Source organism: Solanum lycopersicum, chromosome 7, assembly GCF_036512215.1.
Source record: "Solanum lycopersicum chromosome 7, SLM_r2.1".
NCBI lineage: Eukaryota > Viridiplantae > Streptophyta > Magnoliopsida > Solanales > Solanaceae > Solanum > Solanum lycopersicum.
The window spans coordinates 8,643,496-8,715,584 of record NC_090806.1 but is presented as its reverse complement, the minus strand read 5'-3'; the positions used below and the strand labels follow the sequence as shown (position 1 = coordinate 8,715,584).

General features: G+C 30.9%; 4 protein-coding genes across 6 annotated transcripts in view; 2 read left to right on the top strand and 2 right to left on the bottom strand.

The window, feature by feature from the left end:
- Positions 1-323, top strand: part of LOC101252789 (uncharacterized) — a 1,647-nt gene extending 1,324 nt beyond the window's left edge. Inside the window, exon 1 of the mRNA XM_004243022.1 lies at positions 1-323. This exon is cut by the window's left edge and continues 1,324 nt beyond it. Coding sequence (XP_004243070.1) covers positions 1-323 — 323 coding nt within the window.
- A 28,027-nt stretch (positions 324-28,350) lies between these two features.
- On the top strand, positions 28,351-35,348 carry ARF19A (auxin response factor 19a). The gene is made up of 13 exons (NM_001247811.2): positions 28,351-28,531; positions 29,115-29,227; positions 30,382-30,480; positions 30,573-30,629; positions 30,817-30,972; positions 31,058-31,142; positions 31,241-31,331; positions 31,566-31,730; positions 31,816-32,014; positions 32,098-32,239; positions 32,675-34,515; positions 34,614-34,804; positions 35,085-35,348. The coding sequence occupies exons 1-13, from the start codon at positions 28,465-28,467 to the stop codon at positions 35,215-35,217; spliced, it is 3,339 nt and encodes a 1,112-aa protein (NP_001234740.2). The 5' UTR covers positions 28,351-28,464; the 3' UTR covers positions 35,218-35,348.
- Positions 35,349-35,725: 377 nt separating this feature from the next.
- On the bottom strand, positions 35,726-58,249 carry LOC101256102 (L-arabinokinase-like). 3 transcript variants are annotated; one of them, XM_004242837.5, is made up of 29 exons: positions 57,474-58,249; positions 52,995-53,102; positions 52,317-52,385; positions 52,116-52,199; positions 50,326-50,402; positions 49,284-49,350; positions 48,314-48,371; positions 48,036-48,103; positions 47,898-47,960; positions 47,472-47,525; positions 47,264-47,366; positions 47,068-47,177; positions 46,856-46,975; positions 46,140-46,196; positions 44,737-44,909; positions 44,456-44,618; positions 43,828-43,911; positions 41,404-41,523; positions 40,309-40,439; positions 40,148-40,229; positions 38,237-38,324; positions 37,791-37,834; positions 37,599-37,694; positions 37,436-37,512; positions 36,861-37,076; positions 36,611-36,776; positions 36,422-36,493; positions 36,114-36,317; positions 35,726-36,022 (listed from the first exon to the last, which is right to left on the bottom strand). In XM_004242837.5, the coding sequence occupies exons 1-29, from the start codon at positions 57,555-57,557 to the stop codon at positions 35,903-35,905; spliced, it is 2,958 nt and encodes a 985-aa protein (XP_004242885.1). In that variant the 5' UTR covers positions 57,558-58,249; the 3' UTR covers positions 35,726-35,902. The 3 variants fall into 3 exon arrangements, with proteins under 3 accessions (XP_004242885.1, XP_010323378.1, XP_019070358.1); XM_010325076.4 differs by having other exon boundaries at positions 50,326-50,395; positions 57,474-57,974; XM_019214813.3 differs by having other exon boundaries at positions 52,995-53,117; positions 57,474-57,702.
- Positions 58,250-62,992: 4,743 nt separating this feature from the next.
- DDTFR10 (ripening regulated protein DDTFR10) lies at positions 62,993-66,270 on the bottom strand. Its single transcript, NM_001247473.2, has 8 exons — positions 66,088-66,270; positions 64,856-64,965; positions 64,646-64,762; positions 64,404-64,494; positions 64,059-64,185; positions 63,836-63,949; positions 63,471-63,632; positions 62,993-63,387 (listed from the first exon to the last, which is right to left on the bottom strand). Coding segments are annotated over exons 2-8 (699 nt in total). The 5' UTR covers positions 64,942-64,965; positions 66,088-66,270; the 3' UTR covers positions 62,993-63,385.
- Between the last annotated feature and the right edge of the window lie 5,819 nt (positions 66,271-72,089).

Genomic DNA, 72,089 nt, shown 5'->3' with positions numbered 1-72,089 from the left:
ATGTAGTCAATGTAACTCACACAGGATCATCCTGTCTCTTTCCTGGTCAAGAGATAACCAATGTCATGCATATTCCTGAGTTCAAATACAATTTGTTGTCTGTTTCTCAACTGACAAAGGAGCTTCAGTGTGCTGTATTATTCTATCCTGATTTTTGTATTCTTCAGGATCTCTCAAGTGGCAAGGTGAAGGGGATTGGTAAGGAAGAAAATGGCTTGTATGTGTTTCAATCAGGTCATAAGAAAGCATTTACAGCAAATGTTGCTGCTGCAGCTACTAATGCATGTTCTTCATCACTTAGAATGTCTCTCTACAGATTCTGATAGCTATAGCATGAGTATGAATCTTTGGCACAAGAGGTTGGGTCACACCTCTTCTGTCACTATAAGGAAGCTGTTTGGTCATAATTCTACACATTGGGACAAATGTATCAAGAGTTGTAATGTGTGTCCTTTAGCAAAACAAACTAGACTGTCTTTTCCATTAAGCACTACTACTTCTGAGTATTGCTTTCAGTTAGTTCATGGTGATGTTTGGGGTCCTTATAGAGTTCCTACTCATAATGGAAAAAAATACTTTCTTACACTTGTTGATGACTATTCTCGATATACTTGGTTGTTTCTACTACCTTTTAAAGCTTATGTTGTTGTTGTGCTTAAGGAATTTCTGCTTATGGTTCAGACTGTTTATTCTTCTGTAGTGAAGTGTCTTAGGACTGATAATGGGTGTGAGTTCTTTAACTCACAAATGAATGGATTGCTAAAGTCTTTTGGGACTGTACATCAAAGTTCTTGCTCTTACACTCCACAACAAAATGGAGTGGTAGAGAGGAAACATAGACACATTTTAGAAGTAGCAAGAGCTATTAGATTTCAGGCTGGTGTACCATTGAAATTTTGGGGTTATTGTGTGATCACTGCTGTATACATCATTAATAGACTGCCTTCTGCAATTATTCAAGATAAATCTCCTTTTGAGAGACTTCATAGACACTCACCTTCTCTAGCTCACATGAAAGTATTTGGTTGTTTGGGGTATGTAACTCAGGTAAGAAAGGTGGACAAATTTTCTCCAAGAGCTATTCCTGCAGCATTTCTTGGTTACTCAGTGTCAAAAAAGGGCTATACTATGTATGATTTTGAGTCCAAAGTATTTTTGACAAGTAAGATGTCTTGTTTCAGGAAGATGTTTTCCCTTTCAAGACAACTTCCACTTCTTCTTCTCATTTGTTTTCCTTGAAGGAAGATGAACTGCAGTCATCCTATATAGAGAATAATGCTCCATCATTCAATATTCCTGCTCCTGCTCCTTCCTCTTCTGTTCCCTCTATGGATAGTTCTTCAATGGGTGATGCTTCTGTTTCTGAAACTTCAACACTACAATCTTCAACAGTTCCTGTTACTAGAAAGTCTTCCAGGACTACTAAGCCTCCCATTTGGATGCATGACTATGTCTCCACAAGCAAAGGAAGTGCAAATTGTTGTTATCCAGTATCTGATGTGGTTAGTTATGATCACTTATCACCTGTGTGTAGAGCTGCTTTGGCATCTGATTCTGTCATCAAAGAACCTACTTCTTATACTGAGGCTATTAAAGATCCAAATTGGGTGGCTGCTATGCAATCTGAAATTCAAGCATTACAAGATAATCACACTTGGAGTTTAGTTGAACTACCAGCTGGAAAGAAACCTATTGGGTGTAAATGGGTGTTCAAAGTTAAATACACATCTTCTGGGGCTGTGGAAAGGTACAAGGCTCGACTTGTAGCTAAAGGTTATAGCCAACAAGAGGGGTTAGATTACACTAAGACCTTCTCTCCAGTTGCTAAGATGATCACTTTCAGGTCAGTTGTGGCTGTGGCAGCAGCTAAACATTGGTCTATTTTTCAGATGGATGTTCATAATGCTTTTCTTCAAGGGGATTTAGTGGAGGAAGTGTATTTGGAGGTTCCCTCTGGTTTTGCTAGCCAGGAGGGGAAGCATGTTGTCTGCAAATTACATAAGTCTCTTTATGGACTCAAACAGGCACCTAGGCAATGGAACAAGAAACTCACTGATGCATTGATACAACTTGGCTTCTCACAAAGTCATTTTGACTATTCCTTATTCACCAAGACAGTTCAAGGAGAGTTGGTAGTTGTGTTGGTTTATGTGGATGATTTGCTGGTGACAGGAAGCAGTACAGATCTGATTTTACAAACAAGGAATGACTTAAAGCTAAAGTTCAAAATGAAAGATCTTGGAAAATTGAAGTTCTTCCTTGGAATTGAATTTGTGAGATCACAAAAGGGAATAGTGATGAGCCAAAGGAAGTATGCATTGGAACTAATTAGTGATATGGGATTGAGTGGCACTAAACCAGTTAACACACCTTTGGAGACAAACTGAAACTTACATCAGTCGACTATGATGATTTTATAACTAAGGAAGTAGGTTCTACAAGTGAAGATATATTACTTGTTGATCTTATTCAATATCAACGGCTAGTAGGAAAGTTATTATATCTTACTATGACTAGAGTTGACATTGCATATGTAGTGCAAGTGCTAAGTTAATTCATGCACAGTCCCAAACAATCTCACATGAATGCTGCTTTAAGAGTATTGAAATATATAAAAAATGCTCCAGGTCTTGGTCTTCTAATGCCCTCAGATAGTTCTGGAAAATTTGTAGCATATTGTGATTCTGACTGGGTGGTTGTTTACAGACTAGAAGGTCTGTCACAGGATACTTAGTGAAGTTTGGCAATGCTATAGTGTCTTGGAAGTCAATGAAACAAGAAACAGTAGCTAGAAGCTCTGCTGAAGCAGAGTTTAGAAGCATGGCTTCTGTTGTGGCTGAAATAACTTGGTTGATTGGTCTGTATAAAGAGCTGGGAATCAGTATTGAGGTTCCAATATTCCTCTATTTTGATAGCAAAGCTGCTATTCAGATTGCAGCAAATTCCATTTTTCATGAAAGAACTAAGCACATTGACATTGATTGTCATTTTGTGAGAGACAAGATTATACAAGGTGTTATCAAAACCCATTATGTTTCTACTAAGGAATAGCAGGCAGATCTATTAACCAAGAGTCTTGGCAGGCAACAACATGAACACTTAATGACCAAACTGTGCTTGAAAGATGTATTCAAAGCATCAGTTTGAGGGAGGATGTTAAATAAAGAGATATTTTCATTAATTAGTTAGTTGTATCTTGTTAGTTATATTGTTAGAAAGGTAGTTAGAGTTTGTTAAAAGTTGTTAATGAAGTGTATAAATACAGTATGTACAGGTTGTTGAATACAAGTTGGAAATACACAAACATTATATTTCCTCTCCTCTCTCTTCTCTTCTCTTCTCTTCTCTCATCTTGAAGGTCCTCACATGGTGAAGATCAAGGATCTTAACAGATGTCACATAAGCCAAAAAGTTGAACAAAATTATAAAAAAAAATTAAAAAAATCGAGGTAATAGAACCTTAATTTTATTAAAATGTATCTCTGAAATTTTAATTATAGTCTAGAAATACTTATATCTTAGCCCATTTAATAATAGTAGGATTGGGTTTCTCTTTTAATCCTATAAATACATCATGTTGAAGGATATCGTAGTTACTGCTTGAATTCATTAATTCAACTTGTAATGTAAGTTAGGAACAGACTAATTCACTTTGTTACATAACAATGAAGCAAAATGATTGGAATAATTTACACAACTGACTTAAATAACTACTTTTGTCTCATAAATAATGGCTCTAGTGTGTAGTAGGGAGGTTTCTTATCTTAATATAATAAAGATACAATTAATAATAATACATTGGTGGTGCACTATTCTAGAGAATCCAAAGCATATATTATCATTGTACCTCCATTGGACCTCTAACTTACAATAGCAATAATATAATATCTTGGCGTTATTTCAACTCAATGTTTTTCTGGTTTTAATTAAATATTGTTATGATAAATATCATGATAAATTAGGCTCCCAAAACATGTCCTTCCATTTCCCTAAAACATTACCTTTAGATAATTAAAGGGTAATATATATTAGTAGGGATGGCAATGGGGCGGGGTGGGTTTAAGGCTATGCAGGGTGATGCGAGTTTAGGGCTATATGAGGCAGGTCAGATGCGGGACAGGTTGAAGTAGTTTTTTTGAAATTAATATTAGGTGGAGCGGGTTTATGTGCTTTTATGAGGGTTCAAACTTAATTTCAATGTTTTATATGTTATAGACTGATAGAACATTATTTATTAAGATAATTTCATTTAAACTATTAAAATATTCAAGATAATAAATGTAAAGGGTTCAATAAAAAACAATACAATTTCTAGCATGTTTCCCAATTGACTTCTAAAAAAATAAAATTTTAAGTCACTATCCTATTAAACTAATACAACTTAATAAAAAAATAAATTTCTTTTTATAAATTTCTTTTTAGTATCAAACATAACTAGAAAAAAATATATTAAAAAAATTATACGGGCCGGGTTCATTCTGTATTCTATACTTCCACCCTCTATCTTGTATTTATGTATTTTTACCCCCCCCCCCCCCCCTCTTTCTCTACTGTATTTCTATATTTTATGAATCAATACAAGTGATACTAACACTGAATGAATACAAATGATACAACAATAAATGAATATAAGTAATACACAAGCAAATGAATACAAGTGAATTTAGAGTAAATGAATATATTCTTTCGTATTTTTTAAATTTTATTATGTTTTTGTTTACAGCCGGACTGTATTCATTAATACAAGCTAAATGCACGCAAGTATACAAGTAAAATGGATTGAATGAATATAAGTGAAATTAGATCGAATGATACAACTGATACAAGAGCGAATAAATACAAGTAAAATTAGAGTGCATAGATAAGGTTAAATTTATTGTTCGTATCTTTGTATAGGTTAAATTTATTGTTCGTATCTTTGTATACACCCAAAATATATTCGTCGATACTGACTATATTTATTAATACAACTCGTATTCTTCTATGCACTCTAAATGCTATGAATATATTAGTCTAACGTCTAAAATAAAGTATTGACATATTAAATTGTTGCTATGAATAATAATTATTCAAACTAAAACTATAAATTATTTATTAGCCTTTAACTAGAGTCATTTTTTCTAAATTCCTCAATACAAATGTTGTTGTTTGGACCAAACTCAACTTTGACTCATGAAAACTAAAATTGGAAATTACATTATCTAAAATAGGAAAGATCAATCTCATATCAAAATATAAACTTGTTATCAATAACTAAGAGAACTCTCTTAATTCTCATTAATTATAATTATGTGATGCATATTGATAATGCAATGATGATACTAAAAAGTATTAAAGTGACAGCAGCTAGAACAAGTCTCCATTGTGAAATTTAATGTTGTAATGTGATATAGAGACATACTTATTCACTTCTTTACATAATTCTGAAACAAAATGATATGGGATTTATTTATATTTTATACAACTACTATAACTTGATGTCTCTACAATTTTGTCTAATAATTGCTTATGGAAGTAGTAACTTTCCTAAAATATAATTGATTGATGGTGCACATTTCCCTAGAGTCTACCAAAACATGTACCTTTAATGTACTTCTCAACTTAGGAAATAAGTAAGATACAGGCATAATGACATTGATTATTAGTAGTATTATTTTTAACAAGTTTATTTATATGCACAACAGACTAAATGTCAAAAATATTACTCAAATTATTATTATTTTCATATATGAGAGCGTAAATTTCATGCATAAACTATTACTTATTAGTTTAAGAAACACATTTTAATTATGTGTGTAATGCGCTTTCTCTTTTATTTGTAAAAATCTTAGATAAAAATTAAATAAATTATTAATATTGATTAAAACTAAAGACTAAAGTATTACTATCTAAAAAAAATAGTTTTAAAATAATGATTTTCATAAATAATAAAATTTAAAATATTATACTCAAATTATAATTATTTTCATATATGAGAGCGTAAATTTCATGCGTAAACTATTACTTATTAGTTTAAGAAAAACATTTTAATTGTGTGTGTAATGCGCTTTCTCTTTTATTTGTAAAAATCTTAGACAAAAATTAAATAAATTATTAATATTGATTAAAACTAAAGACTAAAGTATTACTATCTAAAAGAAATAGTTTTAAAATAATGATTGTCATAAATAATAAAATTTTAAAATATTTTTCTCATCTCACTCCATCATCTTCTACCCCCTCGAGACAATTCCCTCGTCCTTTTGTTTTTTAAAATTCTTTTATAAAATATTTTTTCAAAATTCAGATCTCACCCCCTCCCAACTCCTTCCTAAAATAATTTGATATTATTTTTGAAAATAAAATAAAATTCTACCCCACCACATATAACCTCTCGCTTCTAATTAATTTATTTTTTTTACTTTTTTTTTTATGTTAGATGTGTAATATATATTTCCACTTATGTATAGAATATAATAGAAATAAAAATTTTATTTCGAAAGAAGTATTGCAGTGAGTAAAGAATACTTACAAAACGATAAAAGAATTGAAAGCGAAAGGTTATATAGGGTAGGGTAGAATTTTTTTTGAAAAAAATATCTAAATTATTATTTAAAGGGGAGGATGAAAGTAACATATTTATAAGAAAAAAAGTTTATAAAAGATTTTGTTTTACAAAAAAAAAGTAAAAAATTGGGGCGTGGGGAGTCATTGAGAGAAAGTGGTGGAGTGGGGTAGATAAATATTTTATATTTTATTTTATAATTTTTTGGAATAGTAATACTTTAATCTTTAACTTTAAGTAATATTAATTATTTATTTAATTTCTTGCTAAATGAATTGTTTTGTTTATGTAGAGTGTTATTTGATAATTATTTAAAATAAAAGAAAAAATGTATTACATTTTAGATTAGATATGAGAGTGTATAAAAGAGAGACGTATATTTCACAAACTAATAAGTAATAAATTAGATATGAAACTCAAAAATGAAATAGTTTAATTATAATCTTTTACGCTTATTCTCTATGCGTATATTACTTAAACAGCTAAACTCAATGTTTCTATTTAATTAAGAAATTATGATAATTCAATTGTTCCAATTTCACTAATTAGCTTTTCATATCTTAATTTATTAAAGGATTGGAGCTCTCAAAATTGAAGTACAGCTGTATGTTATTGGGACTTTTTGACGTTTTTCCTAATATTTCATTATCACGATAATTTACGAAAAAATAAATTTCTTACATATTTTTATACAAATTGTTAGAAAAATTTCCATTTAAATCAAACTTTTCTGATAGTGTATTCATGATTCTTCTGTTTCTACTAACCCCCCCCCCCCCCTCTCCCCCCCTCATCACAATAAGTGTTGATATTAATATTTTTAATAGTTTCTTCAATTAAAATAAACCTTAGAAAATTTCATTAAATTATGGTAATAATTAATACATAATCATATATTAAAGAATTATTTCAACCCCCCAAAAAAATCAGCTGGTAGGTGGTCACATGATGATATTTCAATTATTCTTGGAAATGCATAGTTTAGTATAAAATTACTTTTACTATAAAGCATTTTATTCTTAATATTAATTTTCATATCATAAAATATAAATTTAATTAAATTTTAATATGAATATCGAAAACAAAATAGAAAACAATGATATGCTATTTGCAATGTTTCTTGGAAATGCTTAGGTCAGAAATATAATTTAATTATTTGATGGATCAAAATGCACATGGAGTGACATAATAATAAATCATTTCTTGATTGAAGGGAGAATCATGAAAATTTATAGCAAACCTGTCATTCATAGTTCAGATTCATAATCACTTGAATAAAAATATTTGTTGACGTTTAGGTGCAGCTGATGCTAGAGGATTTTTTTATTTTTTTTATTTATTTTGATGGTGTGATTTTTTTTTTCAATAATTAGTTTATTTTCAAATTTATACCTAAACCATGTTCTTTTCTTTTATGCATAAAAAAATATTTTTTATGGGTCAAATTTGCTAATTGCATGTGACAGGTGTGGGGTCCTAAAATCTTAAGGAGCAATTATTTCCAGCAAAGAATTATATGAAAATGAAAGGAAGATTTCATCTACTAATCCACCTTGAGAAGAATTAAGAGAGGAAAATTACGGAATTTTAATCAAACTAAGTCATTAAATAAAGTGATTCATCAAAATAATGTGTTTTTCTAAAATTTTACAAAACTAGTATAAACGTATTCCACAGTAACGTTTTAGGATATATTTTATTTTTTAAAAGTTGATGGCGTCAGATTGATATACGTTACTCACAGTAACGTTTACTCCTAAAACGTTACTTACAGTAACGTTTTAGGAGTAAAACGTTACAAAAAATAACGTTTTAAAAGTAAAACGTTACTTACACTAACGTATATCAACCTAATACTGTTAGTTTTTAAAAAATAAAATATACCCTAAAACGTTACCGTGAAATACGTTTATACTAGTTTTGTAAAATTTTAGAAAAATGAATTACTTTAGTAAATTGTTTTATATAATGACTTAGTTTGATTAAAAATTTAAAAAATAGAGTATTTTTTTTTCTGAAATAATTAAAGGTACTATTGTATAGAGTAGTTAAAAATAGGATTAAATTATTATAGGATCTAGGTAAGGATAGTGAGAGAAGACTCATAGCACCTTTTGATTGTGATATAGTTGCATCATAGATCAATTCTTAGTTTGTTATTTTTGTTTTGATGATAGGATAAATTGACACAATATATACAAGGTAAGGTGTATAATGTATGTTATTTGCAGATAATGTAGTATTTACTGACGAAATTTGTGATGGGGTACTTAAAGCTAACCTGGAGGTTTGGAGACAAATACTAGAGTGTAAAGGATACAAGCTAAGCAGGATCAGAACTAAATAATTGACGTGCAAGTTCAGTGATGTGGTGGCGTGGAAGTGATAATACACAGATCATTCTCAAAAGAGAAAATTTCAAGTATTTTAGGTTTTTAATTCAGGAAAATTGGGAGAACGATGATGATACAACACATCGTGAGGTGAATGAAATAAAGACTCGCCTTATGTGATAAGAATATACCATCAAAATGTAAAGGTGAGTTTTATAGAGTAGTTCTTATGCTGACTATGTTATATGAGGCATAGGGTTGGCCAGCTAAGAACTAGCATGTTCAAAAGATCAGAGTGATGGAAGTGAAGATGTTGAATAATATTCGAGACAAGGTCAAATCAGACTTCTATGATGGACAAGATGAGAAAAACGAGACTGAGATAGTTCGAGAAAGTTAAGAGTGCCCTAGTGAGAAGGTGTCAGAGGTTAGCTATAATGAGCTTATTGGGAATAAATAGAGGTAGCCCAAAGAAGTATTGAAGAGAGTTGGTTATCAGCTTATGGAAGAAATGATTTTAGATTTGTGGTTATGGAGGTTGTGGATTACGGTAAAAGGATAGTAGGTAGTTGTGCATTGTCTCTCTTTCTGGATGGATAGGCTTGGTGCAAGTTTAACGCACTATACTAAGTTCCATGTTCAAACAAGTAGTAGTAACATTATTCTCGTAATTGTCTTCCTATGATTTTTGTTACTTCATGTTAACGTCTGTGTTTTGGTTATCACATTATTTGATTATTGTTATTGCTCCTTATTATTTGAATGACATGCAATGTATTCTTGATTATTTTCTATGTCTTTTTTTACTTTTGTATTTATTTTTTTAAAATTATTTTAGCGTGTGATACTCAAGCTAAAAAACTTTAAGAAACAATCTCTTTATCCGTACGAGGTAGGGAGAAAATTTACGTACAATTTATTTTTTTTAGACTACACCTATGAAATTGCACTTAATATGTTATGATTAAAAGTTACAATCACTAATCAGTACAATAAAGAAAAAGTCATTTGTTAATACATAAATAGACCCCTTGAATTAGAGAACTAAATTTGTTCCTAAAGTTCCATTAATTAAAAACATAGCATTTAACTAGACATAATTGGTATTATATAGGGCCAAAACTTCATTATAAATTAAAAAGGGTTCCCAACAAAAGAATTGCAATAACAGGAATGTGTACAATCATGTTTAAAGAGTTTAATTAGTGTCTAAATTATTATCCAATTATTGGATTCTACTGATGTTACTTGTATTGCCCAAATTAAACAATTAGTTGCCTATCATAGAGACATCCTAAAATATTCCACTAAATAACTAGCTCATAATACAATTGGTTGGCCATATATAATTTTTGGCCACATTTGTGTACATAATACAATAAGATATTAAAATTTGGAATAAAAGCAATAATTGTATCATGACTCCCCATATTAAGCAAATTTTCACACTCTCACTATATATAGGTATTTATCACCCTTTCTTAACTCTCTCTTTTGAGCTTTACTATCTATTTATCTAAATAAATTACTAAAAATGGTGAAGAACTCAATGAACAACTATGAGTTAGGTCTGACTCATTTTTCATGAAAAATATTTTCGAAATTTATTTTTAGTGATTTCTTTTTAAAAAGACTATAAATGATAAATAACTCAATAAATAATTCAAAATGTATTTGTTAGGACGGAATTCATTTATCATAAAAAATATTTTTCGATGTTTGGTTAGTATGATAACCAAAAGTTAGAATTTTATAAAGAGTAATGAAAGAAACTATAGGATGCAAAAAGATAAGAGTATTGTTAATTGAGAATGATTGTTGAAGGTGGACAAATAATAGTTGGCAATGAAGCAATAAGAAGAAGATAGATATTTTAGATCTTGTAATAATAATAATAATAATAATAAAATTAAAGAGAGACAGCTAAAATTAGTTAGCAAAAAGATCCTCCATATTGGTAGGGTCACCCCACAAAATGCATCAAGAAATTCTTGGAAATGAAAAAGAAAACTATGTACTATAATTTATTTTCTTTTATATCACATCATTGTATTATTATTATTATTATTATTATTATTATTATTATTATTATTATTATTATTATTATTATTACTATTATTATATATGGAAGATTGACCGTACCACAATATAGATTGAGTATTTTAGATGCATGCAACTATGTCATTATATAAGCAATATTATGTATAATTTTAAGTAACATTCCTCACTATATATATATATATATATTACAATGAGTTCAAATATCAAATTTGATGGATTTTGGTGCAAATTTGAAGTGAATCTTTTTAATAAAAAATTGAAAATGAACAATTAAAAATTACTTAGCGTGATTATATCAACAATCAAGTTGAATTCATAAGTTCAATAATATACTTATATTCATGTATCAATAGTGCACCCTTAAATGATAAGTGTTCATGTGTCAATAGACCTACATATACATTGTATTCATGTATCAATGCACTATTATACTATATGGTATTAAATGAAGTATTAAACACTATGTATCCATGTATCATTTATCAAGGCACCATGCACTACAAATCATGAGTTCAAAAACATATTGCATTCATGTATCAATCCACCAAATATATATATATATATATATATATATATATATATATATATATATATATATATATATATATATATATATATATATATATATATATATATATATATATATATTAAGTGAACATAAATGATACAAGTGATATAAATCATGATTTTGTATCGAGTTTGTTTTGATCTCTCTATTTTTATTTACCAAATTGTCAATAAATCATGATCTTGTATATATTTACGTGAATTAAAAAAGTATCGATCATTTTTTATGATATTATTTAGCGATTTAATAATTTAATTTTTTTTATTTACCAAATTGTCACAAATCATGATTTTCATATTATATATTTATGTGAGTTAAAAAAGTATTGATTATTTTTTATGATATTACTTAGTGATTTAATTATTTAATATTTTTTATAAGCGTGTTACAGAAAAATTAGAAGAACGTATTCTCATGTAAGTATATTTTTTATATATTAAAATTTATTTACTTGTTAATCTGGAAAAGTCGTAAAAAAAATTTTATTAACTCTTACTTTAAATATATAATGTATATATATCTTACTATATGAATTCTATATTTTAGAATGATGACTTTAAGTGATTTATTAAATTCTAAATATAATATTTGTATATATTTAATAATTTTCTTAACAAAAATATACAATTTAATAAAAATTATTCTAAATTTATTTAGAATCACAATTTTAAGTGATATATATAAGTTATAAGTATGATACTGTATATTTTAAATAATAATATACGATTTAAATAAAAATTATCAAGTTAGACTGAACTTATACTCGAACTTCTAGATCTTCCCCTTATAGCCACCTTCTCACTTGCAAACCAACTTCCAATTCAATTTCCACGAATAAATGGTAGCTCTTGGATGATGTAAACTCCTTTGGATTATATAATGTAATATTCTTTAAAAAAAAAAAAAAAAAACTAAGATATTTTAATTTTATTCTTGTAATAATTTTTATTTTTTGATTGCAATAAGAGTAATGTATATATATGTTGAACATCCTTATTAATGATTACACATCTCAATAATTACATGTAGTAATTTTCAAACACATCCTAAATAATATTGTATTTAGTACCTAAATGCTAAAATTTGTCTAACTAATGATAAACCACTTTTATCAATGTACAATTCTACTAGGTTGATTTATCGATCAGTTCGATTTGATTTTGAAGTTTATTTGTTCATCTTATCGATATATTTTTAGTACCTAAATGCTAAAGTTTGTCTAACTAATGAGTAACCATTTTAATTAAAGTATAATTCTACTAATGTTGATGTATCGATCAGTTCGATTCGATTTTAAAGTCCATTTGTTTGACTTATTGATTTGTAAACATGCTAAAGTGTTATAGATACGTTAATATATTGATTTAACGGTTATATATTGATCTTTATTGATTTAACCGTTAAGATTTTACATAAAAAATCATCAAAAGTTATTTAGAGAAAAGACGACAAATCAAATGAATTATGCACATGAGTTGAACCATTGCATCTTTGCTCAAAAGCAAACACTGTTACATTATAGAATAACCAAAAGTTTGAGACAATCTGAAATAAAAGTATGAAACTAAACTCTAAGTACGGGACTTTATATATCAAATGGTGTTATTGGAAATAATAATTCAAAGTTGGAGTAGAAATCCTAGATATTTAGGATTTATTATTTACTTATTTCTTGTTTAATTAGAATTTGTTGGTTATAGTGATATGTAGTTTTAGCTTAATTTGATTTCTTACTTTTATAAATAGGGATGTTGTTAGTTATTTTCAGTAGACAGAAAAAATACACAAAAATACATAAAAACCTATGAATTTATAAATAAAATATTTACCTTCAAAATAAATATAACTATTCAATTTACTATTGAATTATCAGGTTAACGGACAACTCATTAATTAGAAAAAACTTCAATCTTTAAAAATCGATAATCTAATAATTAAAAAAATCAAATCAATACCAAAAACACTTACTTAATAACTCATTAGCAATTCAGCGATATTTCTTTTCAATTAAAATTATTAATTTCGATTCAATTTTAAACTACGCATAATCCTACAAGTTTTAATGACATGGTTATGAAAGAGAAAAAAACTAAAGAATAGAATAATGAAGATGTTAAAAAAAATGCCAAAAGTGTGACGTATAAGAAATCCAAATATTCATGCAAACTAAAATAAAATAAATATAACAATTGCACTGCGTGCTCCTAAAGCTATATACAACCGTTCAAATAATCGTAATGTTTCCTCAACTATCATAATTTACTACATATGTCTTTTTCTGGTATTCGAAACTTTCTCATTTTAATTTATGTGATAAATTTTTAAATATTTAAAGTCAATTGTATCCTTTTTTATAATAATGTTATACGTGTTTTAAATTTTTAATCATTATGTTTTTTTTTTTAAAAAAATTTTAGAAAATAGTGGTTTAGCTAATTAACTTGAAGAATACTTTTAACGATATATGACTTTATTATCAAAGTTGATCATGCGACTTCATATAGCACATTCAAACGCTAATTTTATTTCGTGATTTTATATCACAATTTTATATTATATAAATATTTATAACAATTTCATATCACATATTTAAACGCTTATGTAGATAAGTAGGAGAAACTAAAATGAAATATTTAGGGAATATAACTTTTTGGTTTGTTTGTTTATTACTTTTAAAGATTCAAAATCCACAAACATGAAAAGAGTATATACATGGACGATGCACAATACTAGATTTTGACATTTATGATAACGTTCAAAAAGTGTTCACCCCTTTTTCGATTTCTAAATCTTTTTAAATTATCGAGTTCTAAATTTATATGTATATATAAATTTAAAAAAGAAAAATCGAGATTGTGTAATGTGACAGATTTGAAAATTATGAAAGATTAAAGGAGAAAAAGAAATTTATTTTAATTAAAATGTAGAATGCTATCAATAACTTCTTGGAGAGGTATTATCTAATTTAAGAAAGAAAAAAATAGATATAAAATTTAAATTTTAACATCAATTAGAAAAATGTATTTGATCATTACATTATATAATACTTCGAGTATGAATTCACTCATATACATTTAAATATATTTATAAAAATATAATATTATTATATATGAGCTAAGAAGGAGATCATATGTTCACTGAGAAACACTCCTATTCTTAATATAAATTTAAGGTTGTTGAAGTTTGTGGAACTCATAACCAAAGTTCTAGCTTCGTGTACAACTCTTCTATATTCACGTAGTATCATTTTTTATTTTAATTTATGTGACGTGAATTTCTATATGTCATAATATGTGTATGTATAATATAGAAAAACTTTTCGTTACGAGTGAAATTGAAATTTAAAATTAAATAAACTTTAATGAAATATTTCATTATCGGAAAAATGAATTAATAAAGATATATCGGTGTCAAATGGTGAAAATTATCGCTTTTAATTTTACACACAATAGCTAAAAATCAATGTTATAATACTGCATAATTACTTTATTTTGTGTGATGATTTAAATATATCATTTCAAGAAAATATTAAAGATGGATTGTTTGTGCGTGTAAAATAAAGAATTTCTTGCTTCCCAAAAAGTTTGGCCTAACAAGCTCAACTAATTCTTATATGTAATGTGCTCACTACAAATATCTCATTGCACTAGTCAATGTTGAGGTGGTCGTTCGAATGTGATAGGAGTGTTTCATCCTTAATCAGAGATTTTAGATTCGAGCATTGGATTGGAGAAAATCTTATTGGGAGTGCTGCTTCCGAATAAACATTGTAGTGCATAATCCAAATTTAATCAAGACTCTAATGTGCGTTCTGGACACCGATTGAAAAATAAAAAAAAAACAATAGTATACACCTAGTACCCATAGTATATTTCACTTGGTGAAGTTCACGGAGAAGTTATAATGTACACTACTATTATGCTTATTTTGCGAAAATAAAAAGGTTTTCTTTGAGTAATTCTCGATTCAAGTAATTCATAATAATAATGTTTAAAATAACATACAAATGAAAAGCAAACATAACAATTAGTAACGAAATCATCATATGACACTTGAAAAAGGGTGCAATAACAATATCAAAATAATGTGATAACCAAAGTAAAGAACAGCATGTATTAAAAGAATATGAAAGACAAGAAACTAGGAGATCAGTGTTAATGATAGTGGAATTCACCAAGACAACACTCGACTACCTACTAATCCTCTGTCATAATTTGTGACCTTCAAAATTTCCTATCTAAAATCATGTCCTCGGTAAGTTGAAGGTGTAACACATTTCATTGAATACGGGTTTAGGATAATAACTTTCACCTTATCTTATACTCCCTCTATCCCTATTTAATTATGCATTTTTACTTATCACACATATTAAGAAAATAATAATTGACATAATAAATTTATCATTTTATTTCCTATTAATTGACAAAATTTCAAATCAATTTACTTATAGAGGTTGTACGGGTTGTTCTACCTTTTTCAAAACATTAACCCTCTTAATAAATTAAGGATATAATATGTAAATGAAACATTATATTTTCTATATTTGTCAAAAAAGACAAGTAAAAAGGAAGAGTTTGGAGCCTAAAATGCAAAAAAATTGACAAAAATTTCAAAAGGATATATCAAAAAACTTTTTAACAAAAACGGTAAAATGGCTACATCAGTAGTGATTTATTTGGCCGGCGATAGAAAAAATCGCTGCTCTACGAGCGATTTGTACAATTTTTATTTTAAGTTTATCTTTTAACAAATCGCTGCCAAGGCAGCGATTATTTAGTGAAATTCATTTTTTTTATATTATGAATTGTAAATTGCTACCTTTGCAGCGATTTTAGTTTTTAAGAAAATTACATTTGATGTTAAATCGCTGCAAATTGCAGCGATTTTAGTTAAAAATATTTTTTTTTGATGTAAATGTCTTAGTTTTTTTCTTTTAAAATTGTGTGGTAAATATTTTACTAAATTGTTTTTAATAGTAAATCGCTGCCTTAGCAGCGATTGATTTTACTTAAATTATTATTAATGTTATTAATATTTTAATAGAGGCAGCTGACTTCATTTTATTGTTTTAAAAATCACGAAAATTCATCCTTTTTTATTAAAAAAATTATTTTCCACCAAAAATCGCTGTAAAGGTAGTGATTTACTATGTAAAAAAAATAAATTGAGTAAAATCGTTGCAAAAGAGGCGATTTTCTATCCACAATTAAAAAAAATAGGTAAGATCGTTATCCGTGCAGCGACTTACAATACAATTTAAAAAAAATAACAAATTTACAAAAAAAAAATAAAAAAAGATTTTTTTTTTAGAAATGCTGGCAAGGCAGCGATTTCAAATTAAAATTAAAAATTGTGCAAATCGCTCGTAGAGCAGCGATTTTTTTAAACGTTGTCCAAATAAATCGCTATATCAGTATCGATTTTACCGTTTTGATTAAAAAGTTTTTTGATATGCCCTTTTGAATTTTTTTTCAATTTTTTTGCTATTTCGGCTCCAAATTCTAAAAAGGAACACAGAGAATATCTTCATTCCTAATGTCGTCTTTCCTGTATATGCCTATTTACACATCTATATCGATATTCTCATTTTCTAAACATAAAAATTCTTAATTAATAAAACTTACAATATACGTATAAGATAAAATTTTCAACGCTCTTTCAAAATCAATAATTAAAACGCTTAAACAAATTGCTCCAACACACCGTAACAATTATTATCGATGCATAACTTCAATCAAGGTTCATCTAACCATCCACTTTGGCTACACAAAAAACTTGTAAATTTTCATTTAATAATTATTGTGCTGATTAATTAATAATTAAATTAAATATTTTATTTAAATATTAATGGAATAGTGACAGCAGTTAAAATAATAGATAGATGCCTTAAATACGTCATTGCAACTCCCTTAAACCTGCCGGATTTTCTGCTGCTTAAAATAACACGCCTCACCTACTCTATAATTATAAAAAAAAAAAATTAAGAAAAAAATTATATAATTTTTTGAAGAAAAAAACAAACATGAAGATTTCTTTTTGGTCATTTATTATATTTATAATATAATTATAATAATAAATATTTTTTTTAATAATAAAATTTTAAAAATTATGTTTCGTCTTTTAATCACAAATGTATTTGATGATAATAATAATAATAATAATAACATATTTAATTTTTAAAAAAATAAAATATACATAAATCTTATTGTAACGCCATAGGATATTGTTGTATTCTGCAGCAACAAACAATAATATCATATTAACATTTTGCATTAGTAAGTTATTGTATTGGAGATTTTTGTTGCTACTAATTTAATTTAATTAAATTTATGATTAAAAAATTTATATACAATCGATCGAGTCATAGGTTTCTTTTCTCTCTTAAAGATTTGAATAAATATTTCAAGATTTTATTTAAATAAGTGTTAGTTTATCAATTGACTCATCATTTCTAACTTTGAAATATGAAATTTATAATATGAAAGATGTATTTTAGGGGTATTTTTAAGTTTTCAGTCATAAATCATCAACTTATTTTCACACTCAACTAGAATTTTAATTTTTTAAATATTTTTTTCAACTTAACTTGGAATACTATTTCACTATTTAAAGATATCAATTTAATAATCTATGAAACGTCTTATCATATGGTTTATGTGAATCAAACAATTTTGATCAAACCATATATTCATGTTAAAATATTTATTAAATAGATAAAAATAAATTCTGGTGAATCTAATTATTATAATATATTAATTTAATTTTTTTGTATCTATAGATTTTACGGAAAAAGGACAAAAAAATATTCTTAAATTAGTTGAAAATTGAACAAAATGCCCTCGATTAATACTTTGATTAAAAAATACATATATGGTCAATATTTTGATACAAAAATATCCTTACTTCTTTTTTATGGACAAACACGATCTTTTTCCAATTCAAATATTGTAACTCAATAATTTTCATATATATAATATCATCGTAATTCTTTATTTAGATAACGATAAAATTCTTTTTATGAATAAAATAGGATTTATTTTTATTTCTCAATATTTTTCTAATTGAAGAAGGATAAACATTTCCTAATATTATTAATGATTTTAGAGTTAAAGATACAAATTGTAATGTTATAAAAGATGAAAATTTATCACATTGCTTCAAATCATAAAATAATATCTATAAAATTATTGTTCATACATTTTTTATATAACTTTAAAAGCAAGAAAAATATTAACAAATGTTTATCTTATTTCAATTAATATTAAAAATATTAAGAAATCAAAACATTTTTTAGTTTTTATTTAAAATCATCCTCCAATGGAAATCAATAATGAAGTTACTATAATCTTATATAGATTGAATTATATTTTCAATTTATAAAGTATATGTGATTATTTTAATTGATAAAAGAAGATTAAAAAATCATCAATTAAAATTTATTTGTAGTGCTTATTTTGTATTTTTTCTTCCTTCCATTAACAAATTGAGTTGCAGTTACAGTTTAAGTTTAAGGGTTCTAAATATTAAGACAGAATATAAAAATATTACAAAGTATGCTTCTTTTTAGGAAAAATAGTAGAGTTCAACTCACAAGCACTTTCATCGGTATCTATTTATCACTGGTTTGTTAATTAATTTTATAAAAATTAATACAAATTTTTTGAAAACACTAGTAGATTGATTTGTACCCATAAAACCTCACCTAGCTCAATTTCTATTTGAATCCATAATATTTAATTAAAAATTAAATAATTTTATCATTGCATCACGATTCATGTTTCGCGACGCATGTTTAAAATGCCTCAAATAACTTTATTTAGACTCAAAAAGTGGAATAATATTTTATTCTCTTAAAAGTATGGGTTTTTTAAAAATAAAAATAAAAATAAAAATAGTATGAACATGGACCAAAAGGAACTTTATGGGAATTGAATGGAAGCAGAAGCAAAAGCAGGCCTTACTACAAAAATGGACGGCGGAGATTCTCTTCACACTTGTCATTTGTCAAAAAAGCTGCATTGCATATCAATTTCTACCTCATGATCTATTTTACATTTGGCCATATCTTAAATTATTGTAAATAATATTTAACTATTTGTTATCATATTTTTGAGATAATGATACTTTTATCATTAAAAACTAAAGTATATACTTCGTTGATAATTAATTGTCACGATTTTTATTTTTAAAGTTAAATTATAAAAATTTTGACTGACATTTTGAGATATATTTTTTCATCATATTGATACGCAAAACATTGCAATTTGTAGTACTTTTCATATAATTTTTGAATATCTAAATTTAAAATATCTAATAAATGTAATCTAATTTAACTTTGAAAATTAGTCAAATTGACTTTCGAAAAGCGCAACATGACAAATAAAAGTGGACAGGAGGGAGTAACAAATATATATGTCTCGTTATCTTTCCATCGATTCGATATTTGTTAAATATTAGATCGACGGATAAAATTGTGCCACTTGTCCCTGTTTAATCTTCCGTTAAAGTGAAGGACATATACTCTAGTTTTTTTTTATGAAAGAGGCGTTAATAACTCAAACGTACGACGAAAGGTATGTGCAAACTATTTAAATAATTTAATGATATATTTATTTTTTTTCCCCAAATGGCCGCGTGCGTCTACCTTCAAACAAAGAAGTAGTGCCTATAATCTCCACCAATGAGAATGATACAAGTGTACTCTAGGGTGTAGTTTTTTTCATCGAAAATATTTTTTTAAAAAAATAAGTGGACCTCTTACTTATTTTTTAGTGTTTGTAAGTAAGTTAGAAAGAATTATTTTAAGAATATTTATATATTTTCTAGATTACGTAATTATTGTTAATCTTGTAAAGTTGATTATCGTACTTCTTATTAGATAGGTAAAATGGTTTGATGGGCCCTTGTATTTGTACTCATTTGTATTGTGAACGCATCTACTTGTATATTTGACATATGAATCCCCGAATTCATTTAAACTCAACCTGCTGAATCCTTTCAACTCATCGTGACTCTCAACAAATAAAATTTTCCACATCATTTTATATTTTTATAATAATTTATTTTTGAAAAAAAATCATAAAGTTTTGATGCAAATTTACAAAAGGCGAAATGGTCTAGAGTATGAGTTTGTATTATGTACCTTTTTACTCTATATTTTATCAATTGGACCCTTAAACTTATTAAAACACGATATCTGAAACCTTTCTAATCATTGACCGAATCTCTGTGGCATAAATATTGTTGAATTGAAAAAATGTGTGACTACATTCGCTTTCAAGTGTGTAATTATATTAAAATATAATTTTTTTTTTTATAAAAACTTATTTCTTCATTTACCCAGTCCCACCCTTCCCCACCCTCACTCTCCCCACACCAATTTCTCTTCTTCTCCAACACTCTTTCCATCCCTAACCCTAAGATTTCTTCTCTTCTTCTTCAACAAAATCACCCGCCATATCTATTCTTTTTTTCTTCAACATCACCATATTTGCAACACATTTCAAACATATGGAAAATAAATAAACCACACAAATAAAATCTGAAGAAACATAATTTTATTCATTAAGATAGTGCGGATACAATTTGTTTCTCCCTTGATTCTACTCTCTAAGATTTATCCATGATTCGAGAGCTGATAGTAGTTATTTTTCGAATTATGATGATCTAGATTTGACCTTATATATATATATATATATATATATATATATATATATATTCCATCAATTTGCAAAATATTCGAGATTTTGATCTCTCTATGAAATTTTTTTAGATGCCTTTAAAGAGATTTTAATGCCCTTTATATAGACATAACCTAGGATTTAGGGTTGAGTAACCTCCAGAATCCTAATTTGAGTTGAACACAATTTGTAGAGTCTCAACTCGAATTGAACGCATCTTGTAAAGTCCCGCAAGATTTCAATGTTTACATTTCAGTCATACACTTTATTTTTCTTCTTCAATCCACTCTCCACTTTGCAATAAATGAAAATCTCAACATTAATTTCTTTTTCAAATTAATTTTTTTTGATATTTTAAAAGTTGAAGTCGTTGTTTGTGTTAGTTTGATTCAAAGAGGAGGTATAATATTCATTAACAAAAAGGGTAATGGTGGATATTGAAAAAAAAGTTGAAAACTCTATTGAAAAACTTGAAGAACAACAAATAGGTCTTATTAATTTGTGAAATTAATTCAAATCGTAACTGGGGCTATTTGGATTTGTGTTAGTGGACTTGAAGTTGAAATTTCAAGTCAAATAATGAAGAATTTCATCTATTTGACATGAATTGTGCTCAAATGGTAAACATATATGAAGAACGATAAACATGACTATTTAAGAAAATTCAAAATTTACAAAAGTTAAATATTTGATTTTTTTAATTTACTTAGTATTTCATTTCTGACATGTTACTGATAAATGACATGAAATTTTACAAGTGTAAGAGGTTGGATTACACAAACAAAGATCTTATGAGAAAAGGGTTTAAAAGATAGTGTTTTAACGAGTTCAAGGATATAGTTGACAAAATGTTAAGTAGAAGGATTCAAAATACAAACACATACAAGTATAATATATCAGCATGCTCCTCGCCGCCTCTGATCTACCAGACCACCTAAGGAAGATAAAAGAAAGAAAAAAAAAGATGGACAAAAAGGAAGATGACTGGAAAAAGTAGGTCGTTGGGTGAATAAGAAGAGTTTCTTTTTTACTTTTAAGTTAATTATTTTACTTTTTTAAACTAAACATTTTTAAAAATTTATATATGATGTTCACTTGTCTTAATAGGCATGTGGTCTTACTCTCTTACCAACTCAACCATATTAATGTCACATAAGCATGATCAATGGTCAAAGGAGTTTGGTATATAATATTTTATTAAGTGTTAAGAGTTCAATTGATAAAATATTAAGTAAAAAAATTCATAATATAAAATGATACAAGTATAAGAGATACACCAAACTATTTTGCCTATTAGATATAATCCTAATTCCTCAAGAATCATAGAAATATCATCATTACAAGACTATAGTAACAATTAATACACAATGCTAACATTGGAAATTGAAGTTTATAAAAGTTGATACATAATAAATATATAACAAGCACTTGATTTCCTCCACAAATACTCAGCTTAGGAATTATATATTACTCATTTATTATGACGATTTTCATTTAAATTGCACTTAACAATTTAATCTTAACTTAATTCAAATCTATAACTTAATTTTCTCTTTCAGTGTCAGTGTATATTCAATGAATTAATATCTACAAATAATAATAATGATTTAATAATCAATACTTGCTCGAATAGGTCAGTTTATTAATCATGAACTAAATTTGAAACTTTTAAATATTCAATTTTTTATGTGAGTGAATTTTTCATATTATTTATTATTGACTTTATGATGAGTGGAGAGATATGGGGTTATAGTCTATTTTTCTAGTTTTTTTTTTTAAGATGTGAAATTATTAATTATAATGTCATAATAGATTATTTTGAACAATTCCTTTAAAAAAATAGTCATATTTATAGCTTACAAAATAAGAATATCAACAATATTTCAAATTTCAATGAAACAAATATAATATAAAGTTAAAAAAATATAATTTAAAAATTTGTATTTATAAGTCGATTTTCGATTGATTCACTATACTAAAAATTATTTTTATTCATTTTAATATATTAAGAAAGACAAAAATAGAATTATTTTACCTATAGCAATAACTGCTCATTCCAAATCAGTTCTCAAAGTCCATTAAAAATTATAAATCAATTGATATGAGTGTCATGGTTATATATGCACTCAATTTATGATTCTTTAAAGGTATATGATGTTCAACGTGGACAAATAAAAGTCAATATACGAAGTAATAAAATGATGTAATATATCATTAAACCTTGCAAGTAATCTGATCGATTTAATAAGATTAAGGACTTAAAATCGAACGTAAAAGAGAAATTCTAAAAAAAGCTAAATCATCATATTTATAACTTTATATATATATATATATATATATATATATATATATATATATAATAACATAAAGTTAGAACAATAAATTTTGGTTAAAAAATTGATAGATTGATATAAAGATATTAAAATAGTGTTATATATATTGCTTCAATATAGTGATTGCTTATGACAATACTTGAAATTTTAAAAAATATACCTAACAGATAATTTTAATAATATTTTTGTTAGCATACGGTTAATAGTTTTTGCATCGTTCAAAAGACTCATAATATTCAATAATAATAGAATAGTGGAAGAGGGAATGAAAAGGTAAATATATAAATAATAATAATAATAATAATAATAATAATAATAGGTACTTAAGTAAGCAAAAATACTATAATGAGCTAAAAAAATTATTTTATTTCATAATTATTGTGACGATTCCATATTAAAAGGTAAAGAATTTTTATATTTTCGATTAAAATTTTACTTAGGACTCTTAATCATTACTTTATTTACCTTATAGTTAAAAGTCAGCCTCAAGTAGAATGTGATGTAATTTCATTGTCACTCAAACTCCCCTTTTAGTATGCTAATTGGATGTAATTTCATGTACTTAAAAGAAACTTAGGTTTTTTTTTTTTTTACTTTTTAAATAAAAACAATTTAGCCAAATAAATTACCTCATGAAAAATATACTTGAAAAGTGACAAATCCAAGGGAAAAAAATGGGTCTTGAGAAAAGTAGTATATGCAAAGTTCAAATATTGATAGTAACTCTTCATTAAGTTCCATTTATCCATTACAAGAACCAAAGTAGCATCAAGATAAGAAGAGGACCACATTAACTAATGTTACAACCCTTTTTACCAAAAAGGCAAATATGCCATCATAAATTCAGATTAGTATAGCTACTCAAACTCAAAACTTTATACGAAGGCGTTTGATCGCGATATTTTTTCACTTTTTTTTAGTTAAACTCTGAAATCATGTTTGCCAAAAGAAAATCTGGAATTCCACTTGAAGTTGAATTTCATAAATAACGAAATATGTTTTCACTCTCTTCGCTTCAATATTACTCAAAAAAAAAAGATAATCAAAAGATATCTTTAATTTTTAAATATCATTTTTTTCATTTAAAAATAATAGTTTTATCTTTTCAAATTTTACAATGAAATATAATCAAACACTCATTACATTACTTTTAGGTAACATTATATCATAATTTTGAAGTATATTTTTCAATTTTATTTTCAAACTTTTTTGAACCAATTTTTGAGATTTCCCCTCATAAAACTTTTAATTTTTTTCTAAATACAATTTCAAATTTTAAAAATCAAAACTTTAAGGATTTAATATTTCGAGTTTTGACTTCAAAATCTATTGCTAACCAAAAGTTTAATTAATGTGAGTGTTATGACATGGATATGCATTACAATTATTCCATTAATATTTACTCAATGTTGTTAGACTATACCAAAAAATAAAAAACAAGTCCAGCTAATTATTATGATTATATTCAATGGGAGAATTAAATAACATAAAACTAAAGTCATAAATGTATTCCATCATTATTAAATAATCCTAAGTTGCAACATAAAAAATAAATCTAGTAGTGTTTGTACACTGATAAATTTACTAAGCACAAGTTAATAATAAAACATGTGCTTTGTTTTAACTAGTGTCAACATACATAAGAGAATCAAAAGCAATAAAGTTGCAATTGGCAAATGAGAGATTACCAAATATATATTTGAAACACATTAATTGTAACAAAAAAAGTTGTTAGTATATAAAATGAACATCCCGCTAACATTTCATCGTAGATTTTTGAATCAGATTAAAAGAAATCATCTTTAAATATATTTAAATTTTTGAAAGCTACTCAAATTGATTTCACATTTTTGATATCTTACTCACGAAATTTCAAATAAAATATATATTCAAATATAATTTCAAAATTTATGGTCACAAGAGAGCATAATACAACTAATGCATGAAGTGATTTTTTTATTTTTTTAAAAAAAAAGAAATATGGTCAAGGAGAATATTTCAATGAAAATTTAAAGAAATGAAGGCCACATTTTTTTCTCTCTAGTAGTGAATTATGACATATCATTCTCTAATTAATAGTTTTATTGACCTTTTTATTTTGTTGTACTCAATAGTCATTGTCAACATTAATTATGGTTAAAAAAGATAATGGTGAAAGTGATGGTCTATTGTCCATGAAGGGTCAATCTCAAAGGATCATGTATTTTCCAAATTTTATTCTCCTCATTTTTTTTATAGAGGTAAAAATTGATTGATCGTTTGATTATGGTTAAAATTATAAATATATTAATAATATAGAATTTGATTTGATAAAATTTAATTATTAAATATTGGTTATTTTCTTTTTGTAGGAATTCTAAATTGTTAATCAAAGGATAACAATGTTGTTGCTAATTGTGAAAATTGAGGACCAATGTTACAAAGTAATTATTGCAGCCAAGAACAAATCTATTTCTTAATATATTATAAGAAAATACTAAATTATTAAGACTACTTTTTAGTGCGTAATATTTCTTATCTTGTTGAATTCAATTTTCAAATGAGTATTTACCTTTTTTTCAAATTTATATAAAAAAGGGGTGTACGTTTTTATATCTACTAGTAATTTTTATAGTAACATTCATAACATATTTAATATTATAAGATTTAAATTGTTTTAGTATATTAGGTGCATTTTCAATTTAGAATCTTTAATTTCTCCAAACTAAAACACATGTTTTTTGTATCTCAATTTTACAACACTGTTGATTTGATACAAAGTTTAACTAAATGAAAATCAAATTTTTTTTTAGTCTATAATATCTTGGATATTTATGAACAATTAAATTATAGAAAGAAGTTGGAAAAAGTTATAAATGGATCAAGAGGAATCTCTTCATCTGGAGATAGAAAGAAGACTGAGCTTTCATTTGGTTATAAAAATTTGTAATTGGAATTTTTTGGTCATGGAAAAATATTTTTAAAGTGAAATTTTGAAGTACGTTTGGTCATCAAAATTTTAAAATTCATCTTGAAATCGAATATAAGAATTTTTAAGAATTTGAAAAAGAAAAATTTTATTTTTCACTTTAAATTATTCACAAAAAGTCAAAGATAATTTCAGTTATAATTATAGCCATACACAACTACGACTTATAAATATTATTTTCTACTTAAAAAATATGTATATTTTTTAATTTTATAATAAAATATGATTCAACACCCACTAAAATTTTAAAACATGAAATAATGTTTGGATATGTTTTTTACTTAGAAGACTTTTTAAAAATTTATGAGTCGAAGCAAAATTTCTCCCAAAAATTAAACCAAAATTTGATAACTTAATATTTGATGAATAAAATTTTAAAATCTAATCAAATTTTATGATAAAATAAATTTTAAAAACTAAATTTTCAAAATATAATAAAAAATCTATAACCAAATGTTTACACATTAAAGAGAGCTATAATGATTTTTTTTTTAGAAGAATCACAAAAAGATAAAATAGAGTGGATGTGATTACTTCTCTTTCCTTTATTAAATTTCTTAAATTCAAACTGTAAATATAAAAAAGAATTCTTAATAGAAAACACTCTCTTAATAGAGCCTTATGTAATATAAATTAAAATTAATCAAATTCAGACAAAAATATCAAACATATATTAAACAATGTGATCATTATATTTGATCATATATTAAAAAAAAGAGTGAAATTTCAAAGTACTTTTGGTGATCAAAACTTTAAAATTCAACTAAAAATTGAGTATAAGAATTTTTAAGAATTCGAAAAATAAAAATATCTTCATTTTTATTTTTAAGTTATTCACAAAAAGTCAAAGATAACTTCATTTATAATTATAGTCATACACAATTCCAACTTATAAATATTATTTTTTCACTTTAAAAATATATATTTTTTCCATTTTATAATACAATACGATCAAACGCTCACTGAAATTTTAAAGCATGAAATCATGTTTGAGTGTGTTTTTTTACTTAGAAAACTTCTTAAAATTTTATGAGTCAAAGCAAAATTTCTCCCAAAAATTAAACATAAATTTGAAAACTTAATATTTAATGAACAAAATTTAAAATCTGATCAAAATTTCATGATCAAACAAGTTTTAAAACTAAATTTTCAAAATATAATTAAAAATCTATAACCAAACGCTTGCACATTAAAGAGAAGCTATAGAATCACCAAAAAATAGTGAACACCATTCATCCTCCTCTCTTAATCAATTATCTCAAATTCAAACTGTAAATATAAAAAAAATCATAATAAAAAACATACTCCTTAATAAAATCATATACAATACAAATCAAAATTAATCAAACTCCAACACAAATATCAAAACATCACTATAAAAAAAGAAAAAAGTGATCATCATATTTGATCGTATATTAAAAAAAAAAGATCATTATATTTAATCATACAGTATAAACAAGATAGAAATTATTACACATCCTTTTGTCAAGTTTCACCTCAATGGTCAACTTTGCTAGGCCATAACCAAGAAACACAAAATAAAATATAAAAAAAGAAAAAAAAACTATACATACATATATATATATATATATTATATATATTATTTATCCACACAAAGAATAGTAAGAGAAAGAGAAAAAGGGGCAAAAGCCATTTCCAAAGAGAAAAACAGAGCAAATTAGAGAGAGAAAAAGATAGTGTTTATGTGTTGTGTGCTCTGTGTCTGGTAAAAAAGGGGCCAATTTAAAGCTAAATTGCAGCATTTGGTCTCTCCAATTCTCTACACACACCTCTTTATTCACAAAACCCTTACTTTGTCTCCTTCACCCTTCTTATTTTCTCGTTTTCCGGTCACCGGAAAACGCACAATCGTCTTCCCGTCAGATCTAAAAGCTTAAAAAAAATGAATCTCCGGTGAAAATAATATCTGAAGTTTAATTTCAATTTTTTTTTGTTGATCGGAGAAAAGATAGAAAAATGAAAACACCGGTGAATACTGCCGGAGTTCAGCAGCAGCATACTGTTAACGGGAATCCTGGTGAAGGTCTGTCACTATGTTTTTGCCTTTGTATAAATATTATTATTAATTTTTTTTCTTAGGTATATACTTTCTCGATGCATTGTAACAATCGTTGAATCATCGAATAAATCAATTTCTCTCTCTCAATTTATTTATTTTTGTCTATTTCTTCAAAAGTGCATATTTTTTTTTCCTTTACACATGAAATTTTCCTGGAAAAATATTTTTTTTCTTTTCATTGCAAAGCAAAATGGAAACACTTGCGCGTTTGATAAAAGTTGCTCTCTCCATATACGTTCACTTTTAATTATCATAGTTTATTAATTTTTGAAGCCGGTATATTTTTTATATTTAAATTTATAGTATTTTCAATATAATTTTGAAATATTTAAATTTTTATTTTAAAAATTATATTAATTTAATTTTTGGAAATTAGATAAAAACAACAAATAATAAATAGATGGGAAAGTAATAAGCAACGCAAGTCTTTTTTTTCCTAAAAAAAAAAAGTGAGAAAAAAAATCTCATACTTTTTCAATTTATATTACCAGTAATTTATTTTTTTGGAAAATATTTTTTTTTTAATTTTTGTATTTGTTTATTGTAGTGGAGAAGAAAAGCATAAATCCAGAGCTATGGCAGGCCTGCGCCGGTCCTCTGGTGAACTTACCGGCAGCTGGGACCCACGTTGTTTATTTTCCACAAGGCCACAGTGAACAGGTCTAGTTTTATTTTCGCGATTAATAAAGTGGGTGAAAAATAATAATATTAAAATATAAATTTGATATAATAATGTGTCGGTAAAAATAAATTTTTTTATATGCGACTATTTGCTAACGTGAGCCGTTATGGTGCACAATTATTAAAAAAAAAATTCACTACCTTTGGTGTTACTATTTGATTTTGATAGTAGAAATGTATTTTTATGTCCATGTTCTAGTAAAGAGTAATTTATTTAATTTTTTTGTTGATCTATTATTGTATTATCTTTTTTGGTGTAACATGCAATTTGTGTCAGTATCTATAGTTGTATTTTATTGGAGAATTTGTTATTTGTTTATGTAAATGCTTACATGTGCACGTGCATACACTATGTATTTTACCACACGGTTTTAGAAAAAGAACAAAGATGAAAAAGATAGGAAACATCATCTTTTAGTATCTTTGACTATGATGTTGCCAAACAACTATGGTAGTGGGAATTGTTTAAGAGGAAAAAAATAATTTAAACTTTATGGTTTGGCTAAAGATAATAAAGGGTGAATCGAAAATGACTTTTCTAAGGATAGGGTCTGTGTACACTCTAGACACAAATAAAGATTGAAAAGAATTTTTAGAATTTCTTTACCAAACCGTAATGATGAGAAAGAAAATGCAGAACAAAGTGCGGCGGCTAATAAAGTGAGATGAAAATTATGATGATTGAAGCTTAAATTCTAGTAAAGACGAAAAAAGTTGGTTGATTTCTTCCGGTTTGTTTATGACTTGGTGGACAGAGTTACTCAGTAACATGTACTTTGTTGAATACGTGAGATGCATGCAGGTTTGACCTGAACACTGTTGTTATAACAAAAAAACATGTCGAGGCAGGAAAAAGGAAGGAAACTAGGAAGATAATAAGAAGGAAATGAGAAGTTAGTAGGGGAATGTAATTCGATGACGTTTTGTTAAATAAACTTGTATAGTTTTTGGTTAGTAGGAAAATTCTAAATCTTTTGCTTTTTCTTTTTAGTCAAATTTTGTTTACTTTCAAGAATTTGTCCGTGTTGCAACTAAAATGTATGTCATATAGTTAGATAGTGTTGTATCTAGAATGGTTGTCTGGTAATGGCAAAGGTCTAATTTGTTTTACTCTTGCATTTGAACTTTTTCAGGTTGCGGCATCTATGAAGAAAGATGTAGATGCCCAAATACCAAACTATCCAAACCTTCCATCAAAGTTAGTTTGTCTCCTTCACAATATTACCCTGCATGTACGTACATTCAAACTTCAGTTTCCTTAATATTAACTGGTTATATGAAGCCTCTGCTATTCAACAATGATGACTGTATTTTTTGTCATTAGGCGGATCCAGAAACAGATGAAGTTTATGCACAAATGACACTGCAGCCAGTTCCTTCAGTATGTTTCTTCTTCGCTGTATCTACATTAAAAGGCGATTTTCCTTATTCTTGACTTCTTTTCTTTATTTGGAAAAAGTGGAAGGGTGTAGGGGAGTGTGAGGTGATCCTCCGTCCGTGGAGGATCTCAATTATAGCATATTAAGATGGAATTTTAACTCATTTAGTGAACCTTTGGTCATTTGCAGTTTGATAAGGAGGCATTGTTGAGATCAGATTTGTCTATGAAAGCAAATAAACCACAAACAGAATTTTTTTGCAAGACCTTGACTGCCAGTGATACAAGCACACATGGGGGTTTTTCCGTCCCTCGACGTTCTGCAGAAAAAATATTCCCGCCTCTGGTAAGAGCATAATAAAGTTTCTCATTTGATACATTGTGGTTGTTTCTCTATCGTTTGTGTAATAGGCGTGCTTGTTCATTCTCAGGATTACTCAATGCAACCACCTGCTCAAGAACTTGTGGCTAGAGACTTGCATGATAATTTGTGGACCTTCCGCCATATTTATCGCGGTACATTTGTTTAGCTGCTATATATGGATTTACTTGGCCAAGCAAGGCTAGATAAAATTTGGCTTCTTTCTATGATTTACCTATCTCTGGTTATCCAGGGCAACCCAAACGCCATTTGCTAACGACAGGGTGGAGCCTCTTTGTCAGTGGGAAGAGGCTCTTTGCTGGTGACTCAGTTTTGTTTATCAGGTAATGATACTGGCAACGACATGCTACCTTGAATGTTCTATCTCTTTCTTTTTTTTCTTTTTTTTAATAATTGTTAACTATAAACTGATGACTAAAGGAGAGAGTAATAAGTAAAATCAATGAAGGGATCTGATTTCTGAGGCTTCAAAAAGAACCAATTCACCTGTTAAACTCTCATTTTTTATCGTTCATATGCTTTGGTCATTCGTGACACTATGTAATCTATGTCGACAGGGATGAAAAACAGCAGCTTCTACTTGGAATTAGGCGGGCAAACAGACAGCCAACCAACTTATCATCATCGGTGTTGTCAAGTGACAGCATGCATATTGGTATCCTAGCAGCTGCTGCCCATGCAGCTGCAAACAACAGCCCATTCACTGTGTTTTATAACCCAAGGTCAAGCATTACTTTCTTATTAGGCGGCCAAAGCATTTCGCTTTGCAAATTATCAACCCTTCTGATGATTTTATGTCATGAACAGGGCAAGTCCTTCAGAATTTGTCATCCCTTTAGCCAAGTATTACAAGGCAACTTATAGCAGTCAAGTATCACTTGGCATGCGATTCCGCATGATGTTTGAGACAGAAGAATCAGGAACTAGAAGGTATATGGGCACAATTACTGGCATCAGTGATCTTGATCCAGTGAGGTGGAAGAACTCACAGTGGCGCAACTTGCAGGTATATAAACTGAAATTCTCTATAGCTTGTACTATCTTTAATTAACTACAGGATGTATTGACACCTCAAATTTCTGTAATTAGGTTGGTTGGGATGAGTCAACTGCTGGGGAGAGGCGTAACCGAGTCTCAATTTGGGAGATTGAACCAGTAACAGCACCGTTTTTCATCTGTCCTACTCCACCGTTCTTTAGATCAAAGCGGCCAAGGCTACCTGGAATGCCAGGTAGTAAGCAAATTACAATCAGAATATGACTTTTTTATGCCTGCTTTTTAATTTTGGAGAAATAGTTGGATAGATTTGATTTTACCATTTACTCCACTGACCATGAAGTTGAACTGGTAATTAGTGCATGTCTTTCTTCTGGAAAACAGAAGGAAAATAATTTTTCTTACTGAAAAGAGGACTTTGAATGAGCGTCCAATAGGATTTAGGAGGCAGATATGCCTTTTTGTCCTTTCCAAGCTTTCCTTTTTTGTATTACTTAAATAGCTTATGATATGGAACAATATCGCTGAACCTTATTTGAAAAGGCGAACAGTATCTCAGGGAAAATGAAATATAATCCTGTTATGAATATTACTTTCACCTCCAAAAAAACATTCAACTATAAACTAAATTCCTAGATTTCTGATCTGTAGAATGTGTTACTTCTTGCAGATGATGATTGTTCTGATCTGGATGGCCTGTTTAAGAGGACAATGCCATGGCTCGGTGATGACTTTGGCATGAAGGATCCGCAAGGTCTTCCAGGCCTGAGCTTAGTCCAATGGATGAACATGCAACAGAATCCTTCTTTGGCTAACTCAATGCAACCGAACTACCTGCATTCTTTGTCTGGTTCCGTGCTACAGAATGTAGGAGGTGGAGCAGACCTCTCGCGTCAGTTATGTCTACCAGCACCTCAGCTTCCTCAGCAGAATACTTTGCAGTTTGGTTCCCAAAGGCCAACCCAACAGGTTCAGCAGCTCGACCAGCTTCAGAAGATACCAACTACCACATTGAGTCCAGCAGGTTCCATTATGCAGCCGCAGCAACAGTTGTCGGATATCAGTCAGCAACCAAGACAGAACCTAATTAACCAATCAGTACCTACAAACCATGTTCAGGCCCAGCTTTTGCAAGCTCAAAGTCTTGTGCAATCTCAGAATGTCCTACAGCAACAACAATCATTTCAAAATCAGCTGCAAAGGAATCTTCCTCAGAACCTGCCGCAGCAGCAACAGATTATGAATCAAACTCAGCAGCAAAGTTTCATGCAACCCCAGCCGAGTGATCCACTTAACCAACAGCTGCATTTCTCTGATAACCAATTACAGATGCAGCTTTTGCAGAAGCTGCAGCAGCAGTCACTTCTAGCTCAACAATCTTTACTGCAACAACCGTCCCAGCTTATGCCAATCCAAGATCAGCAGAAGCACTTAGATGTATCACAGAACTTTTCTAGGTCACTTGCAACAAGCCAGATGCTAGATATGTCTCAAACCACGTCCAACTCCACGTCTCTTTCCCAGCCACAAGTTGCCCAGCAGCAAATGACGATAAATAATAGCCAGTCTAATCTTCGTTTTGCCCAGCCAAATCAGCATATGAAGCAACAGCAGCAGCAGCAGCAACCAGGAATTCTACCAGAAATACCTGGACAAGTTGGCCAGATTCTACCACCAACAACTAATCAGCTTTCGGCAAACTGCAGTAGCTTCTTAACAGGAGCTGTAGGTGGAGGCCAGTCGGTGGTTACGGATGATATTCCATCATGTTCCACCTCACCATCTACCAACAACTGTCAAAATGTAGTTCAGCCAATTATGAATGGTAGGATCCATCGAGGCACAGCTGCAGCGGAGGAAACAACCCAGTCTTCTCTACCCCTTTTGAGTTCCAGTGGATTAGAAGCCATGTCCCCTAATAGAAATCTAGTTAAAGATTTGCAGCAAAAACCTGATGTGAAGCCCTCAATGAATATCTCCAAGAGCCAGAATCATGGGTTTTCAACTCCTCAAACATACCTTAATAATGCAGTTCCCCAGATGGATTATTTGGATAGTTCATCTTCAGCAACCTCTGTCTACTTTTCTCAAAATGATGTCCAATTGCAGCAGACGACTAACCCGATGTCATTCAGTTCTCAAGCGATCGTATTTAGAGATAGTCAAGATGGAGAAGTTCAAGGTGACCCCAGACATAGTGTTGCTTTTGGAGCAAACATGGACAATCAGTTAGGAATATCCATGATGCCTGATTCTTTGATCACAAATAGCTTGGTGGGGTCAAGGAAAGATGTATCAAATAATATCTCATCAGGTGGAGGCATGCTTTCCAGCTATGAGAATCCCAAGGATGCACAGCCTGAACTATCATCCTCAATGGTCTCCCAATCATTTGGAGTTCCTGATATGGCCTTCAATTCAATTGATTCTACCATAAATGAAGGCAGCTTCATGAATAGAGGTGCCTGGGCCCCACCACCTCAAATGCCTCGAATGCGGACGTTTACCAAGGTAGGTTAACAGTTAACTTGACAAATCTATTTCCTACCTCACATTGTTTTGAGTTGAGACTTAAGAGTACTTAAAATTTTGCCTCTATGCTCTCAAAGGTACACAAGCGTGGTGCTGTTGGAAGATCAATCGACATCGCACGTTACTCAGGCTATGAAGAGCTTAAACAAGATTTAGCTCGTAGATTTGGTATAGAGGGACAACTGGAGGATAGACAAAGAATAGGATGGAAGCTTGTATATGTGGATCATGAGAATGACGTACTGCTTGTTGGCGATGATCCTTGGGAGTAAGTTCTTGAACTTTGCTTCTATCTAATTTTCCGTATTTGCATTTTCTATACAAGCAAACAGCATATGCCCTTCCTGATGGTTAAGATTCATTGAAAGCCACAACTTCAAAGTGAACAACCACCTTATAACCATACAACCTCTATCCCAGAATGCATGCATCCCATGGACACTTGATAAAAGTGGGCTGAGCTGCTTTTACAATCCATCCCATTTCCTTGTACTTGTACATATTTATGGTGTACTGACATGTGTTGTACTGATCATGTGATACTTCAGGGAATTCGTGAACTGTGTCCGTTGCATCAAGATTCTTTCTCCACAAGAGGTCCAACAAATTAGCTTGGATGGAGATTTTGGGAATAATGTCCAAAATCAAGCTTGTAGTAGTTCAGACGGAGGAAATGTGTAATTTAAATGGCTTAAGTTCCATTTTTACAAACCTCCCACGGTTGGTTAATTCTTCCCCTTATACACGCGTAATCAGCTCTTCCATGGTTGAAAAGAGCTGTCGCTAATATCTGACTGGAACTAAGCGGGAAGTGGGTGTGCTTCATCACCTCACCGGTCCAAGTATGGTAGCTCGTGTTACAAGGGGAGAGAACTGGTCAAGCTTAGGTAACCATAGAAGCACTAGATGCATACTACAAGAGTACTTAAATTTTCTTGTTTCCTTTGCATGAAAAGTTTCTTAAGAGTATTTTCACTGTAAAATTAAAATCCTTGAAATATGTATGTAGTGTTGGAATGTATAGTTGTTCAAAATGTTCTCTGGTTTTCCTTCAATCTTTTAATGGAAAATCTCTAAAGTAAATTTCAGTAGCTGAACTGAGACTTTAGTTTCACTTAATTTGATCCTTTGGCTCTTTCTTATGTTATCCTTAAAGAAGCTGAATAGACTAATCAAAAGGTTAAAGAGAAACTAGAAAAGAGGCAAAAAGCCATACTTGATCAAATTATAATAAGATTGAGTTGTTGCATAAACATACTTTATGATCAATGTCTAAGCAAATATTAATGAAAATTCATTGATACATTGAGCTCAATGCTTTGTGTCACGCAAACGTTTCCACTGCTAGGACTCCTACACTTTGCCTTCAAGTCTGTCTACTCTTTAGAAGGCGTATTTGGAGGTGACCAAATTTTGCAGCTCCAGGTGAAGAACCTTCAAACACATATGGTGAGAATCCAGTGGCAGTTTTGTATCTTTGCTGAATCTGCAGATAGAAACGCGACAGTTAGAAGATCTTGCTACTTAAACAGAAAAGACATGAATGGCGTAACTACACAAACACAAACTGTATCTACCTCAACAAGTTGTTGGTTGCTTCTTAAACAGTTCCTCCCGATAACACAAACAGTTCCACCAGAACCTCCACCTGTTATCTTTGCCCCAAATAAAGTCCCACCTTCAGATTCTGATGATTTAGAGTGCTGCATTTCTTGTACCAAGTTAACCAGCCTATCTGTCCCATTTGACGCAAGACCACAAGCACTGTAGCTGAGATGGCACTGCAGTATGAGAAGCACTTGGTCAGAAACCTTTAAAGGGTAGAGAGAAATCATAAAAGAATCTGCTCTTGAACAAAAACAAAGACATGAATCAAATCATGTACCTGATACATTAACTCTCCAAGAGCAGATAGTTGATAATTGGAAGGTGTAGCTGATAATAATACTTTGAAAGCCTGATAGTAATTGATACACATGTCAGTCAATTGTTCGTTATGAATACGAGAGATCTTCAGGAGATAAAAACATTATTCAGACAGAAATGATTTGAAAAGAAACTTCAAATTGTGGACCTTGACTCGGAAATTTTCATAGATGGGATGCCTAGTGGGTGCTCTCACAGCATAATTGCGTTCTTTGTCAATTGTAGTTACAGAATCATCATGATCAAGATACTTCTCCACAAATTCTTGTCCAGATAAAGACTCTGGAAGTCTAGTTGCATAAGATGCCTCATATCTGAAATTATAAGATATATTACACATAGCAAGGGAAAAAAAGGAGAAAAAACGAGAGAACGACAAACTATATGGATAAACAAACCTATGAGCTGAGAGGTTGCAAAGGTAATCCAGAGAAGCCTCTGTTTCAAGCAGATTCTTTCCATCTTCATCAGCATCGTCAGGGTTGGACTTGTTGATTTGCTGAGTGGAAATGTTTGACAAGGAGGAGCACAACTCCACAGACGCAGAGGACTTTATTATTTTCTTACCCATAAATGCACCAACCCTAACAGATTTGTAGTCTGAACCACCAACACTGCAACAAACTCTCGTAAGTACTAGGAATCAGGAAAGAATGAGAACATAAGGCCAAAACATAGATCTTAATTTGGTTAAAATCAGTTGGTCCTTAGGCGGAGGAACTGAATTGGTTCTTCCTCCAGACTTGGAAAAAAAAAAGGCAAAATCATTCTTGATCAGCTCCATGAGAAATGCTCTCGAGTTAATCTTCCTTTATTTTGTTTTATTATTATTATTTTTAAGAACTTGCTTAAATAAATTTGACCAGAGCTTTCAAACATGACATGAACAGACAGTAATGTCTTACTTTAGATTAAAAACAAACTTGACGGAGATAGAGAAGGTTATGGGAAAATATCCATTGGGAAGTTTTACCTGTGTCGTATTCCAGAATCAATTCCCCAAAATCGAATGGTGGGTGGTATGTCAACAAGTCCTAGAACCTCAGCAGGCTAAAAAGAAAAAGTGAGTGCTATTCTGATCTCACGGTTGGTCCTATTAACAATGTAAACACATCGCACAAAAATTTGCTGCATACCTGACACACCATAGCAAGAAGCTTGTTGGCCTCTCCACATGCAGAGGCCATCTGATCCATCACTCCGCAAGGAGCTCCAACAATATGATTCTCCACCTATTGAAGAGAACAAAGCTTGAGCATGGAAAAGGAGGTTTTACCACAAGAAACAGAGAAAAGAATATGGAAGGACAAAAAGAGAGAAGTACGTGCCTTTTGGCAAAGCAGAGCCAGATGTCTGGGGTCAATGTTCAATCCTGCAAAATGAACAGTTGTGCAATTCAGTCTTCATTTAACATAAAAGGAAATCCAGAAACTGTTAATTGTTCCTTTCAAATCAGCCAGATCTTCCAAATTTGGGATTTTCCACATATATTTGGAACATGAACAATGAATGGACGAATTTTTCTAATCGCCTGGCCGTTCTTCAAATTTAAGCATTAGATCTAAATGAATTTCCATAAATACGAATGCAAAACAAATATGAATAGAATATGTAGGAGACAGAGATCATCAAAATCCCTAAAGTGACTACTGAAAAATCATCAAGCTATGTCATTGACATTTGTGTATTTGTGATAATGGATACTCTCGGAATTATAAGGGAAATTATTTGTTTTTTTGTAATAAAGGAGTGTATTCTGCAGATAATGTTGTACCATGAGCAGCAGCAACAGCAGTCATGCTGGCCACTTCTATAGCAGCAGAAGAAGATACACCTTTGCCCTCAGGAACACCAGAACTTACCTGTAATCAGGTCAAAATAACAAGCTTGGTGAGGTGAAACAAGCAAAAGAAGGAAAGAGGACACTGTTTTTGTACGAAAAGACCCTCTTATTAATTTATGACAGACATAAACTTAAGTGTTAAAATAAACTATGTATACAATCTTGTAAATATTACGAATATCACTAAAATAAACTACGTATACAATCTTGTAAATATTATGAATATCACTAAAGATCAATTAGAGTGGTTTATTCTCTGTAATCAAGTAACAAGGTTGATTGCCTTTCCTTTCTTAGGACATGTACGGTACTGTTTAACCCCATTAGTTGAGGGAATAATGTACAGAGTTTTCTCTCAATTCCTCGTTTCTCACATGGTATCATAGCTAGACCAATCTCGATTCTTGGTTTGCCTAATATTGGCGCTTCCGTGTTATATTACGTATGCTCCATATGTCCAGTCCTAGGTGTGTGGGGCGTTAAAATTCCCACATTGGTTGTGGGATGGGTAATTGGTCTTCATATATGGCTTTGGGCACCTCGAGAGCTAACTTTTTGAGTTGAGTTAGGTACAAGATCCTTTTTTAACAAACTACATCAGCCTAATTGTAAAGAAATGGATTATGCGCCTAACTCAACCCCAAAAGCTTGAGGGGAGGATTGCCAAGTTCATATAAGGAGACCACCCATCCCATTTTCATCTGACGGGGGACTCTTCAATACCCCATGTCACACCCACGGCACGACATCTAGTGTGAGGACAATTTAACTTGGGGGCTTAACATCGATACCCAGTAACTGAGATGAGTTTTTTTTTTTTATGAACTAAGATGTTTCATTCACAAAAGAGCATCAAGTCTATTCATAGCTATAAGGAAAGGGAAAAAACAATAATTGGGATGAGTTCTGTTCTAATACCATAGAAAATTAGGTTTTGGGCGTATCATACACCCCAAAAGTTAGCTCAAAGGGAGGATGATTGCCCAAACATTGTAAGGAGCGCAAAGTCTCGTCCTTCATCGATGTGGGATTCATTTCATTCATCACCACGTTATATTCTGCCTTTTGAGTTTCGCTTTCTTACATTCCTCTCCTCATGAGCTAATTTTTGAGGTTGAATTAGGCCTAAAATCCATTTCTTAAATGGTAGCAAATTCAGGCTCAATCCAATCTGCGCTACCAGGGTTCCAAACAATCATGGAGGGTGAAATACCCCCAGTCCTTGATTGTGCACGCAACAAACCATACAGTGGAACCCGGATAAAGAATGTTCGGATCTGGGCAAGATGGGGTGTGATGAATGAAATGAACCCCACATCGATGAAGGAAAAGAACCTAGGCTCCTTATAAGGCTTCGGAAATCCTCCTTCCTTTGAGCTGTCTTTTGGGGTGTGTGTTAACCCCAAAGCCTAATTTGACACTAACGAAATATTCAAACAGAAAAGGTAATTGCTACATCCATTTAACTTGTGAAAGAAACAGAAAATGGGCCAATTCGGAATGTCTGTCTATGCTGATACAATGATGTATCACATGTCTGTAAACTCATTATAGTAACTGTAATTTGGAAAGTTGTTGGTTTTGTACAAAAAGGTCACTCTGTTCAGATAACAGGAATTTGCTTCACATTCGGCTGTTCTTATTTTGTTTGCATATTCTGAGTGGCTTACATGGCGTAGTGAATTTCTAATTTAACTCATCAACATTTCTTCTTGGGTGGGAAGATTCTCATTGACTTTAACAATTGGTCAACCTTCTTAGGTTCATCCATAAGATAAGAGCAATTTATAGAAAATTTAAGCAGAAAAACTTGCGAAAGGTATGAACACCGGAAAGGCTTACCAGAATGCTAATGCTATCCTCAAAACGGATGCCTAATTCAGTCATCAGTACCAGAATTGTCCCAGCAACATACGCTGCCCACCTGCAGAGGATGCTTCATGGTTACAAAGTGGCGGAATCCTATTAAAAGTAAGAGAACTAATATACAAGAGTTCACTCACTTCTGGGCTGGGTCTCGGGCAAAATAATTGTATGCTTTCTCATATGTAATTGGCCGTCCATCCTCCACAAAATCAGAAAGGTCCATATCAAAAGTTGGTCCACGATTACCTAATTCTGAGCCAAGTGATACCTGGATTTGAATTCATCAAAAGTAAGCCACAAGCTCCTATGAGCAAAATAGAAAATTAGAGCTGGCAACTACGATGGTGTCAAAAGTTCCACGAATGACAATAGAGCTTAAAACACTAGCAAGTCAAAATGATTAATTTGCTAGAGTCTTTGTCTCAGATATCTACATTATTGAACAGAATAATTTTCACTTCTCAAATACGTATGTAAGGTAAAATGTCTATGTCCTATTTTACCATACCTATTTCCCTTGATACACCTTGTTGCAGTACCTGTGAGGTATGTCAGATGCATGCCAAAAATTGCAAGTAGTATAGCCTGAGTCATTGTAATAGTCCACACCCAAGCTACTTAGATCCCTATCTTAAAACATGCCATATCTGAGGAACATATAGCATTACAACACAATAATCATACCAATTGCCAACTGGTGAACAAATGTGACAACTGGTCTTACTTCTAGGCTGCAAAGAGATTGGGAGGCATTAAGCATAGGAAGTACTAATTCAATATCATGCTTGAATGAAAATTATTTCTTAATGGCCAAAATGTAAAACTACTTTCAAACTTTACACCTGAGAATAACAACTTGCTGGTTCCTGATGACAAACCTATGATTTTGCAATTATTTAACAGAAAATTGACTAGCAAGTGCACCCACAGCATTTAAAACCATCAATTTAGGAATTAGAATGGTTGTGTTCTCCTGATAATTCGATAGATCATATACAACAACATACCCAGTGTAATCCCACTAGTGGTGTCTGGGAAGGGCATTGGGAGGTAGAGAGGTTGTTTTTAATAGACCCTTGGCTCAAATAGAAGCATTTCAAAGCAGATCGGAAAAATAGAATACAACGGAGTGAAGAAGCCAAGACAAAATACTAAAGAAAACATGACAGAGCATACCAAAAATGTGATTGATCACATGCCATGAGAATATTGAAAGAATTGATAATACATACAATTTGAAGAACAGCAGTTGGTCCTTCCTTGGGCTGCCTTGCCTGAGCATGTTTCCACAATTTGTGCTTGCTTGGATGGTTTCTCTGAATTGCGACATGGCATGACTCTCTGGTAGGCATCTATAGAAGAAAATTATGACAACATACCGTAAATAGACAACAATGATTACATGATGACAATTCCTAAGAAGTACTCCCTCAGTTCCAACACATGTGTCACCGTTTAACTTTGCATGGAGTTTAAATTGAAAAAGAAACGACTTTTAAAAACTTGTGATCTAAAACAAGCCTTGGACATTTGTGTACCTATAAATCCTCTAATTAAGAAAATAGGAATCTTGGAAGTTATAATAAAATATAGAAAGACAAATTAAAAAAGAAGTGTGTCATAAATTGGGACAGAGCGAGTCCCCCCTCTATCGAGCACATTTTTATATGAGGTAAAAACACTTAATACTCAGTGGAATAGTCTAGGTGTGTGCAAGTTACAGGTGTACAAAACCCAACTGTAACTGATAAGCCAACTGCAAAATTGGCTTATTGGTATTGGGTTATCGAATAAATGGTTGGTGAACGGATAGAAATATAAATAACGGCTTATCGGTGTGGGGGTGGATTATTCAATTTCCTAATGGATAAATCGTTTAAGAATTACCATACTAACACTTTTAACTTAGGTATATTAACATCATCTAATATTTTTTCGTAACATATAATTATATATCATTAGTCCTAAGGCCATAAAGCCAAAAACTTGAAAATTTATTTACTTTTCTGTTATTAACTGTTACATTACTATTAATCTATAATTTTTGTAATATAGAAGAATTTCATAAAAATACATAATTACCCCATTGAACTTATACCTTTTCTTCAAGTAGACACCTTAAGTTTACGAGGGTCCTATCACCCACGAAACAATCCAGATCCACAATAAATACACCATTTTGACCCATTTTCACAGCAATTGTAATTTCACACTAGAAAAGCGCGTGAAAGGGTAAACTTGCAGCCCCAAACCAATGGAAAACTTACATATGGCATTGTTAAACCAAAGTGAAGACCCATGTTTCTTCTTCCCCAAATCACCATTAATGGCTGTTGAGAGCTTTTCTCAACAGCAAAAGTTGGTTCTTTACTACGCAAAGCGAATTTCTTTACTATATTCTCTATCATCAAGTTCTAGCAATCCATCTTAAGGCCTTTTATTGGAAAAATCTACTTAACGACATAATACTTGGTCAGTTTTGCACTTAATTACCTTTCAACAAAGAAATTTTAACCCATTTACATTCACATAGTTTTTCAAGAACAAAAGTATCAAAGAATCTACTCGTACAAATTCAAAATGTGAAATTCACTTATAGAACTCAAATCTAGTCTTGATGTCGAAATACCCACAAAGCTAATATAGAACTCAAATCTAGTCTTGATTTCGAAATACCCACAAAGCTAAAAAAGATTAAACTAATTTTTGGGAGAAAATTTGAAATCAAACACTAAACTAAAAAATAGCACACAAAACTTACATAAATATATATTTACAAGGATATTCAAAAAAATTATCTTTTGAAGTGAAGTAAAGCCAAAGAATTGGGAAAAGAAATTGAAAAGGATGAACATGATTCTTTCTTAAAAATATTTATGGGTTAAAATGTGAGTGGGTCAGGGTTTTACCCGACCCGCTATTAAACAAGTAAGAAAAATAAAAAAACATTATTTTATTTGGGGGGTGAAACACACACACATATTATGAGAGTGCGAATATTGCAAAATATTATGTATTTAAAATTGTTGGAAATAGTTGAATGGGGTAATAGGATCCCCACAAACTTTAGATGTCTACTTCAAAAAAGGGTACAAGTTTGATGGGGTAATTATGTATTTCCTCTTTAACTCATCTAAAATAGGGAAAAAGAAGTTATCTTTTAAGGTGCGTTCATGGAGGAAAAAAAGGTAAAGGTTGGCCGATACACCGTTAGACAACCGCCCGACAAGTGCTAATCCGTAATAGAACCAACTGATATTTTATAGGTTGGCTAGCGGATTATTAAATTTGAAATCCAATATCCGTTGGGCCAAACAGCTAATTGAAATTATCTGCCCAATTCATATGATAAGCGGCCCCAGTGCAAGTGGCCTGACACCAACGTGGCATCGTTATTGAAAAAGAAGAGGTAAACACACACTTTACAAGTGAGTCAGAAGACTCTAGCTCTGGTGAACATCACTTGTAAATATGACCACCTTAAGCAAGAAAATATAACAGAACTCACTGGTGAGGAGTAGGTGAAGACATTCAAGTATACAAGGGTAGAGTTTGAACTTTTATACGAGGTGACAAATGCATTCAACAAGTCACAACATAAGACTAGCATGAAAAGCATAAATAAGGAAAATATAAAAAGGAAAAAGGAACTTTACTTGTAGTACTAAACTACCAGAATAGTCAGCAATTCCTCCCATTACGTCCAATCTTCCGGGTGCTCTTGAAACAAATATTTCTTCCTGCACGACAAGAACAAAGAGAAATCTAGAATCTAGGCTCTCAATTTGAAATATCATTGGTGATACAGACCCCTAAAAGATAAACATTGATATCCCATATTCAAGGTTCTAACTGATCAGGGCTATAAGCTGCACACATTTCCTTAAAGACAAGCCTGAACCTGGAAAGTTTGCAAGCCTTCTAGAGTTTGTTTACGCGTTTACAAAAGTACATTTATGAGCTAAATATCCTGCAATGATAATCCTAAGAATTCCAAGATACCTATCAAAATTTCCATGTCAATTTTTCACTGGAAGACACTAAAATTAGCAAGAAAGACTCTGGCAAATAAGCCTGAATCAATAACAGAAGTAATGAACCCCTACATTCATATTGATGCACACTTGAAAACTTTCCCCATATCTTGTTGATTTAATTCAAAATGTTGATCCTGTGAAGATTTCCTTCTAATGATTCTTATATTATTACCACATTATAAACTGGACAGCTCATAAAAATCTGAAAAATCTATGCAAGAATATATTTACAGTGAATGAGACATACCTCCCAATTGAACATTGCAGAAGCAGCCAGATGGTCGCGTGTTTGGAGCTTGTTATTATTTTGAGGACGACCTGAGGACTCCATTTCAGCCAAGCTCTTCAAGAAACCAAGTGTGTCCGGGAGCCCTTGATGATCTCCATGAAGAATCGTAAAGTAATCACTTCTGCAAAGTAATGTAGATGAACATTTGATAAGAAATATGCGTAGAAGTTTCTTTAGGAAACATATTAGACCAATTAACTTGACATAAAAGACAAATAAATAGGAGTTAAAAAATTTACTGTCTCGTAAGACTGCCAATATCGAGAACTTCCTTATTTGCCAATTGAGTGCGTGACCTAAGTTCATTTTGCGCAAGTGAATACCATTCAGGAATAGCAATATCTTTCCCAGTAATTCTTTGAAGCTGATAGCCAAGGACGATAGCATCTCGCAGCCTACGCGCTCCACTAAGCTGCAACGAAGGCAATAATTGCAAATTATCAGAAGGGCAAAAGATATTGTAATATGCAGTTTTGGTGGAATATTCTGGTTCTATCCACTGAAGGGATCTAATGTCAGCCCCCGCGATTTATCATCCAGTTCACTATATCTTTCCACACGTACTATGTTTGCTAATTTATCACATGATAGAGAGCTGATCTTACTTAGTAAAATTAACATAATTCTTTGAACTTCAATAACATATTAAGCAAAACCGCAGAGGTTCATATATGCCGGAACTAGCCCAACATCATCTTTTTGATATAATAAAACCAAAAAAAACCCTGCTAGGAGCCAAACAGTGGCCCTTTTTCACCATTGCTATGTTTATGACTCGAACCCCTGTTGATTGTGTTAAATAAATAGCGTGATGTTAGGAGACTTTTTTTTTTCATTTTCCTAGCATGTTTTTACAAATACAATATTTCCTTTCATAGTAATTGATTATCTTTTCTTAACTAGATAGGATTCACTTGTATAAATAGAACTCAGAATCATATTAACATGAAAGACCAAAACAAATAAATTAATTGGGAATCCATCAAAGAGAAAGTTACTGGTGACCACCTTGAGTTTGCTTCATCTACCATCAGAAAAAACGGCTAGCAGGTGTGTTTACAAATAGGCCTCAAAAGGACTTTTCACACTTGGGTTTGCAAATTGGGCATGTGCGACATCTTTGCTCCAACTTGAGGGGAGTGTTGATTGTGTTAATTAATTAAGAGAGTTATTTTAGGATACTTTATATTTCCTAATCCTTGCATAATTATCAAAATAAAATATATATTCTTATTGTAATTGATTATCTTTCCTTAATTAGTTAAGAATCACTTGTATAAATACTCCTCATGGATGTCAGGACACATTGAAATACAAAAAAGCCTTTTCCTCTATCTCCAATTCAACAAACAGCAATCTAATAATTGGAGGTGGATGTCATTATCACTAGGTTATTCCTTTTTTGTCAACAAATGTCCAACATCAATTCTGTTGACACTGAAGAATGTGAGATCTTGAATTTCAGAAGCAATTCCTTAAGTTAAAGCATGATCAGCAGACACGAAAATTCATTTATAGGGGGGAAGGTAAAACTTCTGCTCGCTACTGTGGTTCAAATAAAAAATGATATCATTATTGGCAAACAAACACTGAGCATATCTTATAACTAATACAAAGGAACCCAAATTTTGGAGAATCATACCCCATGTGAACTGTGATGTTTTCCGGTAGCTGTATCTTGAAGTATTCTAGAAGCCACCTGAAGATCCATACAGAAATAGATGAAGACGGATGAAATAAAACATAACATTATTACTTAATACCTTCTTAGATTTGAACAACTCCATTGGGAAAAAGGAAACTTTAGTGGATAAAAATAGATACTCTACAATCAAAACAGTATGCTATTTGAATATCAGTCGAATTCAATAATCTCTGTGTAAGCAATTCATCCCACTGCAACTTCTAGGAGACAATGCAAAAGACTATAACTATCAAACTATTTGCTCTTTACGAGCTTCTGAGACTTCAAAGAGGAGGTTCACAAGCATTTTCTTGCTAGTTGCTTGCCGTGCTACGTTTGAGCCTAATGATTATCAATCATTAGCATGTTATGGCTTCTGAGCTCCATGTATGCAATTAAACAAAACTGTTATCAATTCTTCTTTAAGTTCATAGGTAAACAGTAGTTGCTTTAGTGACTATATCCATTGGTGAAAGAGTAGGTGGATACTAGATTCTTGTAATTAAGTTTGTCTTTATGAATCCAACATTTATTGAAAGCTTGCTTTTGGTTGTCCATAAAATGAGTTATTCAAGTTGTTTTTTGTCAATGTTCACTAACTATAGTCCAAAAGAGTTGTTTACTTAGGGTACCCTGTGTATTGAGAATAAACATAAAAGAGACAGCAAAGATACCTCTCCACCATTGACTCCTCCATCATAGCATGGTTTCAGTGTAATAGCACGTTCAATATAAGGAGCCCAGCATCCATTGAGCAAATCCCTCCGGATCATCTCTACACCAGCTTGGTAATGCTGCATTGTATACCCACACATGTGCTTTATAATTGTATTTTGAGTAAATCAACGGTATATATCAATTACAAACAATAGCCAATGCCAAGTACCTCAATCATATTTCTCAGAAATGGTTCCTCATTAAAGTAATCTCTGCGTACAAAGATAAGTGGCACCTTGTATGCCAAGGCTTCACTTGTTGTGCCATACCCAATTTTACCTGAAAGAAAGTACATGATTGATATGCAACGTAGTCATACACTAAGGATTATATTTTCAATCTTACAGAGCTTTAGTATTCCCTACCAAGCAAGACGTCTGAAGCTGCAATAGCATCAGGAGTGTAAAAGTCTTTCGGAAGTTTTATGAAGTTGGAAGGGATCTCCTGATCTTCAGAAGCGCCACAGACCTTTACCAGCAACACAGACCATATTTTTGCATGAAGGTCTAGTAGATTTCAAAAGCAACTACAATGAGCAAAGCAGAAATTTAACAGAGGATTACAATAACTAACCAAGCATATCCATCCTTCAGGCAGATATTCCTTTTTCAGCTTCCATCCAGCAGGCTGCATGTGAAATAGTATATAACACTTGTTATCAAGTGCATAAGAAATGTGATGCTTGGTCTACTAAAGTACCTTTGATATTTACTGAACCTCCAGGTACGTTTTCTTTGATAGAAACAGCTTATAATCCAATCACTTTATTCCCACAATATCTAGGAAGATTAACTAAACTACACCACCACTGCCTGTTCATGAAATGACAGCAAAACCCAATGCATGAACTATAACTCAACGTCTCAAAACCTATCTTCACAAGTATTCACCAGTAGAAAAATAAAGCTTGAGTTGATAGGTTGAGAAATTTGAGAAGACTAGTCTCTGGCAAGAAATATATCAAACACATTTAGTAATACCTTAAAATGAGACATTTACCTGTCCACCAAAATTATAAATGAGCACTTTCTGGCTGTCTAGTATTCCAAGTTCTTCCCGAACCTGTATCATAAGAAAATATTAATCACATGAAAAATTAGGCACATGTCAAGAAGGTGAGTTGGGATTGTCAGTCACCTTTTCCCGAGTTTTGTGCAACCTTCTCACAACAAGGGGAACATCAATTACATCCCTGAAAGCAGGCACTGCAAGGAATATTGGTTTTAACAAACAAGCAAAATAGAACTATGAGAAATAGGAAAAGTAACAAAAATTAATATACTAAGAACAGTACATCTATGCAAATGTAGTACATGAATGTTCAATATTGACTCCAGAACCAAAGAAAAACTGAAATGGGAGAAACCAGGTAAAATCAATCTGCATAAAATAGTTGAGAAATGGAAATTACATACTTGGGCAGTATCCTGGTAGACGAATTACAAACTCACAGTGAGAATAATCCTCCGCTATCTAGATTAACATCATTCATCGGTCCCATTGATGTTGGATTTTCCCATGGAGGTCAGATGAAAGCAAGGATTAGAAGCATCACATAAGAATATGTACTACTATGAAAATAACCCTTGTAATGTACACGGATAAACAGAAAATGGTCGCTTTCTTTTAAGCAGGATATTAGGGCAGGGGGGATTCAAGAGTGTAGAAAAAGATACTTAAATAGATTGTTCTACAAGTGTTTAAATATGATAAACTCAAAGTGAGTACCGTTCTATAGGATAAAATGTTTGGGGCATAGCAACAAATCCTATACAAGTCCTTAATTAAATTCCATCATTTACCAGGTGCAGTCCATAGAAGTTCAAAAATTCTTTGTAAAGTTTAATATGTACTCTCTCCATCCAAATAAATATCACTGTCTTCCCCTTTTGGGTTCACCATTCCACAAACAGCATTCTCTATAACCTTCACAAATCTTAATTCAGATCTATTTCTCCGTTATTAGATGCCTAAAACATGGCATACCATGGATCTAAAGACAACGCGAATATCAACAACAATTTGAAATGAGCAAAGAGGTGGAATATATTCATTTGATTGTTCGAATTAGTAGAATATGACTCTGATGTCACATGTCAGAGAGGCAATGTGAGAATGAGAAATAACAAATTAGAATTTCTGAAGCCCAAATAAACAGTTTTGAATCACAACATTAAGACATTACTGTGCTAGTACTAAATGCATGATATTTTAGCTGAATAAATACATAGTGCCTTCAATATCCTACCCAACAGTTTGATCGTTTTGTGGAAGTTCTCTTTCAGAGTATTTGGGTGGAAATGAGAAGGAAAAACCTGCCTAGTGGAATATATAACTTCTACATATCTTTTGTGTGGAATATATCTATTGAATATTAGTAATCACCTGCCATATTATTGAACGATTGTGATATCCAGCAGACATGACATAATCAGCATAGATGAAATCCCAACTGCCAAAGTATCAAACAATGAAGAGAGATAAATTAACTGCTTCCTATCTGTTTATATGGTGGTAATTTTGCATTTCAAACAAAAAAGAATATGATGATGTCATGCATCCTGGACATAAAAAGAAATTCTAAAGGACGATGAGCCACTATTCCTTTCTTTCACCTTTCCAGACAACAGCCACATAAAATACATACAGTGTAAGTGGTACTCTAATTTCCAAAAGTAATTATGAATGAGCTCATATATCACGGAAAGTTCCTAGTGTTGATTACTTAACTACTGAAAATTTGCACAACCCATTATGAAGTCACCTAACATGTTAATCCAAAGATGTAACGGAAGAGTTAAAAAGACAAGAACAGGTGAACAACGAACTGGTCATGAAAATGAAGGTAACCACCTCAAGAACTTGTTAATTCGGTGACATTAAATTAATCATCCAGCGAAAAAGATGATAATGTGATAAGTAATCTTAATATAGTAAGTTCTTCAAGACACTCTAGTAGAGGCACATCCAGTCATTAATGTTTCAATCCAACATTGATTGCAAAGGCAACATGCCAGTGCCCCTGTTCTCTCTCTGAGTTATACATGCTAAGTAGCTGAGATATAGACATTAAGGTCATGCTGTACATGGACACACAGGAGGACGAGAATTCTAAAATTCTAGCAGATATGAGCACGGACTTGACAATATTTTACGAATACAAGCTTTTATGAAACCTCAATCAAAAACAAGGCAAAAATTGAAAGAAATATTCATAATTTCAAAAGAAATACATCACTGTTACTTAAAAGCCTAAATTCCACCTTCCTCGACTTGACATCGCTTAACTTCAATGCAGTCTACTGATTAAAAAGTTCGTAAGAAAATACGTTGGAGGTTACGACAAAAACTGCCCTACTCATGTAACACAACAATAAGCAAGGATATCCACACAATCCCAGCATCCATCAACATCACGAGTGTTTACCTGAAGTTTGTGCAGCAAACTGCACGAATTCCAGCATCCGCAGCTGCTCGGCATGCAACAGGAACTACATCTGAAATCTACTAATGAAAATTAAGAATTTTATGCACTTTACATCAGAAATAAACTCAAGGACAAAGATTAATGTTAGTTGAATTATAGTTGGCAGGAACTTATAGCCTTATTAACTGGCCAACACACAAAGGGAGTGCAGTTCTTTTTTTAATTAAGAAGCATAAGCCCTGTAAAAGGATTTTGGACTCATGTTGACAGAGTATGAAAACAGCATATATCAACAGCTAGGCAGACCTTATATACAACAAAAACAGCAACAACTAAGCCTCAGGCCCAAGCAAGTTGGGATGGCTTATGTGAATCCTCACTAATCATGTTTCTTCATTTATACTCATCTCAGGTCAACATTATATCAAAAACAACAAAGTAAAAAGTACTAGAAGTTCTACATACTTTTTACTGGTAATATCTGATAGAACTAATAAACTCTTAGAAAGCATAGGAACATAAACGTACTTACATGACAAACATATTCCTACTAGTTGCTATCTCATATATAGATATTTATCTTCTGTTTTGCTCTATCTTTCGCTAGGTCTGCATGGAGATTGTAGCTCTTTTTTTTTCTTTGAGAAAGGTAACCGTTTGTATATTCTATATAAACTCAACACCATAACTGGTGCTGCATTTAGAACTTTACATCATCAAAAAAGCAAACCAAAGGGAAAAACCTCCTATCAGATCTGTAATCTTTACACTTAACCAATTAAATCTACTACATCTACTTCTCCTCCCCCCCCCCCCCCCCACAAACACACACAATAAGAGATTGTAGGTCTTTTGAGACAATTTCCTTCTATGTACTTTTATGTCTACCGTGTTCACTTTTAACACCTTCACTCACCATGGTTTCACATCTATAAACAGGTGTATAAAGCAAAAATGTAATGCTTTTGAGTCCTCATGTTATTTTATAAAGCAGCCAACAAAATGAATTGCTCGTGCAAGACGCCATCTCGTTGGAGTATGTATGCTACATAATGCAACAAAAAGTAGGCTGCACATGTTGGTTACACTTCACAAGTTCCTATTCTGAGGTATATCCACTAAGATAAAATCACATTAAGGTTTCTAAGACATTTTACATCTTTTGATAGATAAAAGAGAGCTTGACAATTCACCAACTACATTTAGTAACACTAAAGATCCCACTTTATAAGACTTCCCCTCTAATCAGAATCTGGACTCTTCCGGTTATGCAAGTTCAGGCCCTACTTAGGTGCTGCTTTTTCTCATTAATGGTTTTTCTGTGATTTACAATTCTGTTTACATTTTACAGTTTAAACAGAGATATTCCTTTCAAATATCATCTATCTTTCAGATTAATGAAAAACAGAGATACTATTTGATAAAGAGTGACTTCCATTTTGAATTAACAAAAATTCTTTTTCATTATCTAAAATCTATTACTTTTCAAGGTGAAGAAGTAATATTGAATATTAGTAATGATTTTTTTTTATCATGTTCCAGTGTAGGCATTTATCAGATTTTCAATCAATTCATTTTAGTCAGACGTCTAAAGTCGTGTTGCTCCCTTCAGCAAACTTCACCAGAATGAAGTGCCAAATGTTCAATCTTCAAAGCACTGTAACACCAAGTAGTACATCTGGATATAGGTGAAATAGAGTCTAACTAGCTTGTACTAATAATGCATTGATGAATGGGTTTCAAACTAGCAGTACAAAATAAAAGCAGATGCCTTGTAAGGATCACATTACCACTAAGTCAGCCTTGACAGATTTCAACCATTCAACTTCTGTGGCCAAGATCGAATCCCTGGGTAGTACAGCTGTCTGGTTATACTGGATAAATAATTAGAACAAGTAGCACTTTTAATCAAAATGCCTGATATGAATAGAAATCAGATAAGTAACTGCTTCCCTAGAACCTATTGTCTCATCATAGACCTAGTGGCCCACCTTTTCCAGTGAAGCAAGAGGGTCAACTGTCAAAGCATCTGCTTGAACAGCTCCACAGTCCAATAGAACCTGGAACAGTAAAATCTCATCCTTGGAAAAATAAGGTACATACCAATATGCTTTGGTCGGTGGTCGGAATGCTAGTGCCACAGACTTCTAAATTAGAGAAAAATGTTTTAAGTATATTCTTCCTTTGCCAGTGGACACTGAAAACAATCCACTAACAGAAGATAACATGTTACCAATTCTAAAAAAAAACAAAAAAAACTTGACCTATTTTGCTAAATAACAATACATCAATTTTCCGTTATTTCTCTAGAAAAATGTAAAAGCAGAGATCATGAAGCTTAAACTTATTCATCCTTTCACATAATGTAATTGGAAAGGAAAAATTTGTTCAGCAGATCAACAGGAGTAAAACACCAATAGAAGTCCCTTTTTAGCTCTGCTCTCTGTTGATTAGTTCAAAATCAGACAGAAAAGGATGAAATCTTGCACAACATTTCTTTAAAGGATGAAAATCATGCATTATTATGGGGATAAATAAAGTTGATTTCATTGAGAACAAGCATTTGTAATCCCTGATTTGTAAAAAACAAAAGCATCCAACTGCTGTGTACACTAATCAGTTACCTTAACCTGACTAACCTTATGGATGACTTATCAAGAAAGACAAACCTTACGGATAAAAAGCCGAGGTGACTGTGTCTCAATAGTATAAACATAGTCAGGAGCACCCGTAACCACATGAACTTCGTGTCCTGCTTGAATTAGATTACGGACAACCTTGCATTTCAAAATCTAAAATTAGGGAATATTGGTAAGATATATGAGTAAATTAATGATCATTGTGGGCAAACTTGAGAGTTCCACAAAATAAATCTAAATGTGTGGTGTAACAAAACAAATAAAATAGAAGAACGGGCCATTCCTGGTGTACCTTATCACAATGTGCAGGATACTAAACAAGTAAACTTAGTCACTGTTAATTAACTGAATCCGTAAGTAAAAGAGAAAGAGACTTCTCCGGAAGCTGAGAGTTGACTAGCATGCAGAATATGAAGAAAAAGACCCATTCAATCATGACATAAACTTTCTTCAGTGGCTTTGTTTGCAGAATCAGTTCTACCAGAGTGAAATAAAATGGTTAATCTGTTTAGTAGTTCTTAGTAATGCTCCTCGAGAAGATCTAACTTCATGCGGCAGATGAACTAAGCAGTTCACAGTAAAACCAGGTAGTAGTACTCAGCAATGCTTCTCAAAAACATCTAACTGCATGGGACAGGTATACCATCAGCAAAAATGGATACATTCCGTAATGATCTGTTTTAGTGTTGCATTGTTCAACTTTGGCACTAAGGCAGTGCTATACTACTCCCTCCATCCCAATTTATGTGGCACCTTTCGGATTTCGAAATTCAAACAAATCTTTCTTTGATGACTGTTTTTACATATATCAGTTAAATATCTTGAATTACTAATTATTGTGTCTTATAGTCCTTTTACGTACTTTTCAAATATGTAAATTTTATATCAAAGAACTTAAAGATTCCATGCCCAAATTCAGCCATAATTAAATTGTTTAACTCTAGAAATCCAAACTGTGCCACATAAATTGCGATAGAGGGAGCAGACAATATGGAAGGATTAGGGCGAACTAGCCAAAACAAGAGGCCCCTGAAAAACTTATGATTAAGGGAAAAGAGCCTACAATGGAGATATAGAAGGATCGACGCTGAACCCTTCAAGGAAAAATTCTTCAATACGAAAAATGTCAGAAGGAACAGTTAAAAAGGAGGCACACAAAAACAGTCCTATAAGATTGGACTAGAGGTGGCATAGTCACAATGTGGGACAAGAGGTAATAGCAGAGTAGGCATGTGCTCTGTCACTTGCAGCTTTACAGGGAAGTTCCAAGATTTCAATTGGCAAATCACAAGAGTTTATGCTCCAAATGATGGAGAGAAGAGGGAAGAAACTTGGTGGGAGATTGGAGCAGCCAGAGGATTACTCTCGGGACCTTGGGTCCTTTGTGAGACTTCAACACAGTTAGATACCCTTCAGAGATGAAAAACTACAGCAGAATCAACAAATGAATGACAGACAAACAGACATTTCATACTTCATTGAAGACATGGAATTGGTGGACATTGAGTTATCCGGGAGAAAGTACACATGGAAAAAAGGGGACAACCATACAACAACAAGCAGATAGGATAGAATCCTATTTTCTGAAGAATGGAAAACAAATTTCAGAAACATTAGGCAAAAAAACCTACATAGAGTGACCTCAGACCTCTCTCCTATTATGCTAGAATATGGAGAATGGGCCCACAGGGTCATACATAAAAGTTTGAAAGCAGGTGGTGACCACAGAGGGGTTCAACAAGAAAGTCAAAAGGTGGTGGGAGTCTTTCAGATGCTCAGGAAACCAGATTTTGTGTTGGTGGTAAAACCTTAAAGCACTAAAAGGGAAACTGAAGGAGTGAATTAAGATTGCTCAAGGGAACTTGGGGGCTCAGAAGCAGAATGTCTTGGACAATTAGCATAACTAGAACACATCCAGGAGCATAGAACTCCAGAGACAGAAGAAATAACAACCGGATAAGCTCTCATCATGGAGTTTGAAGACATAGCTAAAAGGGAGGAAATTGCTTGGAAACAAAGGTCCAGGGCTACATGGTTAAAGAAGGGGGATAGGAACACTGGGTTCTTCCGCGGAATTGTCAATGCACACAGAAGAATGAACACAATCTCAAAGCTGAAAGTGAGAGGAGAAATTTTGAGTAATCATGGGGAGGTACAAGAGGAGTTACCTTTTATGAAAATCTTTATTCAGAAGCAGAAGACTGGAGACTGCACTTAAAAATGAGGAATCGCCCTATGATTGGATCAAAGGAGAACAACATGCTAATGGCACCAATAGAGGAATAGGAGATTCTGCAGAGTGTCAAATCATGTGCAGGTGACAAAGCACCAGGTCCAGATGGATTCTCTATGGCTTTTTTCAGTCAATGTTGGGACTCTATCAAACCTGAACTGATGGCTGCAATTCAGAATTTCTACAGAATCTATGAAAGAAGCATCAATGCTACATTTGTAGCATTAATTATTAAAAAAGTGGAGCTAACTGACTTCAGACCTATAAGCCTGAGTATACAAGATTACAGCCAAGCTTTTGGCAAAAAGACTGAAAAAGGTGATCCACAACCTAGTGGATAGACAACAAATGGCCTTCCTAACAGGAAGCCATACTATGGATGCAGTATTCATAGCAAATAAGTGTGTGGAGTCCAGACAAAGAAGCAAACAACCTAGAATTCTATGCGAACTTGGTATCCAGAAGGCTTATGATCACTTGAGATGGGATTTTTTGATACTGACGATGCAAAGGATGGGCTTTAGATCAAAGTGGATAAGATGGGCGAAATACTGCACTAGCACAGTAAAATTCTCAGTCCTAACAAATAGGACCCCTAGTGAACTTCCTAAGTTGCGGGGACTCTTCACTTTTGATACCGCACACGTGTAGGATTCTCCAAAAATAGACTACTTTTGGAGAATCTGAGACACGCATCCGTGACATTTTTGAATAAGAATCTGAACAACACAGGATTTTTCTCCTCCCAAAGGAGACTAAGACAAGGTGATTCATTATTATTTGTCCTCCACACCTTCCCATGACCTTAGATAGGAAGGTGAAGAGGACACGTATAAGGGTAGAAGGTTAGTAGGTAGTTTAGTATTGGTTTGCTTAGGGTGGTAGGTGGTTGATTGTACAAGTTGTAGTATTATTTTTGGTATTTATAATTTTTAGTGTTGTTTTCAATAATCTATCCTAGTATGTTGGTTATTGTGTTTCAATTTGTTGCACTATTTTGTTGTTATTTTTGCTCTCTTCGAGTAGACTTTGCATGGTTTCCTTGTTACCCGCTATAATTTCTTCATTGTCTCCTTCTTTGTACCTGAATTTGTTGTACTTGTGCCGAGGATCTTTCAAGCAATATGTAATTTTACCGAGTGTCTCATAGATTCAACTTAATATTATGCTCTTGCAAGGCTTATGCTTTGGGTAACTCTACCGTTAGTTGCACGGACTCTTCACTTTTGGCGAATCCGACACGCACAATTGGCATTTTTGAAGAGTCTGAGTAACATAGGACTCTCTGCCTACCAAGACTTAGGCAAATAAGATAAATTAACCTAGTTTGGCCTCTACTATGATTCATCTTGGTTCCCAACACTGTTACTTCCACTCAACGAAAGACAGGCCACACCTATGGATAAGAATAATATTTTAAAATTGAATATGAACTGAATTTGGCATCTATGTTTAGCTTTTGTGTATTCTGATGCAACCACTTGTTCAAGTTTAGGTTTTGCATTACCAGATATGTGTTCTTAGTAAATGATTCTTGAGCTCCATATATGACTAGGTACCCTTCGAGCTTCCTTTGTGTTTTGGATTCTTAACAAGTACCACACCAATCACATTTCATGATGTCTCAAATAATTTTATGGACATCTCTGCTCCAGAACAGTATTGTAAATGTTATAAATTCTGTTAAAGATACAGTCTCAATGGAAGTTTAACAAGTAGATGGCCTGTTAAAGTTCTTTTATCAGGCCATATACTTGTACCAAGATTCCCTGGTGATAAAGGAAGGGACTTTGTCTTCAACTAATTCAAAAACATCATCCAACTTTCCATACATAATCAAATTTTATAGTACCTTCTAGTAAATGTGGTCTTAAAATGAATTCAATTACATTACGCTAATAAGCGCCCCAAAGCATGCATGTTTATTCATATTTTCCCAATAATATCTCTCAAAGTTCAGAAATCATAACTCACTACATAGACAGCATTGGATCAATCAATTTGAACTCACTATGGCCATTGCTCTATTTTATTTTATTTTTATTTCTTTTTCAAAAATGAGGAATAGCACCCTCACCACAACAAGGTGAAAGTTCAGGTAGCGCCAGCAATCTGAGCTAAGTATATTTTCCCACCATTACTCAACGGATAACGAACAAACACCCAATTCCCAAAAATACATATACTCACATTACAAGAAAAAAAAAAGAACAAAATTTTCAATTGCACTTCAAAACTATTACCAAAGGATAACATGACAAATTGACCAAAAGTACCTCAATAACACGGGTGGCATGACCAAATCCATGACCAGTAACATAATAAGCAAAGACAAGTGACTTCTTCTCCGATCCCACCATTCTTGAACAATCCCTTCTTCTTCTTCTTTTTTCTCCTTCAACAATTTCCACTCACAAAAACTTCAAAAAATCACCAAAAAAGTAATCTTTTTTCTAATACATGAAACCCCAAATGAATTTGCAATTGGGTCAATTCAATGCAAACTCAAAAACCCATAAAAATTCTTGAAAAATAAAACTAAATCCACTCACAAAAACTTCAAAAAAATCACCAAAAAAGTAATCTTTTTTCTCATATATGAGACCCAAAATGAACTTGCAATTCAATGCAAACTCAAAAACCCAGAAAAACTCTTGAAAAATAAAACTAGATTCCACTCACAAAAACTTCAAAAAGTCACCAAAAAAGTAATCTTTTTTTTTATAATTTGTGAGACCCCAAATGAATTTGCATTGGCTCAATTCAATGCAAACTCAAAAACCCAGAAAAAAATCTTGAAAAACAAAACCAGATCCAACAAGATTGATGAAGAAAATGTATATCTGATCTAATTTACTTATATATATATATATATATATATATATATATATATACTACAGTATATAAAACAGAATGCTGATGTATGTATAGATAGATAAAATCCAAATACAATATTTAATGTGAGTTAAACAGAAAGGAGAAATGATAAACAGAAATGCATCGATAACAGTGAAGGCGGGAGAGTGTGGGATTCTCTCAATTTGTTTGTTATAATTGCTTTTTTCCATGTCTTTAATTAATTTATTTTTTCTTCAAATTTTTTTAAGTCAAGCTACATTTTAATTTATTTTTTTTTCATAATTTTAACTTAAATTATGAACTTATAATTTTAATCTTTTCCTAAAGTGTCTAGTAGGAGTAGCGTATAGCAAAATGTTATGAATTAATTAGGGGATGAATATGAAAGATAAAAAAATATAGGTATAATTTTGTGAATTAGTTAAGTTTGTTCTTAGTTAATATAACGTCAAAATATATTTCTGTCAATTGACTTATTTTAAATGAAATTTCTCCAATCAAACAAAAATATTTAATTTTTTTATGGTAGTATCTCATCATCGTCTCCGTTTCTCCATTTTCTTTTCTTTTTTTTTATAGAGACTTTGTCATTATGTAGCTACCAGATCCGATTTCATTAGACACCATAATAGGTTGATGAGTTTTGAAGAATTCAAAACTTAAGTACTATGTGTTGAAATAGATTTAAGTTAAATTTTAGATATTAGATTTTTTTAGCTAGTTAGCTAATTGTATTGATTATTGTGACAATAGATTTTAAATATTACTAGGAATTAAAAATATAAAACTAAAGCTTTTTGTAGTAAATTTTAATTAATTTTAGTCGAAGTGCAAAGAAGAAAATGAATGAGAATATTGTATAATAGTGTATAAACATTTCTAATAATTGGTGTAATATTTATATCTTGAATGTATATTATCGTGTGTCTAGATTTTTAAATATTGTTGTAGAAGTATTTGAAAGCATAATATTATTGAATATTGAAGGTATATTATATATGATTTTTTTTAATAAATAAAATAATGAGCAATGCGACTGAAAACTTAATAATTTAATTACGAAAAATCAAACTCAAGAGTTAAGACCAGCCCAATTCGTTTAAAATTGGATAAATTATTAACCCACTCATTTATTAGCTCAGTTTATTAAAAATTATATTAATATATAATATGAATTGACCCGTAAAAAAATCTTGTTAAAATAAAAAAACATTTAAAAAAAACTCTTTTTCCAATTTGATATATCTATATCTATATAATAGGAGAGGCTATAGCGCATGCATATTAGCACCAAGAAAAAAAAAGAGTATTTTAAAAAATTAAAAATAATAAAATTATATTTTTTTAAAAAAACAAACAAAAGGCACGTGTTACTATCTAAAATTTTAGTTTATTAAAGAAGCTTTTATAATTAATAAATAATCTAGAAAATCTAAAAAATAGGATGATGTAGTGTTATTTCCACAATCTCCTTATCTATAGCATAATTATAATAATAATAATAATAATAATAATAATTTATATCTATATAATAGGATAGGTGAATGTGTGTCAGTACCAAAAAAAATAGTATTTTAAAAAATTAAAAATAATAAAAATATATTTAAAAAATAAACAAAAGGCACGTGTTACTATCTAAAAATTTTAGTTTATTAAAGAATCTATATCTATATAATTGGAGAGGTAATAGGACATGCGTGTCATCACCAGAAAAAAATAATATTTCAAAAATAATAAAATTATATTCAAATAAACAAACGAAAGGCGGGTGGGTGTTACTATCTAAAAGTTTTAGTTTATTAAAGAAGTTTTTATAATTAATAAATAATTTAGAAATAATTCTAAAAAATGAGATGATGTAGTGTTCTTTCCACACTCTCCTTATTTATAGCAAAATAATATTTAGAATAATAATAATAATAATAATCTATATCTATATAATAGGAGAGGTGATAGCGTATGCATGTCAGCAACCAGAAAAAAATAGTATTCTAAAAAATTTAAAATAATAAAATTGTATTTTTAAAAACAAACAAAATGCACGTGTTACTATCTAAAAGCTTTAGTTTATTAAAGAATCTATATCTATATAATAGGAGAGGTGATAGCGCATGCGTGTCAGCACCAGGAAAAAATAGTATTTTAAAAAATTAAAAATAATAAAATTGTATTTAAAAATAAACAAACAAAAGACACGTGTTATTATCTAAAAAGGGAAACTTTCACATGTAGCCACTTGAAAATAATTAATTAATCTTTATAGCTATAATTTGATAATTACAATTTGTAGCTACATGTTATTTGGGGGAGAGAGGCGAGCGAGACTGGGAGAGAGAGGAGAGAGGGGAGGAAAAGAGTGGAGAAAGATGAATTGTATATATATATATTGGTTAGACAATTGCGTATTATACTCTCTCTGTCCGGTATTGTTTGTCATGGTTTCTATTTTTAGAGTCAAACTATAAAAACTTTTACTAACATTTTAAGATGTATTTTTTCATCATATTAATATGCAAAAAATTGTAATTTATAGTACTTTTCATATAGTTTTAGAATATCTGATTTTTTTGTTCAAAATATCCAATTAATGTGATCTAGTTTATCTTTGAAAATTAGTCAAATTGACTGTCGATAAGCGCAACATGACAATCATTTCCGGACGGAGGTAATACATATGTAATTGTATATATGGCAAGAGAGACTGGAAGAGGGATGAGAGAGGCGAACGATACTGGGAGAGAGAGGAGAGAAGCCAGCGAGATCAAGAGAGGCGAGCGAGAGAGGACAGAGAGTAGGAGAGGGGTGAATTGTATATGTATATAATTGTATATTATACATATACATTTAAATAAATGGCAAGCGAGATTGGGAGAGGGAAGAGAAAGGCGAGCGAGATTGGGAGAGCGAAGAGAGAGGCGCGTGAGATTGAGAGAGGGAGGAGAGAGGCGAGAGAGAGTGAGAGAGGGAGGAGAGACGCGAGCAAGAGAGTGGGAGAGAGTTGAATTGTATATGTATATAGGCTAAAAAATTGTATATTATACATATTTATTTATATATCCTGACGAATTATACATATACAAACATGACTAATTATACATACTCGAAGTCAGCCCACATAATTAATGTATAATGTTAGTCGCAAGTGATAATTATAGCAAACTATAGATATAATGAGTAATTAAATAGTATAAATTTACTTATCCACATAATTTTCCCCTAAAAATTTTAGTTTATTAAAAAAGTTTTTACAATTAATACATAATCTAGAAATAATTCTAAAAAATAGGATGATATAGTGTTCTTATCTTTCCACAACCTCCTTATTTATAGCAAAATAATAATCATAATAATAATGATAATAATAATCATAATCATCATCATCATGATCATCATCATCATCATCATAATAATAATAATAATAATAATAATAATAATAATAATGGCACCAGCTACTATCTAAATACTTTAGTTTATTAAAGAAGTTTTTACAATTAATAAATAATCTAGAAATAAGTATAAAAAATAGGATGATGTAATGCTCTTATCTTTCCACGAACTCCTTATTTATAGCAAAATAATAATAATAATAATAATAATAATAATAATAAATTTATATATAAAAGGAGAAGAAAAAATGACACATCTTAATGCCACAAAAATTTTAGAATTTTAAGTAATTTTAATTTTAAATAATTAATAATTAATAATTAAATAAATAAATATAGACATAGATAAATAATTAGAATTAGAATGACAACAATACAAATTTTTATAATTATAAAAACAACTAACTAATTAATTAGACTCCAATTAATTCTACGATAGTTAAATACACAATAATAAACTATTATTTTAAAAAAAATTTAAAGATAACTGTTTTTAATTTGGATTCAAAGGAATCAGTTTCCATGAAAACTGTTTTAAATTTTTCTTTTTTGAAATACAATTTAATAATAATAATAATAATAATAATATAAGAATAACAATAATATATTTTCTATTATTTATTTATTTATATAATAGGACAAGTAAAAATTGTCACATGTCATCACTACAAAAAAAATTCAATAATTTTAAAATTCAAAAATTTAAAAATCTGTATCTAAAATCAACCAAAAAAAAAAAGGCGTAACAAACTAAATAATTCCATGTTTTTTGTTCATAAAACAAAAATTGGTTACTGTTTTTCAAAACTTAAATTTTTTACAGTTAGTTGAAACAACAGAATTTCATATATATATATTTACTGTCCTTTTTTTTTTCTTTTTTTTTGGTTGAAACAAATAAATATGCTCTCTGCAATTTCTCAGTTCATGGCTATGTTTCAATTTGCATTTTCTTTGGGTGTTGTTTGAATTTTTTTAAAATTTTTTTATGATTAGTTAATGAAGAGAAGATCTTTTGGCTTAGAAGTATGTTATATATTATCAACGTGCTTATTTAATTTTGAAAAGAAATATGTTTAGCTTTTGTTGTATTATTGTTATTTTAATGCCTTTATTTTTCAAAATTTTAAAATATCTCCTTTTCAAATTTATTTTTAAAAATAGTAGTTATCCAAATTCGTGTACAAACGTGCAAGTTTTTCAAAATAGAATAATAATTTGATTTCGTTTATTCTTATTTTATGATTCTCTATTTAATAAAAATAGTTTTTACTTTACAACTTTAAATTAGAGAGCCAGCTACAGCACATCACATATGCTATTATTAATTTTCATTATACAATGAAAATTGTTAGCTGTTACAAAAATATGTGATCTCTTTAAAGAATGTATGCTTTTACCCAAATTATTGTCTCAACCCATCCAAATTTAATCTAATAAATTCAATTTGAATTGACCAAAATTCTATCTCAATTTGGAAGATTTCCCTTTTATCTAAAATCTAGTATTTCTTTTTAAGGTTCAAGTAGAAGTGAATATTAGTAATGACATTTTTCATGTTCAAGTGTAGGCATTTTATCAAATTTTCAATCAGTAAATAACCTAAAGAAGTTTTGCTCCTATCACAGCACAAATCCACAAGAATGACCTGCCAAATATTTTCACTCTTCACACAACACTGTACTACCAAGTAGTATTACTGCAGGCTCCACAAGCATAAAACACCAATACAAGTTCAGTTTTGATGAAATCATGGAGGGTACAATACAAGTAATAAAATAGTTAAAACGTCAACCAAGAGAGCCAGCTACAGCAAAGTGAAGACTTCTTTCAAAACTGATACTTAAGAAATATAAAATACTCTTCCAAACGAGGAGCAAAACAGATGGCATAATCGGAAAAGGCCGCCCAGTTCTTCCATCAAAACTTCAGAGCAACAAATTTCCTGTCACAAGCAGACATCAGATGATCAACACAGAAGAAGCAGGAATAACACAGCATGAAAGCAACAGTATAGTATCGACTTACATATTTTGTTGAAAGCAACAATGTCACAACTCTGAACGTACTCGTTGATAGGTTCAACAGTAAGATGATTCTCAATGAGATCATCCACGGAGACCAAATCATCCACAATGGTAAGCATAATTTGCAGCTTCTTAATACCATATCCAACAGGAACAAGTTTAGCTGGAAATGAAACCATAGTTATGCTCGTCAACAAACACCAACAATTTAATAACTTTTCACGACATATCGGTGGAGTGATGGAATATGACACAAGCATTCAAGAAAGAAAATGATAAATGGTATTGGAATGATGAAAAAGCAATCGTCTCCCAACAATTCAGCTAAAAAATAAAACTAAATAGAAAACAAAAAGAGAAACTCACATGCTCCATAAGTCAATCCTTCCATATGAACACTACGAACAGCTTCTTCAAGTTTTTTCATATCGGTCTCATCATCCCATGGCTTGACATCCATGAGAACAGAGGACTTGCCAGCTGAAGTCAAATGAGATCAAAAGTCGATGCTCACAATGAACTTTAACGTTACCACAAGGTTCTCCTCTTAAATTTTACTCGGGATATTACAGTTACAGTAGAAACTTACATTCTTTCTTCTTCCCTGAAGCCTTCAACGCTGCAGCACGTTCTTCAGCAGCCTTCTTTTCCTCCTCAGTTTCCTCACCAAATAGGTCAACATCATCATCGTCATCTTCTTCTTCAGCAGCTGAGGCCTAGAGGCAATTGATCAAAGAGAAACAAATGAGAGAAGATTATTTCACTTGCAATTGTCCATTCACAGTTTCATGCGGCATTGCTGTACTAGAAGATATAAAGGGATCGATGATGACAAAAAGAAAATTCACTTTGTGATGCAATCCAAACAGCAGCAAAAAGATTAGAAGGCAACATAAACTAAAAATCAATTCATCAGAACAGGAAAATGTCACACCTTACTGTCAGCAACAGGGGGAGTTGCCACAGCTTCAGTGATAGGTGCAGATCCCTCTACAATAACACCAGCACCTTCACCGGATACACCACTTCAGGAAAACGATATTCAGTTAGATCAGTTTGCCAAGGAAGGAGGACTTAAAAGTTCCCCAATTGCAAGTTGATGAAGATAAAAATACGAGTGACATAGTCAAACATATTACAGGAAAATACGAAGTCAATAAGCTTTTTTTAACTTACGAGATTCTCAGAAGAGCATCAATATGCTTATACCACCTAGACGCATTAACATATTCAGCTGATGGGGATTTTGCTAGATATGAATACACAGTGATATCATCCTTTGAGGCTTGGTACCTGAAGACATGGATTAGACAACAAAATTCGCATTAGAACTAAAATAGCATCAGAGAGAACATTTCAGCAATGGAAGTCACAAGGGTAACTCACCCAGTGATGTAACTGCGGGCCAAGAGGTACTCATCAAGCTTCTTGAGGCCAGAGTCAGAGTTGAGGTTGTGGAATGCAACAGCCATTGCTTTAGGACAATGTAAGCTTTTCTGCCATCGTACAAGAATACAATATCAATATTTGTACAACAAACTAATATAATGTTGCACATTTTACCAACCAACTACAACTATTTTATACTCAGATCACTAGCTAAGCCAACTACAAATCACTGAACATGGATTAATAACCCAAGAAATTATGGTAAACAACCTATTCCAATCTTTAAGCAATGGGTTTAGCTAAACTCCTCTCCTCATCCATGCAAGGGTGGCTCAACCCTTAAGACGCACTAGCGCAGTGTTTTTTGGCCCCAAAAAAAAGGGCCTCAAAAAAGTTACAAATCCAAGAAGAAAAATCCCCAAATTCAGCTCCAACACACAACAATATACCATTTCTTGCTTAAGGATAACAAAGCTCGAATACAAACACATATACATCCAAAGACATCAAATCGCACAGAAAAGAAACAAATTCAACAACCAAATTAAACAAAGAAACACAACTCGACCCAAAAGGCAGAGCAAGCAATGAGTAGAACATAGAGACAGTAAACCCAAAAGATTAAGGAAATACATACATGATAAGAGATTAAAAAAAAAAGAGACAACCAGTGGCCATTTTGTTCGATTTTGAAAAAAATGTTCAGCAAACACAGAGCCGAACTAATTCCATTTTTTCAACTTTGGTTCAATAAGTGTCTCTTCAATAGCACCAACACTCAATAATTTTAATGAGCAACTTGACAACAACTTTAAACAATCTAATAACAAAATTTTCAACTAGCTAGATGCTAGCCGTCTGTACTAAAAGTACCAGTAGGCATATCTTTCTTTTAGGATGAGACCTTAGGTTTAGGCTTCTAGCAGGAAGCAACTCTTAGGCAGTTAAAAACTTAACATTGCAAATAAAGAACGCTAGCAAATACTAACACAATCCAAAAATTCAACAACACAAGACAATATTCAAGCATAATGACCTCAAAAATAAGAAATCAGCAATATAATCCAAGCACAAGTATATTTAGTGGCATCAAATCATCAAATAATCAACGTGTTGCTCTTTTAATCAAATATTCCTGATTTTAAACTATAATCAATCACCACAAATTCATATATAATACATGATTTTAAACTATAATCAATCACCACAAACTCGTATACAATACATACCGACGGTTGCTGCTGCTCTGTTGATAACGGAGAGGAACTGGAGGCGTCGAGCAGTACGGCGGCGGTATGATATATTTAAATGAGAGTGTATCAGATCTATTGAGTTCTGATTTAGGGTACCATACAAATAAGTCAATTGGGCTTGGGCTTCAACCTTGGGTTTTAAAATATAAAAATAAGTGTAAATTAGAAATATAACATTTTCTATAGTAATATTCTCAAGTTATAGAATTAGAGTTTGTATTTTAATATATAATATATAATATTTCAAGCTATCACATATTATTAAAAATTATAATGTTAATTATAAATAATTAAAAAAATATTTTAAAAAAATTAAAGAAAAAACAGACAAAATATAAATGGAAAATGTAATTCTTTATTATTTAAATTAAATACAATTATTAATTAGTGTTAATTGATTAGTACGTTTTAAGGAATTTTAAAAAATTTTCAGATTAGTTAGTTTCCTTAAATCTCTCAAGTTAGTTTAAATGAGATTAAATTTTGATTTAATTTCTTTAAAAAAACTCTTAACAAATTGACATCAACATACAACTTGTTTTGTTTTTTTCAAAGTTTCGCCATTCTTTGAGATTTGCAGCAGATATCATTTTGTTTTTTTTTAAGTAATTGAAGAAATTTTGGCGTTGGAAAAAAATTAATTTGCTGTGATGGAGAACATTGTGTCAATATTAATTAAACATGGTGGAAAGTGGAATTCATCATGTTGATTTTAGTAATAATTTATTGGTTTTAATTATGATTTGTTGGTTTTTAATATGGAGAACATTGTGTCGATTTAATTGGTTATTTTAAGATCTAAAACATAGATTATAGCTTTTTTTTTGGATGAAATAGTGTTTCGTTATATATATTGTGTATATGAAAAATAACACGTAAATGCATATGCGTTTGAGTTTTAGTAAAATTGAAGATCCGCATCATACTTGATTTATTAACAAAATAGGAAAAAAAAATGATGGTATAATGTGTTTGGTCACTAGTAAAAAAATAAGTAGATTTAATTATTTGAACCGTTGTAATATTAAAGTTGTATTAATTGTGTATGAAATTTATATAAAACTTGTTACTAATTGTGTTTGAAAGTTCAATTTTGTTGAATTTGATTTATGATCAAAATAGAAAAAATGAATTTGATGGTACAGTGTGTTTAGTCAATATTAAAAAAAAAGTAAATATAATTCTGTGGACTGTTAAAGTATTAACATTGTATTAATCGTGTATGAAATTTATATATAATTTGTATTAATTGTGTTTGAATGTTCGATTTTGTTGAAATTGGAATATATGTTGCTGTTTGGAATGTGAAGGTGACTGGTGATATATTTCTGTATGAATTTTGTATGAAAACTACAATTCTTTTTTGTTTAGTTAATTTTTTTTTTTTTGATGATGAAAGTTATAATAATTGTGTATAAAATGATTATCAATTTTTTGTTTTTATAGATGGATAATCTTTTAAAAGTTAACTTAAGTAGTTTATAGGTCATTGAAATGTATATTAAATATGTATGAAGTGTGTATGTTTTGTTTTTAAATTATATTTAGAGAAAATTAACAAACTAGTCAAATAACCTAACTTAATTAGTAAAAACCTTTATACTGTAGAAATATTAGTAAAAATGTCAAAATGTCATTATTTTAGAAAGGATTGTGCATTCTAATTTACTTCCTATTTTGTCTCATTTTAATTACAAAATTTTCAACTAATCTTCTCTCATATGTTTTTTAAGGAATGAAATATTTTCTCTCTCTCATATTTTTATATTACAATTCTTCTCCATTTTAAAATTTGCCTCTCTCTTCTTCTTTTTTTCCAGAAATTGAAAAATATATGTATAAAGATATTCACACAATACCTTTTATTAGAATATGAGTCTTTATCCGTTTTTAATATTTGTTTTATGATTTTATTTTTGTTAAAATCGTTCAAATTGTTATTTGTAGTTGAAATCACGTTTTGAGTTTGATAAACTCTAAATTACTCTTCAATGACTGAATCTAAGAGAACTACTAGAGGTATCCAACTTAATCAACAATGTTCTATTTTTCAAATATCACAATTTTCTACTTAGAACACAAATGACGATAATTTTATATTTTAATTTATTTATTTTGTATTTCAATATCACTTTTATACAAACAAGTTCTATTTTTTTTTATTCATCACAATGGTATAAGTTACATTTGTATTTCAATTGAAGTGCGTATTTATTGTACTCATTTTGTATTTCAATCTTAATTTTCAATGAGAACAAGTTTGTATTTCTTTTTATTATGTTTTTCTCATAATTGTATACCAACAACTTTTATATTTTATGTGTTCACTTTACAATTCAAATTACAATTGGATATCGTATTGTGGTGAGTATTTTATTGTGATCATTTTGTATTTAACTCTCACATTGTATCAAAGTTTGTATTTTTGTGTGTTCATCATAATGATATATTAATCAATTTTGTATTCCAACTAATGTGAGTATTTATTGTGCTCATTTCGTATTTTAGTCTCAATTTTAATGACAATAAGTCTGTATTTCTTTTTATTATGTCTTTATCATAATTTTATATCAACAACTTTTGTATTTTATGTGCTCACTTTACCATTAAAATTAAAATTGGTATTTTACTTTCATAGTGAAAATAAAATTGTATCCTAGTGATCAAAATTGTATTAAATAACTGCCAAATATATTTTTCTTTTATTTGTATTACAAAAATTTTACGGATTGTATTCCAATATAATCTAATCATTACATATGAATACGATTAAAGAAAGATACATGATTCTAGAAAAAAAATAGCATACATAATTTAAAAACTACAATCAGTTGAGGTTAATACAATATTCTAAAAAATATAAATTTAAAAAACGCCATTTAATAGAATTCATTTCAACAAAAATTGAGTATTATCAATGAATATTTAAAAATCGATACTAGAAATTTGATGAACAAGTTGGATGAGTTCTTTGTGCTTATTTTTTTTGAATTTGTATTTATTTTGAATTTTTGTAACTGATGAGACTTTTAAGCAATTGTTCCTTTTTAAAAAAAATCTCTCCCCTAAATTTCCCCTTTTTGTTAGTTAACAATTATATTCTTTAAATTAAAACAAATAATAAAAACTTAAATAAGATATATAATAAACAAAAATTTTGACATTTTGACTAAATATTAAAAGTGTTGACAATGGTTCCTATTAAATATTAAAATATTGACATTTTGAAAATTTTTCCTTATATTTATTATAATGCACTAAATGTTATTTTATGTTGTGAAATCGGTAAATATGTCGATTTTCAGATGGAGGATATCATATATGATGCTTCTACTCTTTATAGTGGTTTAGTTAATTCTTTAATATCTCAACTAATTATAGAACAAAATATGAATGCTATTGAGATAAAATATATTGTTAGCGATATGTGTCCACCTATTAGTATTCATAATGATGTTAGGGTAAGAATTTTTCTAGATCAAAAGAAGGCGAATTTGAATTTTTTTACAAAATATCCATTGTGCATCTCGTTGAAAGATTGTGAGATGTATAATCAAGGTATTGGAGTTGTTACTAATAGAATAAATTCTGAGGTTAGTTTAACACAGACTAATGTTAATTTATATTCCAAAAATGCTATCTGTTTGGTCGGAATGAATTTAGATGGGGTTGTCGATGAGAATAATGAAGGAGATATTGATGTAATATGTGACCATTCCAATCTGTTTGTAGCTGAGAATCAGATTTACAATAGTAGGGAAACACTTAAGGAGGTTATGAGGCATGTTGGACTTATCGAAAAATTCAATTTTCGTGTAGTGCGTTGTAATGCATCTAAGTAAGTGCACATCATTGTTTTAAGTTATATTTTTTATTTAATTTGTTTTACTGTATAAAATTTAAATATATATTTTCTTATTTTTGAAGCAGTTATCACTTGAAATGTATTTCTGATACTTGTTCTTGGGTGATGAGGGCATCTAGTTTGAATAAATCAAAATTATTCAAATTTAGGAAGTGTAATGCTCAACACACTTGTTCTGTTAGAGATAGAATGTATGCAAGGCGTCAGGGGATAACTGACGTTGTAGCTGTCTTGATAATGGAGAAGTATATTGATCCATCTACAGTATACACTCCAAAGGATATAGGTGATAATATGTTGAAATTGCATGGTGTTTCGCTAACATACATACATGCATGGAGAGCTAGAGAAAAAGCAATAAAATTGGTGCGTGGAGATTCGGCCAAATCATACGCCGAACTATCAGGTAATTTCGAAGTAAATTATGAAAGAATTTGTCACGACCCAAATCCGGGCCGCGACTGGCACCCACACTTACCCTCCTATGTGAGCGAACCAACCAATCTAAACCTTAACATTTCAATGTAATATTAACATAAAGTAATGCGGAAGACTTAAACTCATTAATAAAATCAATAACTATTATTATCCCCAAAATCTGGAAGTCATCACCACAAGAACATCTATGATCAAAGTACTAAACTAAGAGTATTCTAAAAAGTTAAAACAAATAAGGCTAGTCCATGCCAGAAGTTCAAGGCATCAAGACATGAAGGAGAAGATCCAGTCCAAGCTAGAAGCGTTAGCTCACCCTGAAGATCCGGTGTGACGAAGACTGGCTAGAATTACTGTTGAGTCGAAGACGACGGCACGTTTGCTGCACTCCACAAATAAACAAGAAGAAAACATAAAAGTAGGGGTCAGTACAAAACACGGGTACTGAGTAGATATCATCGGCCAACTCAAAATAGAAATCAATATATACCAAGTAATATCATAAAATCAACTATGATACTCAACATGTAGCAACAACAAATACTATATCATTAACAATTACCGTCAAGTTCACACATGAGGACTCAAGCCTCAATACCATACTCATTTGGGAATCATGTTCATTAGATTGAGTATATTAACATCTTTCAAGATTCATTATCTTTATTTCTCTTGTGTCGGTACGTGACACTCCGCTCCCTCAATATTCATTAATCCTCTTGTGTCGGTACGTGACACTCCGATCTCCTAAATCTATGTGTCGGTTCGTGACACCCGATCCCCTAAATTTATGTGTCGGTTCGTGACACCCGATCCCCTAAATCTACGTGTCGGTTCGTGACACCCGATCCCCTAATACTACGTGTCGGTTTGTGACACCCGATCCCCTAATTCTACGTGTCGGTTCATGACACCCGATCCCCTAATACTACGTGTCGGTTCGTGACACCCGATCCCCTAAATCTATGTGTCGGTTCGTGACACCCGATCCCCTAATACTACGTGTCGGTTCGTGACACCCGATCCCCTAATTCTACGTGTCGGTTCATGACACCCGATCCCCTAATACTACGTGTCGGTTCGTGACACCCGATCCCCTAATTCTACGTGTCGGTTCGTGACACCCGATCCCCTAATCTCCTTCCATCAATTCATCAAGCCTTCTTTCTTACCAAGGCATCATCAATCCCATTATTTTAGTTCATCACGCCTTCTTTTATACCAAGGCCTCATTATTAACAAAGAGATTAGGATTTTGCAAGATTTGGGATTCAATAACTTCATCATGCTTATATAATCACAATTATATAATTACCTTCATGCAAGCATACAATTAAGCACATAGCAGGGTTTACAATATTATCAATACATATCATTCTCTTTTAAGAGTTTACTACGAATATCGTAAGAGAACCCATAACCTACCTCCACCGAAGATTCTTGATCAAGCAAGCAAATTTTCCCAAAGCTTTGTGTTTTTCCCCTTCTCGATCGTCTCTCTTGTTCTTTCTATTTTCTTTATTCAAACCCTCTTTCTTTTACCCTAATTAGTATATAATTAAGAATAAAAGATGACAATAATAGCCCACTAATTAACTTAAGGTTACCTCTTTTATCCCCCAAGAAATTGAGTTATTAATATAGACCCACGAAATATATAATTATAGCAGGAATAGTC

What these genes read in the sequence shown, in the direction of transcription:
- ARF19A (NM_001247811.2), top strand. Translation starts at nt 28,465, where the DNA reads ATGAAAACACCGGTGAATACTGCCGGAGTTCAGCAGCAGCATACTGTT. An exon ending in CACAAGGCCACAGTGAACAG is followed by an intron (nt 29,228 to 30,381) that starts GTCTAGTTTTAT and finishes GAACTTTTTCAG; the next exon opens with GTTGCGGCATCTATGAAGAA. An exon ending in AAGGCTACCTGGAATGCCAG is followed by an intron (nt 32,240 to 32,674) that starts GTAGTAAGCAAA and finishes TACTTCTTGCAG; the next exon opens with ATGATGATTGTTCTGATCTG.
- DDTFR10 (NM_001247473.2), bottom strand. Translation starts at nt 64,941, where the DNA reads ATGGCTGTTGCATTCCACAACCTCAACTCTGACTCTGGCCTCAAGAAG. An exon ending in GCCCGCAGTTACATCACTGG is followed by an intron (nt 64,763 to 64,855) that starts GTGAGTTACCCT and finishes CCATGTCTTCAG; the next exon opens with GTACCAAGCCTCAAAGGATG. An exon ending in AGGATTGACTTATGGAGCAT is followed by an intron (nt 63,633 to 63,835) that starts GTGAGTTTCTCT and finishes TTTCATTTCCAG; the next exon opens with CTAAACTTGTTCCTGTTGGA.
- LOC101256102 (XM_019214813.3), bottom strand. Translation starts at nt 57,557, where the DNA reads ATGGTGGGATCGGAGAAGAAGTCACTTGTCTTTGCTTATTATGTTACT. An exon ending in GCCCGAGACCCAGCCCAGAA is followed by an intron (nt 40,230 to 40,308) that starts GTGAGTGAACTC and finishes CATCCTCTGCAG; the next exon opens with GTGGGCAGCGTATGTTGCTG. An exon ending in GATTCTGGAATACGACACAG is followed by an intron (nt 37,077 to 37,435) that starts GTAAAACTTCCC and finishes AGTTTGTTGCAG; the next exon opens with TGTTGGTGGTTCAGACTACA.